Genomic DNA, 72,089 nt, shown 5'->3' with positions numbered 1-72,089 from the left:
CTTTGATTTGATAACTACTGTTGTTTATTCTGCATGCATTTGCTGTATCCATAAGCTCATGTATTTTTATGTATTTTAAAAACACAAAAGTATTAATGTAAGAGTTTCCATAATCATTTTAATGCGTGTGTATGTGTGTGTGTATACATATAATTTAACTGTGACTACAGTGTGTTTTCTATCTTCTACAATCCCTTAAGTTGGATGTGATTGTCAAAAAAATTAGTTAAGGAAGATTGAGTGGTAATTTCTGTTTTCTATAATGTATCAATAACTTTATTCAGCAATTAACTCTGACAATTGAATCATAAAAAAATATTTTCAATAACAAAAATGATATTACAATTTACATAAAAGAATTCTAATTCATATGAGATTTACTGATACCTTCTAATAATAAAGTTTTAACTTTAACATCAATCTTAACTACAAATTTTAATACTTGCAGCAGTTTAAATGTGGATTTTAGCGTAAATTCTTCAGATGGTAAGAGGCTCAGCATACTGTTAATTTTTTAAAAAAATAAAGTTATATAATATACATGCAGTATAACAACTTTGAACCAAAATCATAAAAACCAATTAGAACAGAAAATCTACAGAAGTGAAATTATAGGCAATTTTTATCTAGTTCTTTTTACTTTTTTATGTTTTTCACATATTGGCTGTGAATATTTCATGTTTAATAATAAGGAAAAAAAACTTAAAAAATAACACACAGAACTGACAAGGATATGAGCATATAAAAAACAACATGTATTACTAATCATGCTAAAAACCTGTTTACCAATTTAGGAAAACTATCTCCTTTAACCTCAAATATTTTAACTACTAAAATAAAGCAAAAAGTCCTAAAAACTGACAAATGAAAACACTAAGGTTTTTTTTTTTAAGAATTTTATTTGTTATTGCAAAAAATTAAAAGTAGTATAAGGATGTAACCTCTGTAAAACTGAGAGGCACATTAGCCACATTCCTATATTTTCAGATATTGAATAATATCATGAAGTAAAAATTCCAATGCTATAAGGAAAAAATAACATAAAATTACATAGATTTTGTGGTTATATCTACATAATTAATCTACAAATGATACAAAAGGGAAAAAAAAAGGGCCAGGCATTTGTTCTAGTAGTGAAAACACCTCTTTGGACTCCTTTATCCCATACTGGGTGTCTGGAGTTGAGCCCTTGTTCGGCTCCCAGTTCTAATTTTCAGCTAATGTAAACCGAGGAGACAGTGCGTAACAGTTCAAGTAGCTGGGAAACTTCCACAAATACAGGAAACCCTGACTGAGCTCCCAGATTCTTTTTGGCCATACTCTGGCTATTATGGGCATCTGAGGAGTAAAGGAGAGGATAGAAGCATCTATTCTTTTTTTTTTTTTTTTTTTGACAGGCAGAGTGGATAGGGAGAGAGAGAGAGACAGAGAGAAAGGTCTTCCTTTTTGCTGTTGGTTCACTCTCCAATGGCCGCTGCGGCCGGTGCATCTCGCTGATCCGAAGCCAGGAGCCAGGTGTTTCTCCCGGTCTCCCATGCGGGTGCAGGGCCCAAGGACCTGGGCCATCCTCCACTGCCTTCCTGGGCCACAGCAGAGAGCTGGCCTGGAAGAGGGGCAACCAGGATAGAATCCGGCGCCCCAACCGGGACTAGAACCCAGTGTGCCGGCGCCGCAAGGCAGAGGATTAGCATCTAATCTCTCTCTGACTTTCCCTCCCTGCCTCCCTCCCTTCCTCTCTCTCTCTCTCAAAAAAAAAAAAAAAAAAAGTTTTTTAAAATACCAACAAAAAACAGAAAAGAACTGTGAAACTAATAAATACTCTTCATTTATGAGATGAACTATTTTTAGTTACATTAGAAGAATTCAAATTTCCTAAAATTATTTTAGGTAAAACTGATTCTTATAATGTCTTCAAATAGAAAGGAGAGCAGAATGTTAAAAAACAAATGCCTAAATTCCATGATGCACAAATAATGAAATTTCAAAACTAATTTAAAGGATTCGCTATGTGTTTAATATTATGTGGATACCTGCTATAGATAAGGTATTTGTATCCTACCCCAATGTGGCAGGATTTGGAGATGAGACCTTTGGGAGGTAGTTAGGTGTAGATGAGGTCCTAAGAGTGGAGGCCTTCTGATGGGATTTGAGACCTCACAGAAGAGCGAATGAGAACACACCAGAGAAAGGTCAGAGGAGGGCACATCCAGAGAGCTATGTCCGCAAGCCAGGAAGCGTTCTCATCAGAAACAAAACTCTACTTTGATCTGAGTCTCAGCCTCCGGAATGATGCAAGATTAATTTCTTTCCCTTTCTTTCTTTAAGAATGTACTTTTTATTTTTGCTTAAGATTTGTTTTATTTGAAGGGCAGAGTTAACAGAGAGGGAAAGAGAGAGAGATTGTTGTTACATCTGCTGGTTCACTGCCTAAACAGCTGCAACAGCCTGGCTGATCCAGGCTGAAGGAAGCAGCTTCAACTCCATCCAGATCTCTTACATGAGTGGCAAGGGCCCAAGTACTTGGGCTATTTTCTGTGTCTTCCAAGGTGCATTAGCAGGGTGCTGAATTGGAAGTAGAGCAACCAGGACTCCAACTGGCACCTATATGGGATGCTGACATCACAAGTAGCAAATTAACACACCATACCACAACTTCAGCCCTAAGAAATTAATTTCTGTTGTTTAGGTCACCCAGCCTATGGTGCTCTGTTATGACAAAGTCAACTAATGTGTTCAGTACCTCTTGCTGTGTTACAGGTGACTTTGTAAGAAAGTCAGTATCTTTGTATCAAACCTATGTCATCTTAGAATGCATACATGAATTAATTTATAGCAAAGATGTAATTTTTATAGTGATATTAGAGTACTAGTCTCTACTTTGATATTTATAAATGATAAATCAATTTACTGAAGCTAAACAAAGGAATAGATTGACTCATATGAATTAGAAATACATGTTGTAGCACAGAGATAGCTGGATATAGGAGCTCAAACAATGTAATATGGAATCAGACTGACTCTATCCCTTTGGACTCCCTTTACTAACTCTATTTTCAGTTTCTTTCCTCCTAGTGCTGCTTTACTGCTTATCAAGAATCTCCTATTTTCTGAACAACCCCAGGGGAAGAATAACTTGCTTTCTCCAATATTTCCCCCAAAGTGCCTAGAATCATATCCGTTGGCCTGGGAGAAAGTTGAGAAGCAAAGAAAAAATAAACAGTAAAATGAAGTTAAAATCAGTGAGTATGTTACTACTATGGGCAACTGGGAAAAAGTCCCATTAGGGCCTCTGACACTGTCTGCCTAGTGTTAAATCTACTGTCTCAAATCAAGTATGTATTTAATAAATAAATGAGTAAATATCAGAAGAATAAATGAATTAATCAACCACTGAATTTATCAAACCAACAATGAGTCAATGGTGAGTGAGCACAAATGAGGAGGAGGAATGTGTTTATGAACATAATTTTCACAAGTTTATTTCATTTGAAATTCAGTTACCCATTTATACTTCTGAATTCACCCAACAAAGGAACATAATGGATACCTTTGGTCTATCCATGATGGTCAAGGGAAAAGCTGTTGATTGGTGAAAGAACTTGATTGCATTAAGAATTGCTGATGTTCACAACAAACACAGTAACTTTCCTGGTATTTCCCCAGGGCCTAGAATTCTCTTTACTATGGCCCAAGTCCTTGGGTTCCTACATTCGTGTGGGAGACCTGAAAGCAGCTCCTGGACTCTGGCTTCATCCTGGCCTAGCCTTGGTCATTGTAGCCATTTGGGAAGTGAATCAGCACATGAAAGATCTCTGTCTCTCCTCTCTCTCTGTAACTCTACCTTTCAAATAAATAAATAAATCTTAAAAATACTGGAATCACTTTTCAGTTAAATTTAAACACCTAAGAATAATTGTGTGTTAATTAGAGTTAAACCAACAGTATTAAGTAGGACAAAAAAATACTAAAAGGGATAAAGTATTAAGTTGTTCATCAACAGTCAGGACAAGGGCTGATCAAGTCACTGTTTCTCATAGGGTCCATTTCACTTCAACAGGTTTAACTGAAAAGTTATCTCTGTTAAATATAAGAATGGGAATAAGAGAGGGAGGAGATATAAAATTTGAGACATGCTCAATCTGACTTGCCCCAAATGGTAGAGTTAGAAACATGCCAGGGGATTCCAATTCAATCCCATCAAGGTGGCATGTACCAATGCCACCTTGCTAGTCAAAGTGATCAATTTCAGTTCATAATTGATCATAATGATAGGTCTAAGAGTCAAAGAGATCACATAAACAAGACTAGTGTCTGCTAATACTATCTGATAGAATTAAGAAGGAGAGAACGATCCAACATGGGAAGTGAGCGACACAGCAGACTCATAGAATGGCAGATGCCCTAAATAGCACTCTGGCCTCAGAATCAGCCCTTAAGGCATTTGGATCTGGCTGAAGAGCCTATGAGAGTATTTTAGGCATGGAAAGCCAAGACACTCTGGCAAAAAAAAAAAAATTAAATTAAAAAAAAAAAAACCTAAATGAAAGATCTCTGCAAGTGAGATCCCAGCGGAAAGAATGGGCCATCAAAGGAGGAGGTACCTTTCTCTGAAGGGAAGAGAGAACTTCCACTTTGACTATGGCCTCGTTTAAATAAGATCAGAGTTGGTGAACTTAAAAGGCTTCCATAGCCTTGGCAACTCATGACAAGAGCCTAGGGTGATTACTGATGCCATAAACAAGAGTGTCAATTTGCTAAGTCAACAACAGGCGTCACTGTGCACTTACTCCCCATGTAGGATCTCTGTCCTTAATGTGTTGTACAATGTGAATTAACGCTATAACTAGTACTCAAACAGTACTTTACACTTTGTGTTTTGGTGTGGGTGCAAACTGTTGAAATCTTTACTTAATTTATACTAAATTGATATTCTGTATATAAAGATATTTGAAAATGAATCTTGATGCGAATGGAATGGAAGCAGGAGCGGGAGATGGGAAGGTTTTAGGTGGGAGGGAAGTTATGGTGGGGGGAAGCCATTGTAATCCATAAGCTATACTTTGGAAATTTAAATTTATTAAATAAAAGTTAAACAAAATACTGGAATCACTTCAAAATGGCTATCTTTATGATAAGACATACCCAAGTGCATGAAAATAGAATGTTCTACTCTTTTTGCCACTGTACACTAGAGTAATGGATATATGATCTAAATAAAGTTGATTTCATTTCTTGGCTTAAATTGAAATGTAAGTTTCAGGCACTGTAGCACAGCAAGTTAAGCCATGCTTGGAACACCTGCATGCCATATTAGAATGCATGGGATTCAACTCTGCCTATGCTTCTGATCCAGCTCCCCCTTAATGTGCCTGGGAGGCAAGGGGTAGTGGCTCAAGAGCTTGGGCCCCAGCTCTCACATAGTAGACCCAGAAGCAGTTCTTAGCTCTTGGCTTTGGCCTGGCCCAGGCCCAACTGATGCTTGCATTTGAAGTAATGAAGTAAACCAATAGATGGAAGATCTGTCTTAGTCTTTTTTTTTTTTTTTTTTTTTTTTTTTTTTCCTGTTTTGGTTCACTCCCTAGGTGGCCAAAACCAGCCAAGGCTGGGCCAGTCCACAGCCAAGAGCCAGGAGCTTCATTTAGATCTCCCACATGGGTAGTAGGGGCGCAAGTACACATGTTCCTGCTTTCCCAGGCTATTATCAGAGAGCTAGATCAAAGTGGAGCAGCTGGGACATGAACCACCACCATATGGGATGCCGATATTGCAGGCAACTGCTTTACCCACTATGCCACAACCCAGGCCCCGCTCAGTCCCTTTCTGTTTGTCTGCCTGTCTCTATGCTACTCTTTCAAGTAAATAAATAAAACTTAAAAGAAAATTGACACATAAGAGATCACTAATCATTGAGCCCAGTGAAATTAAATGATTTTCTTGGGAGGGAGGATTCACCAAATAAAATAGACAACCTCAATTCTTTGGCTCTCAGTCCAGAGTGCTAACTGAAGATTACCATACAAGTGCATTCCATCAATGATTATATAATGCAGTAGTTTTTTCAACACTCACATATCAGAATATCTGTCATAAATGCCTATGTATACATGAAACCTCCAGGTAACCAGATTTTGTTCATCTAGGGTGAGCCATTGATACTTTTGAAAAGGGGTTTTAATGTGCATCCAGGGCTAACACTCAGAAAGTTGGTGACAAGTATGAAAAAAAAATCCTTTTCAAAGATTTACTCCAAAAAATCAAATAATCAATCACACTTTACTATGTACTGCTTGTGTATTCAAACAGAGAATACAATTTCTAAACTTAATGTGTTTTCTAACACAGATTCAGCAGAAGGAGGCCTCAACCAAATGGCTGATGATTAAGAATAATACAAACACTTTTCACGGAGGCTGATAATGAAATGACTGAGATTTCTAAATTTTCCTAGCCAGATTCACTTCTTGTACTCTGTTATGACATTGACATTTAGCCAATGTACTCCATCTAAACAGTGAAGCTGACTTTAATTGTTTTTCGCATTATCAAAGTTCGTTGATCCTATTATGATATTTACCATATTTGCACTTCAGTTGAATGTGCAATGATTGCATATTAATTCATATGGTACCTTGCTATCTATTAACAATATGGATGGTTTAATTTTATGTTAGCTTGCTCAAGTGCCTAGAGATGCACAGGTAAGATTACATATGATTCTAATCTCTTTTCATAAGCCACAGTTGAATTAGCATCTCACATCAGTGTATCATCTTTTCACAGTTTATCCTTTTTCAATCAGTTTGCCGTTTCACCTTGTTAGTTCTGACAGAGGCGAGGGAGAAATGCTGTTGAGTAAATAGCATTGAGTCATATATATTTCAGCTGCATACAACAAAATCCAATTCGTTTTCATGGGTAATGTTGCTGTTCATTTTATGGGCCTTAATTAGAACCGATGTTGCTTTTTATCTGCAAAGTTTTAGTATAAAGTAAATGCTCATTTTTAAAAAGAGGGGGGGAACACTCTTGCATTTAATCAGGCTAAACAAGATCTTTAGACAATTTGTTCAGAAATTTCTCTAATTAAAGCTTGCCCTCCAGGTAATGTGGTGATAAGATCTACCAGCGGGTATAAATTAGGGACATTATGCAATTAGCACTAAGACCACAAATGGAAGTAACAGCTGGGTGGCTGTGAGTGAAGCAAATAAACAGCTCCTAGGTGGCTCCTTAATATGAAGGAATAGGTCTCCTGCAAGAATGTGCAGTAGTTACTGTTCCTTGGCTCAACCAAAGGAGTATTTCTCTCTGAGCTCACCTCAATAGATTAAATATGGATATCTTTAAAAGTTTTGTTACAGATAAGCATGTATAGCTTTAACTCAGAAATGAATTTCATATCTATTCACTTGAGACTTCCTTAATTTCACCCTGATGAAAAAAAGTCAGATTAAGCAAAAGAGACAAATGTTTTCATATTAACATAAAACTCCCTTGGGAGAATTTAAAGGAGAAAGGCATATCACTTTTTTTTTTTTTAATTAAGCCAAGAGCAAGGATAAGGTTATATGATTGTCTAGGTGAAACAAAGTTTGACAACCAGCTCATATAAAAATATATTTAGGATTTTAAAAAATCTCTATCATAAAAGATTTCCTTACATGCTGTGTTGTATTCTTTCCTCCTCACCTACATCCCCCACCCAACTTGTTCCAACTTATTAGTTTTCTAAATTTAGTTCAAATATCACAGCATTAAGAAAATTTTTTAAACCAGGTTTGTAGTTAGATTTGCTGATCCTCTCTAATTTTATACCTCTTTCTCACCTCTAATTCCACAGTGGTTATTCAAACTCTGTAGTAAAGGTAAGCCAATTTTCTAGAGGCCTCTTGTAAAATATGCAGCAGAGAGGAACCCTGGTATTTTGTTGACCCTCTCAGATTTGAAGAATATGAAAATGGGGCCAAAATAACATCCATTTAATATTGCCAAAGTAGAATGTTCTTTCCAGCTAATAAATTGGGGCACAATATATAAGTGGTCTTATGAAACCTACTAGATTTGAAAGAAACCAAAAGACTAAAATATTTGGGGCCGGCACTGTGGTGTAGCAGATAAAGCTGCTGCCTGCAGTGCTGGCATCCCATATGGGCGCTGATTTGAATCCCGGCTGCTCCACTTCTGATCGAGTTCTCTGCTATGGCCTGGGAAAGCAGTGGAAGATGGCCCAAGTGCTTGGGCCCCTGCACCCACGTGGGAGACCCAGAAGAAGCTCCTGGCTCTTGGCTTTGGATTGGCGCAGCTCCAGCTGTTGTGGCCAACTGGGGAGTAAACCAGTGGATGGAAGACCCCTCTCTCTCTCTTTCTGCCTCTCCTCCTCTCTCTGTGTAACTCTCACTTTCAAGTAAATAAATATATTTTTAAAAATACGAATACTTAGTTTTAACCTTTCTGAAAAGCAGGAAGTAATGTGTTACCATTTTCAATCATCAGTCTTTAAGTTACATTTCAATCTCAAATAGGATTTAAATCCCACCCAGCCATTTTCTAAAATGAATTTATTTTTATTTACTTGAAGAGAGAGAGAGAAAGAGAAGGGAGAGATTGATCCATCCACTAATTCACTCCCCAATGTACACAATAGCTGGATTAAGCCAGGGCCAAGTCAGGAACCAAAAACTCCATCCTGTTCTCCCATATGGGTGACAGATTCCCAAGCATTTGAGCTATCACCTGCTGCCGCACATTAGCAGGGAGCTGGATCAGAAGCAGAGGCAGGGCATTATCCCAGGCATTCTGATATCCGATGTGGGTATCCCAAGCAGCAGCTTAATCCACTGCGCTACATCACCATGCCTGGCCCTTTTTAATTACAAGTAACCTGACAATCTTCATTTTATCATGAAGTCATCCTGTTTTACCTGTGTTAATGGAACATCTTTTCAATATGAGCTGGAGTTTCGGTTAATTAGCCTATATGAGATCAGCCCTTAAGGGGAATTAAGATAGAAGCACTATTAGCATGTCAAAGTGTTCTTCGAACCTCTATCAGAGGAACTTAGGACAGCAACCCCCAGTTTGGGGATTCCCAGTCCAGTCCTCCCCCTAGTGTTATTTGCCAGTTCTGTTAAGTCAGTGGAACACTGGTATTAGATTAGTGTTTCTCAGCAGTCATGCTATTAACTTTTGGGGGCAGATGACCCCAATTTGTGGGAGTTATCCTATACATAACAGGATTTTAGCAGCAGCCCTGGGCAGTAATATCCACCAGTTAGCTAATGAGAATATCTCTAGGTACAGCCTGATGTCCCCTGAGAAGCAAAATCACTCCCAACTGAGAATCACTGCATTAGGCAAACCATACATAATTTTCTGTGCACCACAATATTTTAAACCTTCGGTTGATCTAAGCCTGAGCACTTGAGTTACCATCCTCCAAGACCTGGGACTTAACTGTTAGCAGGGTCTAATTGTCATCTGAAAGACGTGCTGGTCAGTCACAAAGGTTGAAAGATTTTCATTTTCATTAAGACTCTATCCTATCACAATGGGTTTTATTTAGTAGCAACAGAGATTACTTAATCAGACCAGGACTTCTTCACTGCCAGAGCTAGTCCTCTTTCACTTACTTATAAACCTGCTTTTCATAAATTCCGGAAGGAGGGCTACACTGAAAACTGAAGAGCACATGTCTTTGAGAAAAGTCGAAAGTTAATCTAAATGAGTAAAAATTATTGCTGATTTAAAAATGTATTTATATCACTCATTTTATATAATTTTTATTTAGAACTTGTGTGAATTTAAGATACTTTGTGACTGATGCAAGGGCATATCTGAAGTACTAAAATGAAATAAAGATCTGAGGCTAGACCCTACCCATGGGCTATTAGCATGACTCAGGGCACTACTAACCTCTGGGCCTCTGTTCCCTCAGATTTCACATGGGTGAGTGGAACATAATAAAACTTAAGGAGGGGCCAGCATCTCACCACCACAGCACTGCCTGTGATGCCAGCATCCCACATGAGTGCCAGTTCATGTCCTGGCTGCTCCACCTCCAAATGGCCTGGGAAAAGCAGAAGATGGTCCAGTTAGTTGGGCCTCTGCCACTCACGTGGGAGACCCAGATGAAGCTCTTGGCTTTAACTTAGCCCAGCCCTGGCTATTGTGGCCATCTGGGTAGTAAGCCAACCACAGAAGATCTATATCTCTCTTTCAAATAAATAAATCTTTAAAAGTAATTTTAAAAAATTGAAAAGATGATAAAGAAGGAGGGTGGTTTATGGTATTTGGCTATTGGTTTTGGTTTTGCTCTTTACAGTTTTGAATTTGGTTTGTGAGTGGGTTGTTTTCACTTTTTGCTTGCAGGTTTATTTTTTCTCTCAGTGGAATTTTTCATACACTTCACCATGTTCCTTCACTAAAAGTGAAGATTGAAAAGATGCTGATGGAAGGAGTTAAAAGGTTTAGGAAGATGAATTGATTAATCCAATACTTTTCTGGCCCTCCCAAATAATCCCCAAACCCCAAATGAGTTTCTCTATTAGTCTTTCTGTCTTAGTCTGTTTGTGTTTCTATAAAGAAATACCTGAGACTGGTAATTTATACATGATAGAAATTTATTCTCTCACATTTCTGCATGCTGGGACGTTCAAGGTCAAGGCACTGCCAGATTTAATTGTTTAGTGAGGGCTGCTTCCTGCCTCTAACATGTCACCCTTTTGAGGGAAGGAATGCTATGTCCTTACAAGGCAGAAGGTGAAAGGGTAAACAAGCAAGAAAGCTGAATGCTGCACGAAACCTCTGTTGAAAAGGCCTTCATCTCAATCACAAGGGGAAAACCCTCATGGCCTACTCACTGCTTAAAGGCTCCACTATTTAATATTATCCCATTGGCCATTAAGTTTCAACACCTGGATTTTGGAGGGAATATATTCAAACTAAGCATTTACCTATATAAGCGCAAGGTAGATCCCAACATCTGCAATATTTCACCATAAAGGATGTAACAGTATTCACACACAAGGCATTCATAATAAAGAAAACATAATTAAACACTAAAATGTGTGCAAGGATGAAGATAGCAAAATTATAATCCATCACTTGGAGAGTAGTGGCCAATTCCTTATTCTCTAACACTATTTACAAAATCAGAAGGACTAATAGCTTTCAGTACATCCTTAGACAGCTTCTGTTCAGGTAATAACAGTCTCTAGTTTTTAGATTTTCTGTCACTTGTTAATAAAACATTAGACACACTAGATAGCTTGCAGGGGATATAAAGACACTGTTAGGAATAAAAGTTTGTGTATATTGAAAATATGATAGTGTTTACCAGTAAAACTTCACTAAATTAAAACATTCAGATTACTGAAAGACATAACACTACTGAGATTTAAATATCAGTTTTAATCTCTTTCCTAACTGAATCCACTTTCAACATTGCTGGGAAAAGTACCAGACAACACCAAAGAATATATTTAAATTCAAGCATAGGTTAACTCAGAGGCTAAATATATTAAGCATTTAACCAAGAAATACACATTCAACTCTTGTTCATTTAGAGCCATTATTACATCTTTTCAATATAAAGGAGGAATCAAATTTTGACAATCATGATTTTATAAGGAAACTTCATGGGTATTAAATTTTGAGCTTCCAGTGACCACTATCCTAAAGACATCTTGAACTATGTATGTCCAAAAGTTAATCATCCTTCACTCCACCTGATCTACTTTCATCTTGCAAAGGTTCTCAAGAAATCTTCATTTAACAGGTTACTTCAGTTCATGTCCTGGTCAACACTGGATTCATTATCATTCCTTGTCAAGTTTATTTCCAAAACATGTTATATTTCAGGTACTATAGGCTATGTGATCAGATTGTGCATTCATTAAAATCCTTCCAACACCCTCAAAAAAACAGCATGACCTCATCAAAGTGTGTTCACCTCTCACTGCCTGTTTTGCCAGTAATAATAAAGTACAATGAGAGCACTGTATTTCATAGAAGAGATCCACCTTGAAGCAAGGTACAAACATAATAAACACTGTTTAAGTCCCTAAAAATCAACAATAAAATACGTGATTTTGTATATACCCTATGATCTCAATGTCTTCCTTTGAATTCACAGTAGCTCTTTTGTCTGAAGAATTTAATCAATATTAGACTATATTATGCAAATCACTATTTATACATATTATGTTACTACAGAATATATTATACTCTAGTCCTCAAATGCACAACTTGGTTTGATTTTAAGGGCCCAGCTCAAAAAAAGCAGTACCTTCATGAAGTATAGAATCAAATCAGTAGGTAGGTACATGTACTACAGGATGTACAGGACAACTAATGGTAGCCAAAGGTGTGATTACTCACAGTTTCTGTTCAAACAGGCCTCCTATATTTCTACATCTCAGTGCTGTCTAGCACTGTGTCAGCTGGCAAAAGTTTGAGATTGAGTTTTAGAAGAATAATATGGCCGGTGCCGTGGCTCAACAGGCTAATCCTCCGCCTTGAGGCGCCGGCACACCGGGTTCTAGTCCCGGTTGGGGCACCAGATTTTGTCCCGGTTGCCCCTCTTCCAGGCCAGCTCTCTGCTATGGCCCGGGAGTGCAGTGGAGGATGGCCCAAGCACACCATGGGAGGCCAGGAGAAGCACCTGGCTCCTGCCTTCAGATCAGCGCAGTGCGCCGGCCGCGGTGGCCATTGGAGGGTGAACCAACGGCAAACGGAAGACCTTTGTCTCTGTCTGTCTCTCTCACTGTCCACTCTGCCTGTCAAAAAATAAAAAAATTTAAAAAAAAGAAGAAGAATATTTGAGTATTTAACAATGATTTGTCTTCAGATAACATGGTAACTGAGTCATGCAGTAGTAGCTGATTCAGATGTCCCAGTGTGCAGTTCATAGGGCAAGAAAGCGTCTTCAGGGAATGAACCTCTCTTGAATTTGGATCCAGTTCATTCTGCTAAATCCAAATTACCTCCAAACCTTGGTCACAACCAGTTCCAGAGTGACCCTCCTAAAAGAATTAACTACTCAGATGATGTGGTTTGCTTTCTAATTTGATCTTCTTCCTCTCTAATGAGAAATTTGTCATTAGGACCCAATTCTCCCTGATCAACAGCATCACAGTCCACCCAAACAGGTATTACAATCTATGGTAGATTGCCAAGATAAATGAAGTGATCCCTTCTACTCCTGCATGCATACCCTTCATCATTCTTCTGCAACCTATTTCTTCTTCAGAATTTGAGCTAGCTCTGTAACTGACTTTGGCCACCTAAATATCATGGAAGCAATGCTTTGCAGCTTCTGAGTAAGGTGCATGAGACCTTGCATGTTTCATTTTGAGACTCCTACTTTTTGAATCTTCTATGTGAACAAACCTGACCTTGCATTGGTGAAGTCAGAATATCTGGTGATAAAGGGCACACCAACACACAGCCCCAAACCATAAACATATTAAGAGGTGATTCTAATCATTTAATCACAGTCAATAACTGATAACAGCCAAATGAGTGCTCCCATGTCAGAATCACCCAGTTGATCCCAGCCAAACTGCTAACTTCTGAAGATCTGTGAACAAATACAATGGTGGTGTTTGCCACTGAATTTTTGAACTCTTTCATTGTACAACAACGAATTGGAATTCTTTGAGGTAACAACTGAAATTTCTATTTCTTCCCTTCTAGAAACTCCTCTAAATTTCTTGAGCTAATTAGTTCCCTCAATTTAAGAGCTATCCAGGAGCGAGTGAGAACTGGGGGACAAGCAGGGCAGGGGTTAGCCAGAGTTGAGTCTGGACACAGGAACCATAACCTATACCCTCTGATCTCTCCCCTCACAGGCAGCCACAAGGAAAGTGTTGGCTGCTAAATTTCTGCCCCCAGGGCTGCTTGAGCCTGCATTAACCCTCATAATACTACTTTTCACTTCTAACCTATATGGCTTCACCTTGACCCTCTCAGGTCCTGGATGCCAGGTCCAGCACAGGTCAAGGTACAGAATGGATCTCAGGGTGTCTGCTGCTAGCAATGCATGGCCCTCTGAAGATGAGGGTGGCAGCTTCCTGCCCAAACTTGAAAGTGCCCAGAGTTGTTTCCATTCAGATGTCAGGTGTCAAATTCAAAGACAACAAAGTGTTTAATCATTTCCAGGTGAACTACACAGTAGACCTCACCAGGGAGTCCAACTACCATTTCAGGGTTACCTACATGGGGGCAAAGGCAGCTGATTCCACTGAGGCATTTCTGTCTGTTGGTGCTGGCCCACACGGCCAACAACAGGCTCCATGCTCAAGCCATTCAGGTAGGGTCCAGCCTCTTTTATTTGGCCATCCTGAACCAGCAGCCAAAGTTTCTGCACTGGCAGGTGGACAGGGGTACCAAGGCTCTGATTTCATAGTGGCCATCATCCTGAAGAACCTAGACAACCTGCTTGTTTCAAGAATCCTCATGGCCCACCTCCTGCAAAGCATCACTGGGTCTAGCCATAGGAGAACTCGTCCACTACTTAGTCCAATGAGGAGAGCACCATCCTGTGTCTAGCTAGGAAATAAATCTGGAACTGGCAATGAAATTTTAGGTTAAACCAGGAAGCATGTGCACAACATACTGTTACAAAGCCAGTGACCAGCTGCAGGTTCTGCAAAGATGCAGAACACATGTCTCCACCCAGATCAGATGGAACTTGCCAAGGCCAACCTCCTCTTTAAAGGCTCTGCGGAGAGCAACAGGATCATGGGTGGGCCGCTGAAATACAAGCACCTGCTCCTGATTCTAGCACAGCTGAATCACCGCAGTAACAATTCCAGTCAGGCTTGGACCTCACTAACAGCTGCGCCGCTCCTGGCCGGGTCTTCTGCCTCCTTCAGATCCCACCTCTACTTCCCCCAAAATGAAGAAGAAACCTAAATCCCCTCCTCCTTCCTCAGGAAATAAGGGGGCAACAGAATTGAGACCTACCGTCTCAGCAGCTGAGCAGAACTCTGAAAGGCGAGGATCACTTCAGGAGTCGGAGCAGCAGGGTGCGCACGCCCACGGGCCTGGGGTCCTGGGGTCCTGGACACAATACACGAGCCGAAGGGCACTCGGCAGCCTGAGCACCATGTGGGCCTCAGATCCAGGAAATGACGCAGGAACAGGTGGCCATATAGTCCAGGGGCCCAGAGTTCCAGAAAATAGTGCCGAATCTGAGGTGAACTCAGGAGTCTCGTCATCGGCGTCCCTGGGCCTGGAATCCCGGGGCAGACTTGAACCGAAGGGCACCTCAGGGGCGCCGCAGGTTCGCAAACGCGAGTCGGGGAGTCTCAGCATCGGTGTCCACGACCCTGGGCCTGGAATCCCAGCGTAGTCTTGAGCCAAAGGGCACCTCAGGATCGTAAACAGGAGGGCTGCAGACCCGGTAGGTCGAAGGCTTGAACCCGGAGCACTTCCAATTCTGGGTGCCGGATAGGGTAACGTCCCTCCCGGAAGGGATTCTGGAACTCGGGATCGCCTCAGGAGCCTGAGCGACCGAGGCCGCATGCTCAAAGGGCCTGGCGTCCCGGAAGGGGTACTGGGGAGGCGGTCACTCCGGAGCCGAGCGCCACCTGGCACAGCCGGCCAGGCCGCCTCACGGAGGAGTGTGAGGCCCTCCCAGTCCTCCTCAAAGGCCCGGGTTTGTCCGGGCAGTGACACAGCGTCTCCATCTCCTCCTCAGTTGTTCTCCATTCGTCTTCCTATCTCCGCCTCTGCACAAATCAAGGTTTTTAAGCTGCTGACGATCTGGGACATTTTATATGAAACATTACGTAGGAAAGGTAGATTTTTACTTCAACTTCTTTTAGGCACCTCCTCCAAGGAAACATTGCATTCTGTTGTATGCCTTCGTTTTTTTTATTAATATCAAATGCCTGTGCAGTTCTTTTTTTTTTTCCCCAAGGTTTTTTTCACTTGAAAGGCCGAGTTACACAGAGAAGAAGCAGAGAGAGGTCTTCTGTCCGCGGGTTCACTCCCCAACTGGCCACAATGGCCGGAGCTGCGCTGATCTGAAGCCAGGAGCCAGGAGCTTCCTCCGGGCCTTCCACAAGGACTTGGGCCATCTTCTACCGCTTTCTCAGGCCAAGAGCTGGATCGGAAGAGGAGCAGCCGGGACTGGAACCGGCGCCCACATGGGATCCTGCACTGCAGGCTTTACCGCGATGCCACAGCAGCGGCCCCTGTTGTTTGCCCTCGAAAAGGCCGCACCTGTAGGGGCAGGGTTGTGCCGCGTGCTGGCTTTGTCCAGGCCGCTTGGAGACTAAACCAGCAGGTAGAAGATGTGTCTGTCTCTCTTCTCTCTTCTCTCCTCTCCCTCTTTCCTCTCTCTTTGTGTTCTCTCTAATCTGGGTAACTGCCTTTCAAATAAATAGGTCTTAAAAGCAAGCTTGGCCGGCCCCACGGCTCACTAGGCTAATGCTCCGCCTGCGGTACTCGCATCCCGGGTTCTAGTCCCGGTCAGGGCGCCGGATTCTGTCCCAGTTGCCCCTCTTCCAGGCCAGCTCTCTGCTATGGCCCGGGAAGGCAGTGGAGGATGGCCCAAGTGCTGGAGCCCTGCACCCCATGGGAGACCAGGAGCACAGTGCCAGCCGTAGTGGTCACTTGGGGGTGAACCAACGGAAAAAGGAAGACCTTTCTCTCTGTCTCTTTCTCTCACTGTCCACTCTGTCTTAAAAAAAAAAAAAGAGTAAGCTTAATTATTAGCTTAATTTTAAAGCTCGTTACTATCAACAGTACAAAATATTGCAGAATCAAAATTTGTCATTTTCCAGTGATTGTAGGTTTACTATGCTTCTGAAATGCTACTACCTTCATTTTTTAAATATCTTCTTATACAAACTTTTGTTTTCATTTATAAGCATTTCTTCAATACAGACTTCTAGAAACACAATTACTTATTTTAAAAAAAATATGAAGTTGAGTTTTTAGTGACTACTTCAAATTCCTTTCCAGATAGACCAAACAATTTATGTCACTACCATAAGTATATAATAATAGCTATCTCATCATTTCCTTGCCATTATAAATTACTGGCTTTAAAAAAAATGATGAATTATAATGAAAAATCATATATTGATCATTGCTAACACTTCTTTTCATCTAGCAGTATATTCCTTCTTTTTGAATAATTTTTCTTCTATCCTTTTCCTGTGTATTGGCTCCTAAAGCCCTCATTTTATATTGATTTGTTAGCATCTTGATATTTTAAAGTTTTATGAAATTATCTTAGTAATATCTTTCATGTTAAAAATATTCTAATAAGAAAGCAATTAAACATTAATTTTCAGAACTAAATCATAATTGTTCTGTACTGATATATTTTAGTTATATACAACTAGTAATAACCTATAATTTAATTTTTTAATTAAGATAAAAAATTTTATTATAGGTTATATTTTCATAAATAATCATTTTCAGTTAAATATTAAATATGTTTTCACTAGAAAAAAGCAATTAAAGAGTCTACATAATCCTCTCATATCCCCTCCATTCTCCTCCTATCATTCAATAAATTAAATATATATGAGTTTCATAGATTCTTTCTGAAATAAACTACAGAAATAAGTACTTATTTACCCAGTTGTAAGGTAGTTTATAGTAATAAAAGACTACAAACCAAGCTTTCAAAAAGAAAAAAGAAATATAGTAGACATTCCACACTGTGTTTGTGGATTCAGCTAATTATTTATAAGAAACATTGAGAAAAAATTTTCTTCTTAAAGGTTCTTTTTTTTTTTTTTTTGAAAGGGAAAGTACAGAGAAAGGGAGACAGGAATAGAGAAAGATCTTCCATCTTCTGGTTCACTTCCCAAGTGGTTACATCAGCCAGAGCTAGTCCAGGCCAAAGCTAAGAGCCAGGAACTCCATCAGGTTCTCTCCCATGTGGGTGCCAGGCACTTGAGTACTTGAGCCGTGATTTGCTTTGTCCCAGGTAGGGAGATGAATTGGAAGGGGAGTAGCCAAGATAGAAACTGGCACTATGATATGGGATGCTGGCATCCCAAGTGGTGGCTTAACCCACTGTCCTACAACACCAGCCTCTGAGAAAAAAAGTCCTTGTGTATGGAATATATACATATTTTTTCCTTATTATTTCCTAAACAGTATGGTATAACAACTATTTACATAGCATTTACTTTGCATGAGACATTATAACTAATCTAGAGATGTTTTTATTTTATTTTAGGATTTATTTTCATTTATTTACTTGAAAGTCAGGATTACACAGAGAAGGAGAGGCAGAGAGAGGTCTTCCACTCACTGGTTCACTCCCCAATTGGCTGCAACAGCCCGAGCTACGCCAGTCCAGAGCCAGGAGCCAGGAGCTTCTTCTGGGTCTCCCATGTGAGTGCAGGGGCCCAAGGATTTGGGCCATCTTCTACTGTTTTCCCAGGCCATAGCAGAGAGCTGGATCGGAAGTGGAGCAGCTGAGACTCGAACTGGCACCATATGGGATGCCAGGACTGCTAGGCAGTGGCTTCACCCACTACGCCACAGTGTCAGCCCCCGAGATGTTTTTAAATAGGAGGATTGCATATGTTCTATGCCAATACTATGCATTTTTATTTAAGGGACTTGAGAATCTGAGGATTTTTGTATCTGCAGGAGATCCTAGAACAAACATCCTGTGGCTATCGGGGGTTAACTGCAGGTGTAAGAAGCAGAAAGTGCATAAGGAACACTGTTTTCAAAGTTGATTAAGGGGGGCCAGAGCTGTGGTGCAGCGGGTTAACGCCCTAGCCTGAAGTACTGGCATCCCATATGGGCGTATGGGCACTCCACTTCCAATCTAGAGGATGGCCAAAGTCCTTGGGCCCCTGCACTCACATGGGAGACCCAGAAGAAGCTCATGGCTCCTGGCTCCTGGCTTCGGATCGGCGCTTTGGATGCAGCCAATCGGGGAGTGAACCAGCGGATGAAAGACCTCTCTCTCTCTCTCTCTCTCTCTCTCTCTCTCTGTGTGTGTGTGTAACTCTTTCAAATAAATAAATAAATCTTTTTTTAAAAAATGTTAAGGTAGTTAGATTACTTCATCATTTAATTCTTCTGAAATGAAATAACCACTTATTTGGACACTCCCTTCTCTAACAGTATTCATTCTCTTTAAAAAAATGTCATAAAATCTCCATCATCACATCTCTCAAGTATTTTGGGGAAAAAAATAGTCAAGCATATTGCTGAATCACAGTGCTTTTATCTAGTGCTTAGATAAACTTTAATGAATACATAAAAGTAAATAAGATGACAGTGATTGCTTGTAGCTCTCCCATACTTTTTAAAAAATATGACTACAATTTTGATTGTCTTTCTAGAAGAAAAGAATAAAGCTATTTTGAGAGCCATTTCTTTTTAAAATCCACACAGTATTGAAAGAGAATATATTTAAGTAAATTCAGTTGCTTGTTGGATAAAATGATTAGCAAAACTTGGGAAAATAATAAGAACTCACTTGGTTCCCATGATGCATGGGCTTTACTTTCTGACTCTGAGAATCCTGCAATTATAGATAGCTTCTTAATAAACATAAAAATCAGTTCACATGTTTCTATTTCCAAAAAGGCAACCATAATGTACAGTGAGAGCATTTGCTCTTAGCATTCTAAATTAAATTTACTGTGAAGTTGTAATATGATTTCCCTCAAGTTCTTTTAAATTAATATTTAATATTCTGTACTTGGTGTTCAAATTTGGTTGTAATATGGGCTTATGAAAAGATAATAGGAAAAACAGAAATAAGTGTTTGGCAGTCATTTTTGCTCCTGCCTTCTCCTCCGAGTATGAGTTATGCCGAGGACACAAGGCCAGGTTATCAGCTGCTAAAAGAAGGTCTGTATTGCCTCCATGCCAATGTATGGCTTACACATGGTTTGAAAGCATCACATCTCTCTGAATTTGATCAGTTGAGCAATATTAAAATAGTTTTAATGGAGTGAGCTCTCTCAGTGTTCATCTGGAAAACAGCACTGAGATACTCAGCTTACAGTTCATCTAAAAGTAAGAATCTTGATGGACACATTCCTGCCATTCATATGTTGCATTTGTTGCTTGAATCAGTTAAGTCAGAGACAATTTTTTCATCCTGTTAATATTCAACATAAAATAATTTTATTAAAATTCAAAGTTCTTCATATTTTTATAATGCCGTGTTAGCATTTTTATACTGAGAATAATGACAGGCCTACCTGAAGTGTTCAGGTACTTGCTGACATATGTTTCTACTTCATTATATGTTTCATAAAAGATGAGGTAGGAGTTACATCGTTCATGTACTAAAAGGAAATTCATCATTAGGTTGTATATGTAAGAAACACATGGTACAGACAAGAAGCTTTGCCATTGTATGTGGATATTCCCCCACTTACCTAAACTCAGGATACAACTATTCCTCTTATTGCCAGTGACCCTCTCAGTCAAATAACATCCTTCTTGTATAGACAACGTGGTGATCCAGTTCCTATTATAATCTCAGATACTTTTCCCTGAAAGTCTTATTTCACGGATTTTTACTTTGTTGTCATTTGATTTGGGGTTGTTTAAATTTGTCATTTATCTTACATGATAGAAATGCCCTATAGTTCACAGGTGCTGTTGAATTTATCCTCATTTCCTTACCATTCTACATGATTTCTATAATGTAAGAAACATTCAATAAATAAATTTCCATTGTTTTTTTGGTAATGAGAATACTATATCCACATTCCTATTCGTGACAACAGATCTCTTCTGTTAAATACAGATAGTACCTCATATTTTAAAAAGCCGAGCAGAGAGGAGAAGGCATAGAGATACAAGTAAGGGATTGCTTGCATTTTCAATTTAATGAATCTGTCCTTAATAAACTGATAATTCTACTTTTACCTCTGTACCCTCTCCTCCTCTTTTATCATATGAATTAATTTCTTGAAACAAATCACTTGAAATGGAAATTTAGGCACTATAAAAATAAACACCTGTGTATGAAAAATAGTAAAAAGTAAGTATTCTGCCTCACACATATACATACACACATATATGCACAATCAACCTTTCTTCAGTATTCAAGCTAAGTGAACATTTTTCCTGATTCTTCACGGGATTGCTTGTAGAAGCCTCTGATTAGGAAAACGGGTTTTAGTATGTGTGCTGCAGAAGCAAGCACAGGAAAATGAATTTTAGAAAATGAATATTTAGAACATAGCTGCTCAATGATTTTAACAGTTTTTTCAGGAATTGTCTGTGATATCAAGGTGGTATTTTTGTTTATTGTGAATGTGTTTTATAGATATGTTCTAATGGGCTTTAAATTTTGCAAGAAATTATTACCACAATCAATAATATTTCAGCTTGTTCCATTTTTTTCTTTTACAAGTGTATAATGCACGAGAAGAAAGAGTGTGAAATTACAAAAAGAGGCGTTGCAAAAGGAAAAAAGTGAGTTATTTCAAACCCCTTGTCTGACATCCTTTCTATGTGTAAACTTGATCTTGTCATCTCCTGTTTGTGGGCCTGAGTTTCTTTACTTTGTAAGGAAGAAATATATGATATCACTTGCAGGACACAGAAATCTGAGATAACTTTATATTATATATAAAGATCTGAACTTTATACTACCATGATTGGCTTTTTATGCATATTTCTTTGATTTTTTAAGAGAATGTCATAGCGGATCATGTGGAGAGACACTAAATCAGTGCTGTCCAGTGTTCTGTAATATAGAGCATGTTTTGTATCAGTAATCAAAATGGCAACCACAATTCACTGGTGGATGGCTTTGAACATATGAAATGTTAATAGCATAACTGAGGAACTGAGTTTTTTATTCCAATTAATTTAATTTTAAATATACTGAACCACATATGGCTGATGGGCAGATGAGACTATAGAAAAGCAAACAGCAGATAATACCCAGCAGGCCTAGTTATTACATTAAAATAAATCAGGCAGATTATTAGGAGAACTTGGCTGTTTTTGAAATAACTATGTGACTCATGAGAGCAAGCATATTTTGGAAGAGAATCCACTTATATGTGATAGAGCCTTGACATAAGAAGTGATAACTTCCTTTAATTTTTAATAGATAAATAAAAATTATATTTATTGTGTATAACATGTTATTTTGAAATATGTTTGCTTTGTGGAATGGTTACACTGAGCTAATTAACACGTATGTTACTTCACATACTTTTTTGAAGTGAGAACATTTAAAATCTAGGCTTAGCAATTTTCAAGAATATGATACATTTTTATTAACAATAGCACCATGTTATACAATAATCTTTAAAAATTTAGTATATGCTAAGTATATTTTTTGCTGTTACAAAGGAGTGTTCCTGACACAACCTCATGATTAAAAGTCAGTGGGTTGGGTTCCCACCTTGTTCTATTTTGAGTCCCCTCAATCTCTGGGTTATCAAACAGCAGTGAATGGAAGGGAAGAATGGGAAATTATCGGTATTTGAAATTCTTTGGTCAATATCATAATATTGTATTTATTATTTCCATTATTTAATATTTTCAAATATTTTTACAAGGATGAAAATATTAAATAATATTCAAATAATGAATTACCAAATCAAGATTTTCTTGTTGTTGTGAATGTGAGGCTTAACCAACCTAAGTGACTCCATGGTCACATAATTGAGAGTGTCATAATCCCAAATCACATGTCTTTGCTACTAAAGTCTCCCATTCTCCATAGACCTTCTCTATATTGCTGATTATGTGGTTTCCCTCAGGGAATCAATATGCTATTGGAGGGGGTTCTACTTTCTTGTTCAATGCAGGCTTATAATTTGCTCTATAGAAACGTTTTTTTTTTTTTTTTGAATTATTTATTTGAAAGGCAGAGTTTGAGAGGGAGAGGGAGGGAGAGAGAGGAGGATAGAGGGAGGGACAGGGGGAGAGAGGGAGGGACAGGGAGAGAGAGGGAGGGACAGGGGGAGAGAGGGAGGGACAGGGAGAGAGAGGGAGAGAGAGATCTTCTATCTGTTGGTTTACTCCCCAGAATGCCACAATGGCTAGGGCTCTGCCAAGCCACAACCAGGAACCTAGAACCAGGTCTCCCATGTGGGTAGCAGACACCCAAGCAATTGGACCATCTTCTGCTGTTTTTCCAGGCACATTAGAAGTGGATTGGAAGTGGAATAGCCTAGGCTTCAAGCTGTACTCATATAGGATGCCAGCATCACAGGCAGTGGCTTAACCTGCTGCAACACAATGTGGGCCCCAACAGAAATTTTATCCTTTGAAAACTTTCAAGGGATTAATGCAAACCCTCGTGTATGATGATACCTCCAGAGGTTCATGGGAAAATGGTATTAAAAGAAGTTTATTTTGCTACAAGAAATATTTTAAAATCCATGCAGTTTTTTTCATAACACAACTTCTAAGAACCTCTTGAATACGCACACATGTGATTTATGGTTCTGATACTCATTCCGCTTCCTTACTGCTTTGTGAATCCTTTTTTTTTTTTTCTTAAGTTGTTTGGGTTTATTTTGATTTGTTTTGCCTCCTCTTGCCCCCAACAGAGATTGCCTGGTAGGGGCCTATGCAATACAGATTTTGTTTTAAAACTATATTGAAAAACACAGTTTCCAGCATGAATCCAGCTGAGATGTCCTCCTTTCAACATAGGACTTTCAGGAATATCTGCTGTGCATGAAATGGGGGCAGCTTTTATTGACAGTTTATTGGGAGTGGGAGTTAAACTAATGTAACTATGTGCCTTATGGAGGTATGTAAAGCCTATAGCATAATGTGTTGGTAAGTACTTCATGCTTTCTTCGGATTTTTCCTCATGAAAAGGATAGTCCTTACTGGAAAAGTCTTCCAAACAGATATTCATATCTCTAGTATTGGTACCGCTTAAATTTGGATTATAATGAGTCTGACATTGTTCTCAGGTACCTTTTTCAGGCATCTTAAATATGTACAGTAGTTATGTTCACATTAAAGTGGACTATTTATGCAACTCTAGATTTTGACATTAATCACAGAATCCCTGTTAGAGATATTTAACACAAAACAAACCCTACTTTTTTTCTTAATTTCTTCTTTTTAGATAGGAAACTATGTAACTAGGAAAATAAGTAAAACCACAGAATGCACAGAAGTTAAAATCAAGCAGGGGTATTCACAATATTCAGGATATTATATACAAATATACCAACAATTGTATATATATGTGTTCAAATAAATATTAGAAATATCCATACATATGTTTACTTAGCTTGAAAATGGATACCACAAATATGAAAAATGTAAAGTCCTTTGAGAAATAAAATTATTAGAATGGCTATCTATTGATCCTCTGCAAAAAATATTTTATATTCCTTGTGATAAAAAAGAATATTCTGACTTGAATATATGCAAAGGCAGAATTGTTGAAATAACTACATGACTATATTGATTGTATATTTTGAAAAATACATGAATAGCTATTGATTCCAGAAGCTTTAGTAAAGACTATATTCAGAGACAAACACACCTTAAATCAGGTTATCAAAGTTATGTCATTGAGTCTACAGAATGAATGTAGAAAACACAAAATATTTTTTTTAAAGATTTTATTTATTTATTTGAGAGGCAGAGTTACAGACAGAGAGAGGGAGAGACAGAGAAAGGTCATCCATCCACTGGTTCACTCCCCAGATGGCCACAATGGCCGGAGCTGCGCCAATCCGAAGCCAGGAGCCAGAAGCTTCTTCCAGGTCTCCCACACAGGTTCAGGGGCCAAGTGCTTGAGCCATCTTGTACTGCTTTTCTAGGCCATAGCAGAGAGCTGGGTTGGAAGAAAAACAGCCAGGATTTGAACGGGTGCACATATGGGATGCCAGCGCCAGAGACAGAGGCTTAGCCTACTACGCCACAGCACCAGCCCCAGAAAACACAAGTTTCAATTGCAAGGGAGTAGAGTGGGACTCCAGGCACCCGGAAGTAGGAATGAATTCCATCTGATTTCTAGTAGGGCCATTAAGACATGTCTGGATTAATGATAAGCAAAACCATTAAAGACAAAAGGAAGCCCTTGGCGGTCAAGGAAGTGAACCCACAGGAGCTTCTATTTTGCCCTGTGGAGAAGGCTATAGATTACCTTTCTCCACATAACTTTTGCCATGATTTCCGCTGACTATTTCAATGAAGGTTGGGTAACCTAGAGCCAGTCTTCCAAAGTTCTTGAGGATTTCCTACCGAACGTTTTTTCTACTCAGCATCAGCTCTTGCTCCTACTTCCCATGAGGATTGCAGTCTTTCTTTTTTTTAAGGATTTATTTATTTATTTGAAAGAGTTACACACACACAGAGAGAAGCAGAGGCAGAGAGAGAGAGAGAGGTCTTCCATCTGCTGGTTCACTCCCCAATTGGCCACAATGGCCAGAGCTGTGCTGATCTGAAGCCAGGAGCCAGGAGCTTCTTCTGGGTCTCCCACATGGGTGCACGGGCCCAAGGACTTGGGCCATTATCTACTGCTTTCCCAGGCCATAGCAGAGAGCTGGATCGGAAGTGGAGCAGCTGGGACTCGAACTGGCACCCATATGGGATACCGGGACTGCTAGGCAGTGGCTTAACCTGCTACGCCGCAGCACTGGCCTGAGGATTACAGTCTTAATGCCTAAGCTTGTAGCAACAACTGTGCTAGCATTAAGGAAAAACTAGGAAGTCAGAGGCAATAATTGGCTCTGAGTCTTCCAGCCAATGGACAATGCCGGCCCCAGCCCTAAAGCCTTCATTATGTAGAGCAAATAGCAAGCCACTATTTATTTAAGCTACACTTTACTCAAGGGTATTTTACTTGCAGTAAAATATAACCTCTGACATAATCCTTGGATCAGAATCAATGAAGAGAAGAGAATAAAGTAAAACACAGAGTGATTGAAAGAGGGAGAAGAGACAGGAAGGAAGAAGAATGGAAAGAGGAAAGGCAGGTAGGTAGGCAGTATGCAGTTTGGTGAGTCTCACATTGAGAAATAGACAAATTTACGACATGCAGTCACCATAAAACCCATAGTAATAGGAACTGTTGTCATCTCTATTTTACCAACAAGGGAAATGAGCTCCTTTTAGGTTAAGAATTGCATTCATATCATACAGTTAAATTCTGTTAAAGCCAGTCTATATGAATCCAAAGTCTACATGCTGAGCTTCTTTGCCATGTTAGCTTTGATCTAAAATCAAAGAAACTTGAAGGTAAATTCTAAATATGAAGGGAGAGGCAGGCGTTTAGCACAATGGATAAGAGTCTGCTTCAGTATCTGCATTCCACATGAGAATGGCTGGGTTCAAGTTCTGACTGTGTTCCTGGTTCTAGCTTCCTGCTAACTCACATCCTGAGAGGCAGCAGGTGATGGCTAAAATATTTAGATCTTTTCCACCCATATGTGACACGAAGGGGGAATTGCTGGCTCTCAGCTTTGATCTAGTACAACCCCAGCTGCTATAGGAATTTAGGGAGTTAACAGAAAATAGACTCTCTCTCTCTCTCTCCCTCCCCCTCCCCCTCCCCCTCTCCCTCCCTCCCTCTCTCTTTCTCTACCTCCCTCTCTCTCTCTTTCTCTCTCTCTCTCTACCTTTACCTACCTACCTACCTACGAAGAGAACACAAACTCAGAGACTACAGAGAACGTAAAGTTCAGACTACAGGCTCAACAAAATGGACAGTTTGTCACAGTACTGCCAAAAGCAGTGGGCAAGAAAGGCTGTTTACCAAGTATTTGAAAGGAGATACCCTTGGAAAGGAGGATTTCAAAAGAAAGAGTGGTAACCTAAGATGCTGTGAAACATTAAAAGGCAAGGGGTTCCTATAGTGAGAACTAATGAAAGACCAAGAGCACAGTGGGAGGCCAGGTAGCAAGGATCATGCTTAGAGTTCAAGGGCAACAGGCTGATGATATGAGAAGCATAAGGAGCTCCTCATATGTGGCAAACCCCAAAGAGAGAACCAGGGTTTATTTTGCATCTTCAGCAACACTACCCAATGGAACTTTCTGTGTTAAGGAAAAGTGTTCTATGCCTACACTCCCTAATTCAGGAATCATTAGTCACATATATTCTTGAAATGTGGCTAATAGACCAAGAAAGTGATTGCTTAATTAAGTAACCACATGTGGCTCAGGGCTACTCTGTTGGGAAGCACAGATGTGACCAGTAGGGTTACAGGGAGAGGCAGTGTGTGGATTGGCCTCAATTGGCATCAGAGAGTAAAAGAACATAGATCTCAAAATAGTTACTATCAGGGTTTTTAGGCCCTTGCTAGGAATTGGGATTGGAGCTGGATAGTATAGGGATATCAGTTGTTCCAAGATTGACATTGAAAAACAAAATTATCACTTCTTATCAAGATCTCTGCTTGATATGTTTCTTCTCTTTCATGTATTTCTAAACTTCCTTTCCTCTTGCATTAAAAGCATAGTTATTTCTCTCCCATATTAAAATCAATAAATACCAATATTAATACTAATAATATAAACACACCCTTAACATTCCATGTCCCTCCAGCTAGTCTTGTAACCCCCACTCTCCCATATTACCAAGCTTCTTAAAAGAGTGCCATATAGCAAGTATTTCCACATCTTTATCCTTTATTTACTTACATCCTATTTTATTGATCATGATCATCTTGCTGAAAATATGCTATTTCCAGTGAAAATATCCCTGCAGAGCAATCCAAAGATACTCCTAAATTTTAATCTTAGTTGAATCTGTGTGTCAGCATTTGCTTTTGTTCAACACTTGGAAAATATTTTCTCTATTGGCTTCCCTAACATAATCTTATTTGTCTTGCTATCCTTCCTTTGCCTATATGTTGCGAAAACTTTTTGTCTGTTCATTCTTCTAAAATCAAATGCTGGAACTCCTAAAGTTAATTTTTAAGGTCCTTATTTTCTCCTAATGCAGAAATTTCCTAGTACCTCTCATTCATTATAAAATTTTATAATTCACTATAATATTTAACTTCATGTTATCCATTGTTCAAAGTATTCTAAGCATTAATTTATTCAGTATTCATAAAAATGTAAGGTAAATATTGTTACTGTCTACATTTTGCAAAAGTGAACATGAGGCTCAGAGAGGTTAAATAATTTGCCCAAGGTTAAACAGCTGATAAGTTATGAGGATAAAAATTGAATTGAAACACTAGCTCTGGGGTCTTTTTTTTAAACTCGGTGTACTACACTGCCAACATTATGACTCTGTTTATAGCTCGCTATTTTTGAAATTAGATTTTCAACACATAGACTGACGCTTGCACATACACCCTGATAAGCCAGTATCTAGAAAAACATATTTCTTAGGAGTTCCACTCTCAATTTTTTATGTGTTCTAATGTCTAATCAAACTGAACAGGGACAAAATGAAGCCATCATCTCCCAGCCCAACCTATTCTTCCTCATCTCATCTGATGAGCATCACAGACCGACAGCCCAAGTCAGAATCCAGGTGATTATTCTGACCATCTTTTCACACCTTAGACTGTCTTATCTTTTGTATTCTGTTTCCTATCACTTTTTATGGCTGTTTAATTTCTTGGTAGAATTACTACAAAAGCCTCTTATCTGGCCAGCCTCTCTCAAGACTATCCAACCTCCCCAACACACACATTCATATAATTAACCCAATCTTAAAAGTATTACTACTAGACTTCTTTTTTTTCTTTTTTTTGACAGGCAGAGTGGACAGTGAGAGAGAAAGACAGAGAGAAAGGTCTTCCTTTTGCCGTTGGTTCACCCTCCAATGGCCGCCGCAGTAGCGCGCTGCGGCCGGCGCACCGCGCTGTTCCGATGGCAGGAGCCAGGTGCTTCTCCTGGTCTCCCATGGGGTGCAGGGCCCAAGGACTTGGGCCATCCTCCACTGCACTCCCTGGCCACAGCAGAGAGCTGGCCTGGAAGAAGGGCAACTGGGACAGGATCGGTGCCCTGACCGGGACTAGAACCCGGTGTGCCAGCGCCGCAAGGCAGAGGATTAGCCTGTTGAGCCACGGCGCTGGCTAGACTTATTTTCTAATATGGAAACATTAACTCATTTTCTCATTCAGAAGTATTTAATTGTTTGACATTACATAATATTTAAAACTTTAAAATGCTCTAGCATAGCAGGTGAACTTTGCAATTGGTCTTTGCTTACCTGTTCAGCCTTCTCTCTAGACCCACACCTGTGCATGGTCCCATTTTTGCTACCCAAGAACTGTGCTGCTTTAGTCTTCCCCATCTTCAAATTAGTTGTTCCCCTAGCCTGAAAGCACTCCAGGTTTTGCATGGGAGTCTCTCAGCTTAGCCTTGACTAGGATCTGCTATGACTTCCTCTTCTGTGTTTCCCTCATAGTATAATCTGTAACAATGTAGCAATTACACAGCTCTCCTTTTCATTAAGGAAATGTACTGTATAGCATTCTTTCTCCCCTCCCTGCCCTTTTCACTTCCCTATGTTGCTTGGATCCTCAGTAAATGTTGGATGAATGACTAAATGAATGCCATTACTCCTTAGCACTACCACACCATACTGGCTAAAAACCAGAAGTGAGCCTCCAGGTAAGAAGTTAAGATTTACCCCTTTCCCTCACTGCATCCCACCTCTTGTATCATTTCTGAAACTCCTCTCTAGGCATGCTTTCCCTCACATTTTGAGGAGGAAAATGCCACCCTGGAGATTATTTCCCTTTGGTAAAATGCCCTTGGCAAGTCTCCTGGAGCAGAAGGGTGGGCCCCCTTCCCAGAGAGGAAGGACCACACACAAGCAGCAACACTCCCAGACTTATCCTAACTTCATCCCCTACTGCACCCACTTCAAGAATGTCCTTAAATCTGGTAGTGGATTCTGAGACAATTATTAAGGAAGCATGAAAAGGCACTAGAAAACATATGACTTTGTGTGAAAAATATAGTCTCTGCAATTCCTAAAATATAGTGAGAGTTTAGGAGCTATTTTCTATTCTTAGGAAGAACGTGGTAGGGAAAATTGAGGGGAATGAAAGAAAAAAACCAAAAAGGACATTTATTGTATTACGATTCTTATAGCTGCTATAAACTACATAATGAAATGATGTGGCTGCATTATTATGAATTGGTGTTATTCCTAATTATTAAGCAACAGCTCTTTCCAAACATGCCTCTCCTTATGTCGGCAGCATTTCACATGGAGCCTACTCAGTACTGTGAATACTTCTACTACAAATAACAAGAGCTAGTATATTTTGCTTACTATTTGCCATTAATTGTTCTAAATGATTTGCACATACTAACTCATACTCATGAACCCAAACATTAATATATAAAGGACATTTCAAAGAAGTCATCTAATATGGGTAATCTCTAATGTTTATTATTTTATGGATGATAAAACTAAGGTCCAGAATGTTTGAAGATCTTATTTAAAGTTCTACAAAAGTGAGTGTAAGAGGCAAAAAATCGAGGGTATCCATCGCAGCATCAAGGGATACCAAGAAAAAAAAAAAAAACTCCAGGTGGTAAAGTTCTTAATACTGAACATGCTGTTTACCTCTGCAGCTCCCATCTTGGGAGCAGAATCACAAATTCTAAAGCTTTTTATGGACACAATATTTTACCAATTCATTAAAATATTACTTAATGTATAGAAGTGCATAATTCAATTCACAAGCATAAAATATCTCTTTGACTTGCCCAGATCAAATCAACCTGGCCCCACTAGGAAATCACCACATGCATGGCAAACATCTCACTGTGCCTTTGTTGGGCTCTGATTTTGGAATATATGTGGGAATCAATTCACCCATCCATTAATCTGTTTCACAGCTCCTACTCTGTAGCTGGTACTATGTTAGGACCTAGGCAGGGAGATGGAAATAGAACTATAAGTCTGCTTCCAAGTGTGTTTGTGGTAATGTTTGTTCTTAGAGTATACTTTCCATTGACTGGTATTCTGTTGGTGCTTATTTCTATGACTCTTAAACAATGCAGTTACTTTTCTTTAGTGTACCTTCAGGAGACATACAAGCTATAAACACCCATAAAGGAAAAGAAAGTGATAAAGTATTGGAAAGACATGATCATGAGAAAGGAATAGTGAGCAAAGGAAAGTAATTATGTATGAAAAACAACTAATGGCCAATATAGAAAAGAAAATTGGAGAAAACTAAAAGCTGTTGAAAAATGAGAAAGGACATTGGGGTTACACCTGGGCTATACAGGTCTCTGTGAAAATGTAGTTAGGGTTTTTAAATTTGTTTATTTATTTTTTATTTGAGGAGAGAGAGACTCCCATCCATTGGTTCACTCCCAAAAGCCCACAAAAGCCAAGACTGGACCAGACTAAATGCAGGAGCTGAAAACTCATCCATATCTCCCACATAAGTGGCAGAGACTCAACTATTTAAGCCATTATCTGCTGCCTGCCAGGGTTTGTATTAGCAGAAAGCTGGAGTTAGGAGTCAAAGCTGAATATGGAACCTAAGTGCTCTGATGTGGAATACAGGCATGTTAACAGATAGGTTAAATGAAATCCCAGGATGTGTTTATATTATATCCAGTTTCCACTTGGAATATCAAGCCTTACTCCTTACTTGATAAGTGTGATGACTGAAGAGAAATGGGCAACAGTGGCATCTTTAGCGCCTAAGCCAGGTTAGACTTATGTTATTTCTCTAGCAACTAGAAGTCACTTAAATAGAAAGAAATCAGGTACTTTTTGAAAAAACTATTAAGAGAATGTTTAATTCCACTTTGAGAAATATGATCATGCATTGATTATATAAAGTGAAGAAAGTTGGGGCTGGTGCTGTGGTGCAGCAGGTTTAGCTCTGGCCTGCTGAAACCAACATCCCAAATGGGTGGCAGTTCAAGTGCCTGCTGCTCCACTTCTGATCCAATTCTCTGCTGATGCACCTGGGAAAGCAGCAGAAAATGGTCCAATTCCTAGGCCCCTGCCACTCATGTGGGAGACCCAGAAGAAGCTTGTGGCCTGACTCGGCCCTCCTCATTGATGCAGCCATCTTGGGAGACAGCCAGCAGGTTGAAGATCAACTAATCAATCTCTCTCTCTCTCTCTCCCCTTTTCTCTCTCTGCCTTTCAAATTAATTAATTAATTAATTTTTAAAAAAGGTGAAGGAAGTCAAGACAAATTTTGGAAAGCAAAAATATTTGCAGGAAGGAGCACTAGAAATAGCATAAAATTAAATGAAAGCAAACTGTCTTCCAAGTGGGTTTGCTTATTTGTTTGTTTGAATTTATCATTGTGCAAAGGATTATTATACAAATGTTCAGTGGACTTAAGAGATAAAGAAAAACTGAGGACAATAGGAAAGCTGGACACAGACAACAAAGGTGGGATTAGACAGGGGATGCTCCTGAGAGAACACAAAACTGTGTATTATAGAGGCTCAAAATCAATTAAATGTATTTTTTATATACATTGAGGAAAACCATGTTAGAATTTTGTTGCCTGATCGACTCTGGGAGTCTTGAATCTAAGGTGGGGAAGCATGATAGAATCTGTGTTATAAGACTGCTTAAAACTTACGTAACCTTCAAAACAAACAGGGAATTTTACAGAGATATAAAGAGAAGAGGGGAAGGCCTCTTGTATTTTATCTGATATTACTCTAGGTATTCAGTTCTCTGATTCCTCCAACAGAATAAAAGAATTAGCTTCATCAGCATCAGTCAAAATCTGGAGTCCTTACCATAGAAGCCTTAGGAAAATCATAGTTTGAAAATTAATTTATTTTTAATGTAAATAGAGTTCAGACAAGAAGCAAATGTCCCCTGACTTTGCTTTGTTTAAATACCCCAATAAATTAAAACATGAACAATTAACTAATAGAATAATAGAGCCATGGATGTATATGCTTCAGGTGTGGGGAATGAGAACAGAGAAAAAGGGGAGGAAGAGGAAGAAAAGGAATAAAGGAGGAAGGAAAAGGGAGGGAAGAGAGGAAATTAGGAACACATCGTCTCCCTCTGCTAATATATTTTACATATATTGTCAAGTTTAATTACACAACTACCCTGGGAAGTAAGTTCCGTGATGATATTCATTTTAGAAGAAAAGCAGGTTGTGGGAAGTTATATGGACTTCCCAAAGTCTCATGATTGGCAAGAATTGGAGTTAGACCTCTCACCCAAATCTGTCTGTCACACAATCCAATCCTAGCAAGTCCATGACTTGGGTGGGGAGTGCTAAATTATCTCCATCAGTGGCCCACATACCTGAGATAGCTATGAGGTTGCCAAACACTGGGCATGCCAGTGCACTCTGAAAAGCAGCTTTCTTAGTTTGGAAAGATAAATTTTGATTATTTTATGTACTCTATGTGAATGTCATAAATATGATTTTCTGAAAAATTATTTGGTGCCCAACTCCCCTTCCCTTGTCTGCTTAAACTGGAGAGTCCTATGAATTCTAACATGAAGAGATGAGAAACTCATAGGCCTTTAAGCAAGCAAGAAAAGGAAGCAAGAAAAATTTAAGGGGAGACGTATCACCTACTAGCTTAAAACTGAATACTGAAAGCAGTACATTTCCAGTGGCTTCCTAGACAGAAGTCTCTGTTTCTCTCTTTTTGAGAATGATTAATGAATTGACCTCCTGTGTGCCACTTTGAAAACACACCAAATGTGCTTAGTTTGGCAGACTACTAAGGGAAGAACTATTCACACAGAACAGAAAAGACTGCTGTTGGCCAGTAGCTATTAACTTGTGGCTATATCAACACTTGTGCTGTTAACAATAATCTTATCCAAGAGTCTATTCTTGTAGAACCTCGGGGGTTGAAGAAATACTTTATTGGCAGCATCCCTAAGCCTATAAGTAGCAATATGTTTTGACAGAAGGAAGCCACACAATTCTCACCTAGTCTTGGGTTTACTTTCTTATGAAATCTTCTGAGGCTGGAAATAAAAAGCATCCACCCTACCCTTCTGCAAAGAAATAGGCTTTATTTTCCAATCTTCATGTTCCAATATCTTTTAAATGTTTCAGTACTCACAGTTTTTCTAAATTTGTACCTTCTAGGCTTCTGAATTCCAGCTTCCCACACAAATGCACTTCTTAGCCATTGTGCACAAGAGTACTTGACAGTATTGATGGGGTCTCAACATTACATCTATTTCATGATTAAACTAGCACTTATTGTCATATGCTGGTTCTCGGTTTAGGGAGGAGATACAAACCTCTACTTAAATTGAGAGTATTTGGGTCTTGTAACAGTTCCCACAGTTAGAAAAGAAGGAAATTGGGTGTAGTGGTGAACTAAATCTGCAACAGAATGTGGAAAAATAGCCTGGAGCATAGGTAAAAAAACTTCTACTGAGATTTAATCGTTTCTGTCTATTTGGTCCAGTAGGGAGTGTAGTAAAGACTAGAAGTTAAATGTGGAAGACAACAATGGATCCTTGGCAATAAGTTGTTACAAGAGCCTAGGGAATTGTTGACTCCATCTTATGATCTGTCTCTATAGTTCCAAATTCTACTTTTGGGGACTTACACGTCGTTGGTTCACATATTTATTGATCAAATATCCAGAGTTTTTATAATTTACTGATAACTTGCTAGACACTGGAGCCACAAAATGGAGTAGAACAAATTCCTTACTCCTAAAGAGCTCTTGTTTGATGGTTGGAGACAAAAGCAGAATATAACAAGGTATATGGGAAGAGTACATATATGAGATTATGGGACCAAAGGCGGGGACACCCACCCCAAATGAGGCAGGCAGGAGAGGATGGGACCTTTCAGCTGTGTTTAGAAGATGAGTAGAGATTAAAAGAAAACTACCTCCAGGTATAAAGGAAGAACATGAGGATTCAAAACTTCAGGAGATGTTTAATTTAAATATAAGTTGCTAACTAGATTAGGAACAAACCTGTATGAATTAGCAATAAGGAGCCATCTGCTCATGTGATGTGATAAAATGAAAGAATCCTGGAAAGGAAACTCAGAAGTTTCTAATCCCTGTTCCACGACTTATTAGCTGTGTGATCTTAGGCATTTTATATTGTACTTAGTTATTCATTTGTTAATCAAATTACTTGTTAGCCAGATATTGCTTCTTCTAATGATGTAGTGATAAGAGGGAAAGGGGATTAATGAGATAATATAAGAAAGGTGACTGAATCCCATGTATAAAAGAAGCACTATCCACTCTGTGATTTTATAAATTGTAATCTCCCAATAATACTACTACTGTTACCATCTTCACCCTTGTGGCTGCAGGATTACAGCATAGTATTATTGGATAATTACCTACTAGGATTCCCGCCTGTTGTGACCCATGGTCACCTGATTATAGCTACCTTTCATGGATATGTCAGGGAGAAAATAAGGTACAAATTTGGAGTAAAATGTTGGCATTCTGGACCTTGCTGTGCCACATTAATTGGCCTCAGAGAAAGTATTTATTGTCACATCTGTTTTTTTCCCTTTTCCATTAAGTGAACTGCATATGATGCTCTTACAGATTAACCCAGCTAACAATTACTTGGTTTATCAAAGACAAACACATGAATTGCTCAAATGACAGACTTTTTCAAAAAACAATGTTTGTATAGTACTTAGCTAGATATTCAGAAGATAATATGTCATATTTAAGATCTGCTGTCCCTGGAGTAGCTGAAAATCCAGTGTATGATATAGTAAAATCCATAGAAGAGGAATTACCATAACAGTCTCAGTATTTATATTAAACAAAGGTAGCATTAATGTTGGTGGGAAAATCGAAAACATCTCCCAAATGTAGCAAATTTGAATGTGAAAGAAGTAGAAATCCACTAGTTGAAAGAGAGAGAGAGAAAGAAAAGAAAGGAGAGAGAAAAAGAAAAAAAAGGAGAGGAGGAAAAAAGAAAAGGAAGGGTTGGGAGGGAAGGGAAGTTAAGGAAAGGGAAGGGGGAAAGGAAAGAAAAAAGAATAAAATGGGCAGGTGTTGGGGACAGTGGCTGAAGTCACCACTCAGGAGGATCACATACCATGTCTGAGTGCCTGGTTGGAGTCCTGGCTGCTCTGGTTCCAAATCCAGCTCCCTCGTAGTGCTCCTGGGAAGCAGCAGCAGCAGTGCCTGAGTCTGGGATACCGGCATGGGAGGCCTAGGTGAAGTTCCTGGTTCCTGACTTCAGCCTGACCTGGACACAGCAGTTGTTGGCATTTTGGTAGCAAATCAGTAAATGGAAAAATATTCATTCATTCTCTCTCTCTCTCTCTCTCTCTCTCTCTCTCTCTCTCTCTCTGCCTACCTTTCAAATAAACAAATCATATAAGAAGATATGACAGATGATAACCGTGGAGTGATACTGCTAAGAAAATCGGGAGATAATAGGGAGCAGTAGGGGCTGTGGTGGGGATAATAGGACTTAGCAGGAGAGTATATGGCAGTAGCAAATCATTCTGGAAGGAAAAATGTCAACTTATAGTTACTAGTTTCTCTTTTTCAAGAAAAGCAGTAAATATCATAAGTTAATTCTCTCAATTACTAAATGTTGACCAATCAAAAAACTTTTGAAAACCTGCCTGCTAGCACCCAGATTTCAAATGGAATGCATCCATACTTTCTAAGATAGTTAATTCTTATTTCTTTTACTTGAAAGCAGTAAGAATATTAGAATTGGAGGAAGATAAATCCAGTAGTAATACAGAAACTCAAATTGAGAGGAGTAGGGTCAATTAGAAGATTATTTCAGTAGACAAAGGATTACAACAACCTGGGCTCGTGGCAGTGAGAAAGGCAGGGTTTTCAGCATGTAATTGATCCATTAAATCTGGCTGGTGACAAGAAAGAAGGTATCAACAATAATCCAAGACTGTCTAGTTTTGGTGATTAGAGGGAGGTGATATATTGATGGAGACAGGAAAAATAAAAGGAAGAGCACATTTCTGAAGGGAAACAAGGAGTTCAATTTGAGAAGTGTTGAAATAGAGTTTAGGATACATTGAAATTGTGTCCAACTCTTCATGGCTTTTCTATTGTGAAGAATAATAGATTAAGTCACATTCGACATTCTGATCACAGTTATTTCCTTTAAAACACTAAAAATTTCAAGAGTTGCGAAAAGCTGTTTATTGTTATGAGACTTAAGCACAAAATCAATTACAGACAAGAATTAGAAACAGAATTACCAATGAGCTTCATCTTGAAGAATTTGATCATTGCTACCCTAATTTTGGTTATAGTATTTTGAAAGCATTCTTCCAACATTACAAGCAGATAATCTATCAGAGGGAAATTATATTTGAAGTGAAACAATTTTGTTTTAAAAAATGAACTTTGAAACTCTAAGTTCAGCATTCCTTTTCTTTTAAGTATACAATCGGTTTTCTGAGAATTTCTATTACTTAATAATCATAATGTGCATTCAGTCAGTTGTTACTAGCCATAAAGCTTTTGTTCAGTTAGCTAATTTTAAAGGAAAGATATATGAATATTAATTAGAGACTGAAATATTCTTCTGTTTCTGGTTTTTGTGGACTTCGATTTGATTAATACCTTTAAGGTAGGGGTGTGTATGTAATCCTCCCCATCTTTTAAAAGGATTCAGCTTATTCTAGAAAAAATAAGAAAAATATGAACTGAAACATATTGGGGTCAGTGGAAAATACCTAGATATTACTTTATAATAGAGTATATTATACAATAGAGTATTTTAATAGAGTATATATAAATATATATAATAGAGTATATATGAAGATATGTACTTTTCTTCATTCAGCAAATATTTTTATTTATTATACAGGAAAGACTATGCTATCTGCTACAGAGATGCTTAGGGGAAAAGACAGTTTCTGTCTATAACCAACTTAGAATCTGATGACAGATAAGTAAATTAAACTCAATATAAAGCAAAAATTGCCAAAAGAGAAACAGAATTAAATGTAATTGGAGGACTCTGGTAGTTATAAATCTGGTGAGTGACAAATGAAAGTCTTGTTAACAAAGAATGATCTTCTCTTCCTACCTTTCTGAGATTTTCTTTTCTTTTTTTTTTTTTTTAAAGATTTATATATTTGAAAGACACAGAGAGAGGTAGAAACAGAGAGAGAGAGGTCTTCCATCCACTAGTTCACTCCCCAAATGGCCATAATGACTGGGACAGGGACAGAACAACGCCAGGAGCCAGGGAGCTTCTTCTGGGTCTCCCACATGGGTGCAGGGACCCAAAAATTTGGGTTATCTTCTACTGCTTTCTCAGGCCATAGCAGAGAGCTGCATCAGAAATGGAGCAGCTGGGACTTGAATAGGTGCCCATGTGGGATGCTGGGCGCTACAGGCCAGGGCTTTAACCTACTGTGCCACTGCAATGGCCCCTTGAGATTTTCCAACCTAAACTTATCCAACCTAAACTCACAAGACTACTCTGAATTGCCAAGTTTGTACACTTAAGCTATTTCTTTTTTAAATTAATTTAGTGAAATATTAATTAGTTTTTAACAGATTTCAATACAGTTTCATAGGTAGAATTCTAAGAATATAATGAATAATTTCTTGGCCTTTTGGCTAAGATCAAGTATGTAGAATATAATGATATTCCTTTCCTCCCTCATTCTGCCTTATTTCCTCCCTCTTTCTTTCTTTCTTTCTTTCCTTTTTTTACGTTTTGGAGATAGCATATTTTAAATTTACAAAACAGTAAAACATCTTAATGTTTCACCAATTAGAAGTTTAACAAGTAAAAAGACTCTAGCTTAGTGGAAATATAGGCAAGGACTATTAATAATCAAATGGAAAGATGAACATTTTACCCATATACAGTAAATTTTAAAGTAACCACAGATCATTAAAACTATAGTCGTAGAATATTCTTAACCATTGATATGACAAAGGTGTAAAACAACATTTTACAAAACTATATTTGCGTCAGCACTGCGGCTCACTTGGCTAGTCCTCTGCCTGCAGCGCTGGCACACCGGGTTCTAGTCCCGGTTGGTGCGCCGGATTCTGTCCCGGTTGCTCCTCTTCCAGTCCAGCTCTCTGCTGTGGCCCGGGAGTGCAGTGGAGGATGGCCCAAGTCCTTGGGCCCTGCACCCATATGGGAGACCAGGAGGAAGCACCTGACTCCTGGCTTTGGATAGGCGCAGCACCAGCCATAGCGGCCATTTGGGGGGGGGGGGGGGTGGAAGGAAGACCTTTCTCTCTGTCTCTCTCTCTCTCACTGTCTAATTCTGCCTGTCAAAAAAAAGAAAAGAAAAGAAAACTATATTTGCAGCAATACTGATACACATGGGCATTTCTTTTTTTATTTTGTTTTTTGATTTTTTTTCCTTCATTTAAATTATAGCTTCTACATATAATGGGACAACATACATCATTTGTCTTTCTGTGTCTGGCTTATTTCACTCAACATAATGCCCTCCAGTTTCATTCATTTTGATGTAAATGGTGCAATTTCATCATTTTTATAGCTGAATAATATTCCACTATGTATATATACTACATTTTCTTTATCCATTCATCTAATGATGGACATGTTTGTTGATTTCAAATTTTGGCTGTTGTAAATAGTGATACTGTAAATATGATGGTGCAGGTATCTTTTTGATACAACACATTCATACATCCCTACCAACAGTATATAAGAGTTCCCCTTTCTCTACGTCTTTGCAAGCATTTGTTACTTTTTTGTATTTCAGCCATCTGACAGGGGGAAGGTGATATTTCATTGTGGTTTTAATTTGCATTTCCTTGATGGTTAGTGATGTTGAACATTTTTTATATACTTGTTAACCACTTGTATTTCTGATTTGGTGAACTGTCTGTTGAGGTCCTTTGACCATTTTTGTTCACTGGATTGGTATTTTTGTTGAGGTTTTATTTTTTTGAGCTACTAATATATTCCATATATTAATCCTTTCTCAGATAGCTTGTAAATAATTTTTCCCATTCTATTGGATGTCTCTTCATTCTGTTGATCATTCCTTTGCCATGCAGAAACTTCTGAGTTTGATATAATCCTGTTTGTTTAGTTTTTTTTTTTTTTTTTTTTGTTAACTTGTTTTGGGGATCTTGTTCAAGAAGTCATCCCCTACATCAAAGTCTTAGAATGTCTCCCCTACATTTTCTTTCAGCAACTTCATAGTCTTGGGTCTTAAATTTAGGCTTTTGATCCATTGTGAGTGAGTTTTTCTTTATGGTGAAAGATATAGATCTAATTTCTTTCTTCTACATGTATATATGCAGTTTTACCAGCACCATTTGTGGAAGAGATTATTCTTACTCTACTGTATGGTCTGAACACTTTGTCAAACATCAATTGGTGGGGCCGGCACTGTGGCATAGTGGGTAAAGCCTTTGCCTGCAGTGCAGGTATTCCATATGGGCATTGGTTCAAGTCCTGGCTGTCCACTTCTGATTCAGCTCTCTACTATGGCCTGGAAAAATACAGTAGAAGGTGGTCCAAGTCCTTGGGCCCCTGCACCTGTGTGGGAAGACCTGGAGAAAGCTCCTGGTTCCCGGCTTTGGATCAGCACAGCTGTGGCCGTTGTGGCCAAATGGGGAGTGAACCAGCAGATGAAAGACCTCTCTCTCTGCCCCTCCTTTATGTAACTCTGACTTTCAAATAAATAAATAAATAAATAAATCTTTTAAAAAATCAATTGGCTATATGTATGTGGGTCAATTTCTGGGCTTTCTGTTCCATTGTTTCATGTGTTATTTATACCAATATCATGTTACTTTTTCACATTTATTTTTTAATTTTATTTTTTAAGGAATCCAAATTTCATAAGTACAACTTTAGGAATATAGTTATTCCTCCCACCATACCTGCCCTCCCACTCACATTCCTACCCCACTTCTTCATCCCGTCTCCTATTCTCCATTAAGATTCATTTTCAATTAACTTTGTGCATGGAAGACCAACTCTATACTGAGTAAAGATTTCAACAATTTGCACACAAACACACACATATACACAAACTGTTTGAGAACTAGTTAATTCTCATAGTGCAACTCATTGAGGACAGAGGTCCTGCATGGGGAGTAAGTGCACAGTGACTCCTGTTGTTAATTTAACAATTAACACTCTTATGTATGACATCAGTGACCACCCAAGGCTCTTAACATGGGCTGCCTAGGCTATAGAAGCCTTTTGAATCTACAGTCTCCATCAGTATTTGGACAAGTCCATAAGCAAAGTGAAAGTTCTCTCCTCCCTTTAGAGGAAAGTACATCCTCCTTTGATAGCCACTTCTTTCCGTTGGGGTCTCACTGAGATCCTTCATGTAGAACTTCTTTTGCCACAGTGTTTTGGCTTTCTATGCCTGCAATGCTCTCACAGGCTTTTCAGCTGGACCAGGAAGGTTTAAGAGCTGATTCTGAAGTCAGAGTGTTATTTAAAGCAGTTGTCATTCTATGAGTCTGCTGTGTGGACTGCTTCCCATGTTAGACATTCTCTCCTTTTTAATTCTATTATAATTATTGGGCACTTGATCCTATTTATATGATCACTTTAACACTTAATCCTATCTATATGTTCACTTTAACACTTAAAATGATCACTTTAACAATTAATATAGCATTTTTACCACCAAGCTTAGTGGAATTTGGAATCCCATGACAAGTTTTTAAACTGTACCCTTAGAAGTAAGTCCGTAGGAATATATGCAGAACTAAACAGGTTTACAGTTACAAACTTTCTCCTCTCTCTCTTATTCCCACTCTTATTTTTTACTGAGATCTATTTTCAGTTGACTTTATACACATATGATTAACTCTGATTAAAGTAAAGAGTTCAACAAATAGCATGAAGAAAAAATGAAGAACCAACAACAACAACAACAACAAAAAACCCAAAAGTGTTCTTTGATAGTCAAGACAAGGGCAGCTCAAGTTACTCCTTCTCGAAGTGTAAATTTTACTTCTACAGATTTCGTTTTAGATGCTCAAGTTCTCACATATCAGGGAGAACATACAGTATTTGTCCCTTTGTGACTGGCTTAATTCACTCAGTATGATGTTTTTCAGATTCATCTATTTTGTCACAAATGATCAGATTTCATTTTTTTTTTTCACCACTGTGCAGTGTTCCATAGTGTACATATCCCATATTTACTTTATCCAGTCTTTGGTTCATGAGCATTTATGTTGATTCCATGTCTTAGTTATTATGAATTGAATGCAATAAAAAAGGAAGTGCAGATAACTCTTTTGTTTATTGATTTCATTTCCCTTGGGTAAATTCCCAGAGGTGGGATGGCTGGGGCATATGGTAGGTCTATATTCAGATTTTTGAGGTATCTCCATATTGTCTTTCATAGTGGCTTTACCAGTTTACATTCCCACCAACAGTGGATTAAGGTACTTTTTTCCCCCCACATCCTCACCAGCATTTGTTGTTTGTTGATTTCTGTACGAAAGCCATTCTAACTGTGGTGAGATATTGATTTGTAGCTTTCAAGTAAGGTATTATGCTTCTAGCTTGATTTTGCTTGCTCAGGATTGCCTTGGCTATTCTGGGTCTTTTGTGATTCCATATGATTTTAGGATTTTTTTCTGATTCTATAAGGAATGTCATTAATCTGTACTTTGGAAATTTATATTCATTAAATAAAAGTTTAATAAAAAAGTCATTAATATTTGGATAGAAATTACATTTAATCTGTAGATTGTTTTAGGTAGTATAGATACTTTAATGATATTTATTCTTTCAATCCATGAGCAAGGAATATGTTTCCATTGAAAAGTGTCCTTGATGATTTCTTTCATCAGTGTTTGATAATTTTCATTGTAGAGGTCTTTCACTCCTTTGGTTACATTTATTCCAAAATATTTGATTTTTTTCACTGGCTAATGTAAATGGGATTTCATTCTTGATTTCTCTTTCAAGTAGTTCATCAATAGCCAATAAAAACTACTGTTTCTTATATGGTTATTTTGTAACCTGCAACTTTACTGAATTAGTTTATCAATTCTAACAACTTTTTGGTGGAATGTTTAGGTTTTTCCATGTACAACATCATGTCATCTACAAACACGGAAAATTTGACTTTCTCTTTTTCAATTTTGATGCAGTTTATTTCTTTCTCCTGCCTAATTGCTCTTGCTAAACTTCCAGTTCTATATTGAATAAGAGTGGAGAAAGTAGACATGTTTCTCCTGACCAGATATGAGGGGAAATGCTTTCAGCTTTTCCTCATTCAGTATGATATTAGGTGTTGGTTTATCCTACATAGACTATAATTTTGGGATATTTTCCTTTTATATCTAACTTGTGGAGGGTATTTTCATGAAGGGATGTTGAATCTAATCAGATGCTTTCTCTGCATCTATTCAGATAACTATATGGTTTTTGTTCCTCATTCTTTTGGTGTGATTTATGACATTTATTGATTTGCAAATGTTGAACCACCTTTGTATTCCGGGGATAAATCCCAGTTGATTATGATGTGTGATCATTTGATGTAGTTTTAGATTATGTTTGCTAATATTTTATTAGGAATATTTGCATCTATATTTGTTAAGGATAGAGGTCCCCAGTTTTCTTTTCCTGTCATGTATTTGGTTTTATTATTAAAGTGATACTGGCCTCATAAAAGGAGTTTGGCACAGTTCCATCCTGTTCAATATTTTGGAATAGTTTGCAAAGTATTGGAGTTAGTTCCTCTTTGAATGTTTTGTAGAATTCAGTAATAAAACCATCATGTCCTGGACATTTCCTTGAAGGCAGACTTTTGATTACTACTTCAATCTCATTATTTGCTATGGATTGGTTTATATTGTCTATATCTTCTTGATTTAATTTTTGTACATTATATCTGTCTAGGAATTTATTTTATGAAGTCTTCCAGTTTAGTAGCATGTATTTTTTCATAGCAGTTTTTCTTAAGATTTATTTAATATTTTAATTTGAAAAGCAGAGTTAGAGAGAAGAAGAAACAGAGGGCCCAAACAGTGGGTCACATTCCAACTGACTGCAACATCCAAGGCTAGGCCAGGCTGAAGCCAGGAACCAGGAGCATCTTCTGTGTCTCCCATGTCAGTGGCAGGGCCCAGGCATTTGGGCCATCTTCTGCTGATTTTCTATGCACATTATCAGATAGTTATATAAGAAGTAGAATGGCCAAATCAAACCAGTACCCATATAGAATGCTGACATTGCAAGTGGCAGCTTACTCTACTATACCACAACATGTGCCACATTGTAGTTTTTTATGATCCTTTGTATTTCAGTGTTGTCAGTTGTAAAGTCTCCTTTTATATCTCTAATTGTATTTATTTGAATTTTTTCTCTTTTTTTCTTAGTCTTACTAGAGGTTTATCTATTTTCTTTATCTTCTCAAAAAAACACTTTTTGTTTGTTGATCTGTGATGTTTTTCTAGTTTCAATTTCATTCATTTCTGCTGTGATCCTTATTATTTCTCATCTGCTGATTTGTGGTTTGGTCTGTTCTTTTTTTAAGTCTTCAGGATGCATCATTAGGTCTTCTGTTGTTGTTGTTTTAAAGATTGTATTTATTTATTTGACATGCAAAGTTATAGACACACACAGAGAGAGAGAGGTCTTCCATCTGCTGGTTCACTCCCAAATGGCTGCAGGGGCCAGAGCTGGAAAGACCTAAAGCCAGGAGCCAGGAGTTTCTTCCAGGTCTGCAGGGTGCAGTGGCCCAAGCTCTTGGGTCATCTTCCACTGCTTTCCTAGGCCATCAGCAGGGAGCTGGATCAGAAGAGAAGCAGCCAGTACTTGAACCTGTGCCCACATGGGATGCCAGCACTGTAGGTGGAGCCTTAGCCTATCATTAGGTCTTTAACATGAGACATTTCTCTTTTTTAAATGTAATAACTTAATGCTGTAAACATCCCTCTTAATACTGCTTTTGCTGTATCCCAGAAGTTTTGATATGTTGTATTTTAAATTTTCATTTATTTCAAATTGTTGATTTCCTTTTTAATCTCTTCAATGGCCAGTGATCATTCATTACCATGTTGTTTAATTTCTAAGTTTTTATGAGTGTTCTATTATTCTTGTTGATTTCTAGTTTTTTTTTTCATTTATGGTCTGAGATGATACATAGTATGACTTCAGTCTTTTTAAATTTACTGAGACTTGATTTGTAGCCTCGTATATGATCTATCCTAGAAAACGTTAATGTGCTGCTGATTAGAATGTATTCTGTAGCTGTTTGGTGAAATGTCCTGTAAATGTCTATTATGCCCATTTGTTCAGTAGTATGTTTCAACTCTGATGTATCTTTATTGATTTTCTGCCTGGATGATCTGTCCATTAATGAGAGTGAGGTGTTGAAGACATCTGCTATCTTTGTACTGCCATCTATCTCTCCCTTTAGGTCTTATAGTATCTGCTGTATATATCTTGGTGGTCTTGTGTTGGGTGCATATTTTTTAATTTTTTAAAATATTTTATTTATTTGAGAGGCAGAGTTGCAGACAGAGAATGGGAGAGACAAAGAGAAAGGTCTTCTATCCGCTGGTTCACTTCCCATATGACCGCAACGGCCAGAACTGGGCCAATCTGAAGCTAGGAGCTTCTTCTGGGTCTCCCATGTGGATGCAGGGGCCCAAGTACTTGGGCTATCTTCTACTACTTTCCCAAGCCATAGCAGAGAGCTGGATTGGAAGAGGAGCAGCTGGGACATGAACCAGCCTCCATACGGGATGTCAGTGCTGCTGGTGGAGGCTTAGCCTGCTGTACCACAGTGCTGGCCCCAAGGGTACATGTATTTTTATGATTGTTATGACTTCTTGTAAAGCAAAACTCTTATCAAAATAGTGCTCTTCTTTATCTCTTTTTACAGTTTTTTTATTTAAAGTCTGTTTTATCTATTACCATGATAGTTAGTCCTGCTCATTTCTGGTTTCCATTTGCCTGATATCTTTTTCTAGGCTTTCACTTTCAGTCTATGTATACCTTTGTGTAGTGAGTTTCTTATAGGCAACATATAGTGGGTTCTTCTTTTTCTATCCATTCAGCCAAGCTAAGTCTTTTGATGGGAGAATTTAATCCATTTATATTCAAGGTTAGTGTTGACTGATAAGAACTAACACCTTCCATTTTGGTGAGTGGATACTGATTATACCTGCAGTGTTATTGACTTTGATGGTGTCACATGTTTTTCATGATATTTACTTCTAATGTACGACCCTTTTTATACTTTCACATAAGACTGCTCTGAGGGTGGTGAGTTCTCTCTGGTTATGCTTATCAGGAAAATACCATATTTCTCAATTGCTTTCATAGGATAGCTTCAGTGGATATAATATTCATGGTTATAAGTTTTTTTTTTTCCTTTAAGATTTTAAATATATCTGACCACTCTCTTCAGGGCTGTAGAGTTAGCACTGAGGAGTCGGTTGATAATCTAATTGGTTTTCCTTTATATGTAACTTGGATTTTTTTTCTTACAATCCTTAGGATTCTCTTCTTGTTCTTAACTTTTGACAATTTGATGACAACATGCCTTGGAGAAGATCTTTTTAGGTTGAGTCTGCTTGGGGTCCTTTGAGCTTCTTGCATCTGGATGTGCATGTCTCTTTCAATATTTGGGAAACTTTCAACTGTTATTTCATTTTTCAGGTTCTTAATGCTTTTTTCCTTTATTTTATTTTATTTTATTTTTTTGACAGGCAGAGTTAGACAGTGAGAGAGAGAGACAGAGAGAAAGGTCTTCCTTCCATTGGTTCACCTCCCAAATGGCCACTACGGCCAGCACTGCGCAGATCCAAAGCCAGGAGCCAGGTGCTTCTCCTGGTTTCCCATGCGAGTGCAAGGCCCAAGCACTTGGGCCATCCTCCACTGCCTTCCCGGGCCACAGCAGAGAGCTGGACTGGAAGAGGAGCAACCAGGGCAGAACCAGTGCCCCAACCGGGACTAGAACCCGGAGTACCGGCGCCGCTTACAAAGGATTAGCCTAGTGAGCCGTGGCACCGGCCACCTTTTTTCTTTTCTTCTCCTTCAGGAATACCTATAATACAAATATTTGATCATTTAATCGTATCACATATTCATGTAGACTTTATTCATTCTTTTAAATTTTTTTATCTTTATTTTTGTCTGACAGTTTTTTTAAAAGTCTGGTCCTTAAGTTCAGAAATTCTTCCCTCCACTTAGTCTATTCTGTGTTAAAGCTCTCAGTCATATTTTTTTATTTTGCAGATTGAAGGTTTTATCTCCAAAATTTCTATGATTTCTATCACTTTAGTAATATTTTCATTCATGTCACTCATTGATTTCCTCATTTCTTCACTCTGTATTATTTTGCATATTGAGTTTCCTTATAATCATTGTTTTGAATCCTATATCTGTTATTTTATAAATTTCCTTCAGTTCAGAATCTAATTATGGAGGATTATTGTGTCTTGGAGGCATCATGTTACCTTGCTTCTTTATGTCTCTTGTCCCTACATTGACATCTACACATCTGGTATAATCATCTCTTCTTTTTTATGGAGTAGGTTTTATTGGAAAATAATTTATGGCTTAGCTTGAATTCAGGGTATCACTTGGCTTGTTGCTTTGGCTTTGGTTCTAGGTGAGTCTAGGAGTATAGCCCTCTAAATGATTTATTTTGTCTTAATTAATGTTAGTTTTGTTCATAATTAACATAGTGGTCTAGTCTACTGCAGTTCACAGGGAGAAAAGTGTGTCTTTGATATTTTGAGATTCAATGATTATTTACAACCCTTGTCTCGACTGTTGAAGTGTTTTTTTTTTCTTCAAACTATTTGTTGAACTTTTTACTTAGTGTAGGGTTAATATTATGAGTATAAACTGAAAATAGATCTTTGTAAAAATTTAGAGTGGGAATAGGAGAGGGAGAAGGAAGAAGGATGAGAAGGAGAGTAAGGTGGAAAGTATCACTATGTTCCTGATATTTGACATTTCTATACCTTTTTTTCCCAACTTTTATTTAATACATATAAATTTTGAAAGTACAACTTTTGGGTTATAGCGGCTATTTCCCCATAACCTCCCTCCCACCCTCAACCATCTCATCTACCACTCCCTCTCCCATCCCATTCTTCATCAAGATTCATTTTCAATTATCTTTATATACAGAAGATCAACTTAGTATATACTAAGTAAAGATTTCAACAGACTGCACCCACACAGACATACAAAGTATAGAGTACTGTTTGAGTAGTAGTTTTACCGTTAATTCACCTAGTACAATACATTAAGGACAGAAATCCTACATGGGGAGTAGGTGCACAGTGACTCTCATTGTTGATTTAACAACTGACACTCTTATTTATGACGTCACTAATCACCCAAAGCTCTTGTCATGAGCTGCCAAGGCTGTGGAAGCCTCTTGAGTTCACAAACTCCAATCTTATTTAGACAAGGCCATAGTCAAAGTGGAAGTTCTCTCCTCCCTTCAGAGAAAGGTACTTCCTTCTTTGATGGCCTGTTCTTTCTGCTGGGATCTCACTTATAGAGATCTTTCATTTAAGTCATTTTTTTTTTTTTGCCACAGTGTCTTGGCTTTCCATGCCTGAGAAACTCATGAGCTTTTTAGCTGGATCTAAATGCTTAAGGGCTGATTCTGAGGCTAGAGTCCTATTTAGGGCATTTGGCATTCTATCAGTCTGCTGTGTATCCTGCTTCCCATGTAGGATCATTCTCTTCTGTTTAATTCTATCAATTATTATTTGCAGATACTGGTCTTATTTATGTAATCCCTTTGACACTTAATCCTATCTTTTTGATCAATTATGAACTTAAACTGATCACTTTAACTAGTAAGCTGGCATTGGTAGATGCCACCTTGATGGGATTGAATTGGAATCCCCTGGCACATTTCTAGCTCTACCATTAGGGGTAAGTCTGAGTGTAGTTGACTTTTCTATACCTTAAATAAAATTTTAGAAAATAAAAATTAAAAAAAAGTGTGTCTTTGAGATGATTAGATTTCCTAGGGTAGGTAATTTTGGTCCACAGAGAGTTCAGCGTCTAACTCCCTAGGATAGACCTAGTGATAGCCAGGGCCTTGTTCTTGGTGCCGAGGGAGACAAAGATGGCTATCCCCCTGTCCTACTGGCAAACTTGAATGATCTTGGGGCTTGAGGCCACCGATTGCTGTGTCTCTAGGACTGTGTGACTTGGAAGGGCCCTTCCTCAGGTCCTGCTAGGCAAGTGCAGCTGGTGTTGTGGCTTTTAACATCAACATCCCTGGTCCTGGGACTAGGGGATGTAAACTGAACCCTGTTCCAGTCCTGCAGGGTGACTACAAAATATAGAGGAGACCTTTCTCTTTCAGGTGTGGTTCCAGAGATGTAGAATTGAGGGTAGGTTCTTCCCTAGGTTCACTGGGTAGATTCCAGTGGGATTAAGAAATTTATAACTAATTGTTACAGTGCTGGTGTTGCAGAGTTTAGTTAGGTCATTACCCAGATCTTACAGGATGGGAGCGTATTTTTTATTGGATGTCTTCTTGCACTAGCTCCCAGAAACTAAGAGGAATTCCTCTGGTTCACATGGAGTGTGTGAGCGTAGCTCTGAGGCTAATGCCCCAAAACTCCTGTGGTTGCAGGATCCAGGGAATCAGAAGGAGTTTCTTTGTGCCAGCTGGCAATCAATGAAACCAGGTGAAGCTATTCTAGAACTGATTTTTAAACAATAGCAAGGCCTGTGCTTTGGAAAAGTACTGCCATTCTCAAAGGCAAGTGCGTTTGAGAAATACTTATTCTTTCCAAAACTTTAATTTCAAGAACAGTTTTTGGCTCATGAAGTTTGTTCTTTAAGCCTACTCTGTTGCTCTCCCTGAGCATGGGAGTTCTAACACATTCATAGCTGCTAATAGAATGTACTTTCTTTCTGTACTTGAAACTGTAATATATGTGGCTTTAGTTAACATTCAGTGAGAACCACATCAGCTTACTCTGATGGCTGCATCTATAGAACGTCAGGAGTTCATGTCCTTTGTGATTTTTTATTGTTTTACTGAGGTCATATAGATGCTAGAAGATAGTAGTGGGAAGGTGGGCAGTGGCCACAGTAGCACAGGGCCTTGGAACTTTATCTTGAACTTTGGTGGCATGTAGCATGCGTACCTTTTTATTGTGTAGAATAACAAGCCCACCAATTGGCATTATTCTAGTCAAATAGAAATGAGTGTTTTGCCTTCATGAGAAATTTTTAATACGTTCTGATTATAAGACAACATCCAAATATTTTTCAGGATGGGGGATATTTTTATAGATGAGGACACAAAGGTTATTTAGTTGAATCTCCCAGGGTCACAAAGTGAGTGGGTAAAGTTGCTAATTCAAATTTCAAGATCTTCCTTAATGATCTGTCTTATTCTTTCACTATTTTATTAAATATATAGATATTAACCTACTTGAATCTCATACAAATCCCATGATGGGATCAACTTATGGCAGAATGGAGGAGTTCCACTCACTCCTTAGTGAAACTGGTGAAAGTTATTTTTAAGGACAGCTATCTAAAACTCTCTGATGCAAATACCATTATTATTATTCCTGCTTTTTCAAATAAAGAACTGAGACACAAAGAATTTAAGTATCTTGTGCAAGGTCATATGGAAAAATCTTAGATTTGACCTACTTTGTTGGTTCCAGAGTACATCCTTAGAATAGAAGTTGGGAAGATGCTAGGTACTATATTCTGAATTATTTAATGGAAATGCATTTTATTTTTAATTTTCAGAAGTAAAAGCTTTGTAACATTTTAAATAAATTATTGTCAAGATAGTTGATACTGAGATAACCTCATACTTCTCTATATTTTTTCTTTTCTTGAAAATACTCAACAATACTTGCATAGAATCATTCACAAAATAGACTAAAGCAGGGCCGACACTATGGCTCAGCAGGTAAAGCTACAGTGCAGTGGTGTAGTGGGTAAAGTTGCTGCCTCCAGTGCCAGCATCCCATACGGGCACCGGTTCAAGTCCCAGCTGCTCCACTTTCAGTCCAGCTCTCTGCTATGGCCTGGGAAAGCATTGGAAGATGGCCCAACTCCTTGGGCCCCTGCACCTGCATGGGATACCTGGCTCCTGGCTCGGCTCCTGGTTCCTGGCTAGGCACAGCTCCAGCCATTGTGGCCAGTTGGAGTGAAACAGTGGTTGGAAGACCTCTCTCTCTGCCTCTCCTTCTCTCTCTGTGTAACTCTGACTTTCAAATAAACAAATAAATAAATCTTAAAAAAATAGACCAAAGCATGCTTGCATGTAACAAGTTCTGTGATAAATAAATTATGTAACAGTCATACTTTCCATATTAGAAACATTGAGTTATATGTTAAATTAACCTGTCTTTTGGAAGAAAAATAAAACACAATTAAAATAATTAGTTCTCTAATCTTTAGTTCTTTCTCCACAAATAAAACCTATTCTTTTCACACTGAGAAAGCAGAAAATAATACACAATGAAAAGGAGCTGACATGAAGTCATTTATCCCCTTTCTTTGTCAAAAGATTGCAGATTAAATGTGATGTGGGGGATCAATGTAATAAGTATAGTTATAATTAAATTTTCTACCGTTTAATACTGGCTCAGAAGACAATAAATAATGTGCTGCCCATCGTGTATGCTAATTCCATATCACACTTTCCCTGTATTTTATAAGGAAAGAAAATAGGGAAATAGGGTTAAGGTTTAAAGGGGGATTAGGATGACAATATTACTGAATAGAGATATCCACAGGAATCATTAGAGAATAGGGCATTGTACATTTATGAAAATGTGAGATTAAGTGATCAATACTAAATATAGATGAAAACAAAATTTAAACATTTTTGTCCTCACATTGCCCCCCACAATCCATATCAAATAGCTTTTTTGCAGATTACTTCTATTTTAGTAAGTTAATATAAATGATAAGCAATCTTCATTTTTAAATAGAGGTGGTACCATTTTTCAAACTGCAAATGGGATTCTCATCATGTAAGAAAATAAGTTAAATGACAAATCCTTGTACCCAGTTACTTAAACAATGAGTGTAATTTTCTAGACAAAATAGTATAAGTTGGATATAATAGGATTAGAAGTCAGTCAATCAGAAGTGTCCAATCCTTGCTTTCCTATACAACAGCAGTGCCACCCTGGAGAAGTGATATAATCTGTTTGAGTCTTGGTTTGCTAATCAATAAGAAATGATGGATATGAGTATCACTGCTCCCTGGACCATTGGAACAGCTTACAAAAATATGAGTTCCATACTGAAGCACTCCTGTTACACTAGACAAAGCAGGTGTCCAGTAAACATGACCTTCTCCATCCTTGAATCTCCTCTCCCTGATTTCTCATTCTAAATGTTGAAATAAGTTCTTACAAAGTAGAGAAAGCTCATAAAATGAGAAGTCTACAACTATGATAAGGATGTGACATTGAAGACTTGTAGAGCTCTTAGTATGATGGTCATTAATTACCAAAGCAAAATGCTGAAGCAAAATACAGATTTTCAAAATACTCTTTTGAAGAACCCGTCCCACAAATTTGGGAATGTAGCAGGATGGTATAAAGATGCCAGAGTGTGGATGTTCAGAAGACTTGTGAAAGGATTTACTTATCTATGCATTTATGTATGTATGTATATATGTGCATATATATATATATATGTAAAAGAGAGATATCGCTCTACTGGGATTTTCCTTACTACGTGGAAGAGTTCTGTTCTCTTGCTCTGTGACCAGGAAGGAGGGAGTCTGGCACAATTCTATGAGAGCTGAAGATCTCTTTTTCTTAGAGTGAGGATATAGTGGACAGGGACCATCTCTCACCTAAGAATGCAGACATCTAAGGGAGCAAAGCAGAAGTGGCTGCAGGACTCAGGGATGTGGTAATGTATGAATGGACACTGCCATGGACCCGAGTTGAGAGAGGGAGCTCTTTGGAGCAATTTTTTTACTCCTGCCCAGGAAGGTATTTCTGAGGTTAAAGGATCTCCTACAGGGAGAGGTCCACAGAAAATATCTCTCTGGGAAATCAATGACTGAAAGGGAAAATCACAGGTACTCAGTTATACATGTTGGAAGGACTTTACAGAGGGAGAAAAAAATGTGTCACTTTCACACATCTAACAGGGCTTAGCACAGAACTTCGGTATACAACCTCATTAGAAAGTGAGAAGTCCTTTCTCCCTTTGTACCTGTCCTCTCCTGTCTCTGTGACCCTGTGAGTTGGATAAAATGTCAATATAAAAGCAAAGAAAACAGCAGCTATTGGGGAGATAAGATTTCCTTTAGAATGAAAATGAAAGAAGTAATGAATATGTAGGATTTGGCATTTTAAATGTCTGAATTGGTGATTTCTTTTTTGTTTTTTAGTTTGACTTACCATAGGGCTACTTATTTCCAAAAGTTAGCAGAAGAACCATTGTACCACCAATTTTTTGTTCTATGACTGCTAATAAGCAAATTGCATTTAAATAAAATTTAAAGAAAGGAATGCGACAAATACATATAATTGCATGTTGATCAAATCTCATGAATCTTGGTGGTTCAATATGTCAAGTCTATCATCTCTGTCTCTATCTCTCTATATAAATATATCTGAATATGTATATGTTCTACCTCTTAAATAGTGTCTCAGCATAGAGAAGACTACAGGTAGTGAGACTGAAGTTCTTACTCCTTGTCAGTAGCAACACTGGTGATGCAGGAAAGAAATGAAACAGTTCCATGTCTTAGTAACTTTTGTGTGAGTTAGAATTTAGTAGTCTAGCCACATCAAAGCTTTTTTTTTTAATTTTATTTAAGGTATACAAATATGTATTTCATATATGTAGATTCAGGAACATAGTGATACTTTCTACCCTACCACTCTCCCTTCCACCCAGGCTCCCATCCTTCTTCCTCCTCCCTCCCCTATTCCTATGCTTATTTTTTTGCAAAGATCTATTTTCAGGTAACTTTATACTCATAAGGTTAACTCTACACTAAGTAAAGAGTTCAGCAAATGATATGAAGAAAACAAACAAACAAACAAACAAACAAAAAACACTGTTCCTCAACAGTTGAGACAAGGGCTGTTCAAAATCATTAGATCTCAGAGTATCAATTTCACTCCTAGAGATTACCTTTTAGGTACTCTATTAGTTACCACAGATCAGGGAGAACATTATATTTGTCTTTTTGGGACTGGCTTATTTCACCAAGTTTAATGGTTACCAGTTATATCCATTTTGTTGCAAATGACAGGATTTCAATTATTTTTTAATCACTGTGTAGTATTCTTTAGTGTATATATACTATTATTTGTTTAACCAATCTTCAATTGATCGACATTTGGGTTGATTCTATGTCTTAGCTATTGTGAATTGAGCTGCAATAAACATGGGGTAACAGATTACTCTATCATATGCTGATTTCATTTGGGTAAATTCCCAGCAGTGGGATGGATGAGTCATATGGAAGGTCTATATTCAGATTTTTGAGGTGTCTCCATACTGTCTCCCACAGTGACTGCAACAGTTTACGTTCCCACCAACAGTGGATTAGGGTGCCTTCCCCTCTTCCCAATATCCTTGCCAGCATTTATTGTTTGTTGATTTCTACATGAGCCATTTTAATGGGGATGAGGTGAAACCTCATTGTGATTTTGATTTGCATTTCCCTGATGACTAATGATTCTGAGCATTTTTTCATGTGTCAGTTGGCCATTTGAATCTCCTCTCTTGAGAAATGCCTGCTTATGTCCTTTGCCCATTTCTTAACTGAATTGTTTGCTTTGTTGTTGTTAAGTTTCTTAAGCTTCTTTTGTTTTTAGATTTTTTTTTTATTTATTTATTTGTGAGGTAGAGTTACAGACAGTGAGAGGGAGATTCAGAGAGAAAGGTCTTCCTTCTATTGGTTCACTCCCCAATGGCCGCAACAGCCGGAGCTGCACCGATCTGAAGCCAGGAGCCAGGTGCTTCTTCCTGGTCTCCCATGTGGGTGCAGGGGCCCAAGAACTTGGACCATCTTCTACTGCTTTCCCAGAACACAGCAGAGAGCTGGATCGAAAGAGGAGCAGCCAGGATTAGAACCAGCGCCCATATGGGATTGCGGCGGCGCAGGTGGAGGTTTAACCTACTGTGCCATGGCGCCGGCCTCAAGTTTCTTAAGCTTCTTAAGAAAGTATCAGTTGTTAAATCAACAACAGGAGTTTCTGTGCACTTACTCCCCATATAGGATCTCTATCCTTAATGTGTTGTACTATGAGAATTAACGGCAAAACTAGTCTTCAAACAGAATTGTATACTTTGTGTGTCTGTGTGGGTGGGAGCTATTGAAATCTTTACTTAGTATTTCTTTACTTAGTATTTACTAAGTTGATCTTCTGTATATACAGATAATTAAAAATAAATCTTAATGAAGAATGGGATGGGAGAGGGAGTGGGAGATGGGATGGTTTGCAGGTTGAAGGACGGTTATGGGGAAAAACTGCTATAATCCAAAAGTTGTATTTTCAAAATTTATATTTATTAAATAAAAGTTTTCTAAAAATTTTTTTCTTAAGCTTCTTATATATTTTAGATAGTAATTCTTTATGAGTTACATAGTTTGCAAATAACTTCTCTTATTCTACCTGTTTTCTGTTCTCTTTGCTGAGTGTTTCTTTTGTAGCACAAAAGCTTCTCAATTTGATGTAATACCATTTGTCAAATTTGGCTTTGATTGCTTGTGTCTTGGGATCTTTCTCAAGAAGTATTTGCCTATTTCAATGTCTTGAAGAGTTTCCCCAGTGTTCTCTAGAAATTTGAAGGTATTGGGTGGTAGATTTTGGTCTTTGTCCATTTTGAGTGGATTTTTGTGGAAGGTATAGGGTAGGGTGGGTCTTGTTTCATACTTCTGCATGTGGAAATCCAGTTTTCCCAGCACCATTTGTTGAAGAGACAGAGACAGTCCTTGCTGCAGGGGTTGATTTTAGATCCTTCATCAAAGATGAGTTGGTTGTAGATGTGTGGGTTGATTTCTGGAGCAAAGCAAGATCTCTATTTTACACCTTATCCAAAAACCCACTCAAAATGGAACAAAGACCTAAATCTACAACCTGATACCATCAAATTATTATAGAACATTGGGGAAACTCTTCAAAACATGAGAATAAGGAAATACTTATTGAAAAGCACCTCAGAAGCACAGGCAGTCAAAGCCAAATTTGACAAATGGGATTACATCAAATTGAGAAACTTCTGCACTCCAAAAGAAATACTTGGCAAAGTGAAGAGGCAGCTTACAGAATGGGAGAAATTATTTGCAAACTATGCAACTGATAAAGGGCTTATAGCCAGAATATACAAGAGAAGAGATTCAAATGGCCAACAGACACATGAAAAAATGCTGAGGATTATTAGCCATCAGGAAAATGTAAGTCACAACCACAATGAGGTTTCACCTCATCCCTGTTAGAATGGCTGTCATACCAAAATCAACAAACAACATATGCTGGTGAGGATGTGGGGAACAAGTACCCTAATCCACTATTGGTGGGAATATAAACTGGTACAGCCACTGTGGAAGACATATGGAGATACCTCAGAAATCTGAATATAGAGCTAGTATATCTCCTAGCCATTCAACTCCTGGGAATCACCCAAAGGAAATGAAATCAGTATATGAAATAGTTATCTGTACCCCATGTTTATTATAGCTCAATTCACAATAGCTGAGATATGGAATCAATCCAAATATCCATCAGCTGAAGATAGGATAAAGAAGTTATGAGATATGTACCATGGAATACTATACAGCTATAAAAAATTCTGTCATTTGCAACAAAATGCATGCAATTGGAAAATATTGTACTTAGTGAAATAAACCAGTCCCAAAAGGACAAATACCACATATTTTCCCTGATCTGTGGTAACTAATAGAGCACCTAAAAGGTAATCTATAGAAATGAAATTGACACTTTCATACAGTTTGATACTTGTTTTGAGGGACAGTTTTTTTTTTTTCATACTATTTGTTGAACTCTTTCGTAGTATAGAGTTAGCCTTATGTGTATAAAGTTAATTGAAAATAGATCTTATTAAAAAATAAGAATCAGACTAGGAGAGAGATGAGGAAGAAGGGTGGGAATGCATGTGGTAGGGTGAGTACAGTGGGAAGAATCACTGTGTTCCTAAAGTTGTATTTTTGAAATGCACAAAGTTTGTATACTTTACATAAAAGGTTTCTGGAGATTACAAAAAAGAAGAAAGGAGCCTGTTACTCCTTTCCTCATACATTTCTGCACAGTTGGATTACTTCACCAAAAATGTACTTAGGCATTGCATAAAATGATTATAAAGATGGTAAACAGTACATAAACTGGCAGAGGTACATTCTAAGTCTAGGGTCTGACTGTACACTCCCAAGAAGTCACATCCTTTTATGTGAAACCCCCTCTAGCCTAGAAGCCTTGATTGTATTACACATGCAAATATCTTTGATTTGCTGGCATCATATTTAATTTTATTTTAAATGGATGCAACTTTTCTAAGGGAAATTTGACACACAGACTATTTGAGTTTCTAACAGCCTTGACTAATGAGAAAATCTGCAAATACTAAATCTCTTCCCATAAAAACACACATAGCAGCTCTCAGTTGTAGCAGAGGAGTAGCTGCATCTTTTTGATGAGTGTTGCCTCATTCTCTACCTGACCTATTATCCCTGTTGGACTCTCATTTAATGTTGCATATGTGGTAAAATATATATATATATATATATATATATATTTATTTATTCCTGGATGGGCTTAGGAGCTGGAGTGATAACTGAATACTATATTTGCCTCTTACTCCTTGAATGACCTTCAAGAAACTACTCTAACTTGGATGATTTCCTTTGCAAAGCTCAATTTTTTCAATCTTAAATTGGAGGTCTGATGGTACTTGCATCAAAGAAATTTGCCAAATAAGACAAATGGCAGAGTGATTGGCATATAGTAAGCTCTTAATAAATGTTAGTGAACATTCAGTAATATTAGCTGCTTCTGTAGTTATTGCACCTTTGATAATCTTTGTAGTGAAAAGTCTGAAAATTCCTAAGTGCATGTCATAGTAAAAAGAGACACACAAACTGAAGTAGTATAAATTCCAGAATTGCTTGAAAATTATTCAGGGACTCATAAAGGGAAAAGGCAGCAAAAGTAGCAGCATGGTGAAGAGTTGAGAAGAATACTAAAACAAGAACAATTTTAAATTGTGGTGCTATAGAATGAAAAATGCAAAAATAAATGTTTAGCCCTTCTTCAGAGGGAAGAGGAGGGTGTATCTTGGAACATAAGTCTGTTAGAGTTTACAAGAAGAGGAAAGAGAAGAAATATGGGCAAGAACAAAATTATGGCTAAGCAAATAAAATAAATAAGGCCCCCAGAATGTCCAAAATACATGATACTCAGGTATGAAAAAAAGAGAAAGAATGAGAAAGAAATATTGTGCTTCCGTGAATGTTGAGGATCTGTGAATGATGAGGAGAGGAAAGAGGTCTTATGTAAAATCTTGATGGATGAGTAGTATAAATATGAGCACATTACAGCTAAAAAGAAGATTAACAAAAGCAAAGAATTCAAATGGAAGCTGGAGTTACAGCCTTTGAAACTCAATCTAAACAGTTTTATTTTGGGTCTAAATATTATAAAAAAGTTATGCTGAGAGTAAATCTATCTGAAAATATCACATTAGCTGGACAGAGCACATAGACATTTAAGAGGTAAATGAACTCTGAGTCAGATGATTATGGAAGGAAATGATGATAAAAAGGAGATCTGATTTTATAGCATGTTTGAGTTGACCTCTTGTCCTCTGCTAGGGGTACCAAGAAATATAAATGAATGGATTACTTAAGGATGTGTCTACCTGCCTTAAAAAGAGATAGTCACATTTGAGGAGAAATTAGATTCACTTAGAAAAAAATTATAGAACTAAAAGTAACTCAAACTAAATAAAGTATACAAAGATATAGAACCATTCTGAAATAGATATAGTTAAAAATGTTAACATGTAAATCATAGAAAAATATTTACAAACAGTGGATCACAGGATGTTTAGGGCTTGCAAGTAAGAGGAAAAGAAAATTTAGCTATTTCAAATCATTACTCCAACATTTTCCCTAAAGCATAGATTCATTGGAAAGTGCATTTAAAGATAAACTCATTCTTACAGAACAGATTATATCTAGGTGACAAAAACTGCTGCTTTGTCAGGGCATTAAAATCCAGGAAAAAAAGTAAAAGTTCTAGAGAAGGAAGGAGTGAATGAAGGATGAATGGAAGGAGTGAAGCTCAAGGACTTTATATAGCACTCAAGATATTTCCAGTTTCAGGTACATGTAGTGAGAGCAATGGGAAAAAATCAAAGATGAGAAATTACAGCCCAACTCAGAGAGCAAAATATCTGTACTGATAGGGTCAAAGTGAATGAGAAAAAAAAGCAGGTAGAGGCAAAAATAAAGACAGTCTACAGATGTTTTATTGTGCTTATGAAGAGAAGAGAGAGAAATGGATGGCAAAAACAGAAGTAGAAAGAAAAATTGGATAATTAAACTTTAAATTTTAAGAAAATCATAGATTCCTACCAGAAAAAGAGTCAAAGATTTGGAATTTCCTGATTCATTATGGGTCATATGGTATTTAGCAGATTGTATGAAACTATTTCTAAAAGTTTATGGAAAAAAGTAGAATTAAGAAACAAGTTCATTTTGGTGCAAAAAAATTTAATTCATAATTATTTCATAATGCATATTTTCCATTTTTGAACAGTCTCCTATGCTCGAGTTTCCAAAAATAAATCCACCAAAATAAAATTATCTTTCATTACATTTTCCACAAATTTTTGTAGATATTATTCATGAACACCAGATAACCCTTTATTCTGGTATCATGACAAGATCATGGCTGAGGCTATTTTGTATCATTTATGTCAAGAAAACCTTGTGTGGAGGTGATAGTCAAAGTTGGGGGCCTTCGTTTGGATTAATGGGTTAAGCCACTGCCTGCAATGCTGGCATCTCATATGGATACCAATTCTAGTCCTGGCTGCTGCACTTCCAATCCAGCTTCTTGGTATTGCCCTTTGGAAAGCAGCGGAAGATGTTCGAAGTCCTTGGGACCCTGCACCCATGTGGGAGTCTCAAATGAAGCTGAGCTTTGGCCATTCCAGCCATTTGGAAAGTAAGCCAGCAAAGGGAAGATCTTTGCCTCTCTCTCCCTCTTCCCCACTCTCCCGCCTCTCTCTCTAACTTAACCTTTCAAATAATTAAAATATATCTTAAAAAAAATTGAGAACCCATATAAATATGTATCAGGTCTGTAGCCACCACCATGAAAAGATAGATTAAACTGATAAGGATCAGAATTGAATCTGTTTATGTTGCACTTACATGAGAAACCTTCAAAATTTTCTCCCAGAACATTGTTTTCCAAAAAAATTTTCCCCAAAAATTTGAAGAAAATAAATATAAAGATGAAAAAATAAAGGAGGATGATAATCTGTGTGGACCCAGTCTTGTCTTATATGGCTAAGATCATTCTGGAAATAATGAATGCAAAAAAATTGAGAAAATTTAAAATATGTGACAAATGTAAAAGATACGAAGAAAAATATAATAAAAATGAAAAATTTTGATTGAGGCTGCATAGGATGACTAATGATCCCCATGCCTCATATTATTTAAATTTCATAACCAAATTATATACTATCATTTCCATTTTACAAATTAGGAAATCAAGAATTGGGCAAGTGAAGTAACTTGTCCAAGGTCATACAGTAAGTAAATATAGAACTGAAATTCAGTTCACTGTCTTAGTCCTTAAGCTTTTATCTACACACCATTGCCTTTCAAAACAAAGACATAAAAGTGAGAAATAAAGGGAAATACAATTATATTGAAGCTGTATAGTTGAAGGACAGGTATATTGTCTGTAGAGCATATGGCTGCAACAAATTTTTGAAAAAGGAAAGAAATGTTGGCATGATTTCCAGTCAATTGTCAGTTAAAAGAGAATCTTCTACAATATTATGCAGAGTTGTATCTAACCATGTGAACACTTGACAGCCAAGTTGTGTGCTAAATACCCTTGCTATGGGACTGTAATTTTGGGCTATAGTTCCTGTTAGAGAAATATGCCATTCAAATAACACATAATTAAAGTGCATTAAGTGTTACTTGACTTCTTTTTGTTGCAACTCAAATATGTCATTGCCATTATGCATAATTAAGCTAGAAGTTATTGTTAAAGTGCACTGTTAGGCAGCTCAAGGTAAGACTGACTCACAATCTTCACTCAAAGATCTCCTTAGGATGACGTACCAGAAATGTCTTCATTCCTTGAGGAATCTTGGAAGGTCGTATTGGAAGATATATGTTAGGGCACAATACCTTTTTTTCTGATGTAATGGTGCCAGTACTTCAGTTGTAAAGGCATTCTGTTGTTTTAACTTCCAAGCAGCATATAATGAACTGTAAAACTGATAAGTAAAAATTAATATAGAATAAATTTTAAAATATATTTTATTTTTAAAAATTAACAGATATATAACGTGTACTGCTACTTTTGTAAACTACTTTTAGAATTTTTTTCTGTATGCAATAAAATTAAATTTTACAAAGAACTATGGGTTACATAGTCATATAGGTAGCTATTTATGCGTTTTCTGATAAAAATTAGCATTGTGGATTCAAAGAAATACCTCTTTCAGTTCAATTTTAGAGACAGAAGTTAGCCTAATTATCACACTCACTGAAGTTAACATTAAGTGATTTTTATAATGGTTTTCTGCATGATTAACCTAGAAATTATGACAATAGAGAAATCTGCTTATGCTCCAAGAAAAATTTTTGTAAGGAAATGACATTGTAAATAGTCATATGAGACAAAAAGTTCTCTTATTTCTAATAATAATAATGGTAATAATCACTTAATTTTATTAGATTTCTAATTGGAAACATTGCAAGTGACATGACAAATACAAAGGACTGTTAGAGGTTACTATGAACAATTAAATTCAACAATGTAGAAGAAATAAATGGACAACTTCCTGGTCACATATACTCAGCAATATTGAATCACAAAGAAATAAAATACCTATACAGACCAATAATAAATAATGAAGTTGAATTTGCAATAAAAATCTCCCATAATAGAAAACTCTAGCACTAAATAGCTTCAGTGCTGAATACAAACATCTAAAGAATAATGAACACTAGGCCGGCGCCGTGGCTTAACAGGCTAATCCTCTACCTTGCGGCGCCGGCACACCGGGTTCTAGTCCCGGTCAGGGCACCGGATTCTATCCCGGTTGCCCCTCTTCCAGGCCAGCTCTCTGCTATGGCCTGGGAAGGCAGTGGAGGATGGCCCAAGTCCTTGGGCCCTGCACCCACATGGGAGACCAGGAGAAGCACCTGGCTCCTGGCTTCGGATCAGCACGATGAGCCAGCCGCGGCGGCCATTGGAGGGTGAACCAATGGCAAAAAGGAAGACCCTTCTCTCTGTCTCTCTCTCTCACTATCCACTCTGCCTGTCAAAAAAAAAAAAAAAAAAAAAAAAAAAAGAATAATGAACACTAATCCTTTTAAAATTATTTCAAAAAATAAAAGAGAAGGGTGTGTATTCCAACTCATTCTAGCAGACCAGTGTTGTCTTGCTACCAAAGCCAGACAAGAACAAAATAAAAAGAAGGCTACAGGTCAATATCCTTAATAAACATTGATACAAAATACCTCAACAACATATGGCCGGCTAACATTCAACAGCACATTCAAAGGATTACCCCCATGACCAAGTGGTATCTAGCATAGAGATGCAAGGATGAGTCAACATAAGCAAATCAGCTAATATGATATACCACATAAACAGAATGAAGGAGAAAAATCATGTGAACATCTCAAGGATTCAGAAAATTCACTTGATAAAATTCAATACTCCTTTGTGATAAGCACTCTAATGAATTTAAATATACCGCAACAAAACAAAAATCATAAAAAGTCAACAGCTAACAGCATAATGAGTGAGGAAAAGCTGAAGGCTTTCGCCCCCTTCATTCAACATGATGCTATAAATCTTAGCCAGAACAATTAGGCAAGAGAAATAAAAGCATCCACATTGGAAAAGAAGAAGTCTAGTTATTACTGTTGCAGGTGACATAATCTTGTATATAGAAAACCCCAAAGACTCCTCCAAAAATCTATTAGAAATAATAAATTCAGAAAATCTATTAGAAATAATAAATTCAGCAAAGTTGCATAATACAGTTACCATAAAAAATCAATATCCTAGTTATGCACCATCAGTGAATCATATCACAAAGAAATCATGAAAGCAATCCTATAGCTATAAAAAATTACCTAGGAATAAATTTTATCAAAGAGGTAAAAGATATTTACAAGGAAAAGTGTAAATCAATTAAGAAAGAAATTGAAGAAGACACAAAGAAATCGAAAGACATCTCATGTTCATGAATTGGAAGAATCAGTGTTGTTACAGTTTACATACTACTCAAAACAATTTACAAATTCAATGCAATCCATTTTAAAATTCCAAAGACTTTTTTTTCCCACCAAATTAGAAAAAAAACAAAACAAAACAAAAAAAAAAAAAACTACTAAAATTCGCAAAAGACCTCAACTAGCCAAAGCAATCTTGAGGAGAAAGAACAAAGCAAGAGGCCTTGTACTACATGACTTTAAAATGTATTACAAAGCTGAAGTAATTAAAACAGCCCAGTATTGAAATAAAAAGAAATTCATAGACCAATGGAACAGAATAGACACCCTAGAAAAAAATCCACACATTTATAGCAACAGATCTTTGATAATGGGACTGAGAACAAGTGAGGAAAAGGGATAGTCTTCAGTAAGTGCTCCTTGAGAAAGTAGACATCCACATGAAGAACAATTCAGCTAGACCTCTATTTCTCACCATGTACAAAAATCAACTCAAAGTGAATTAAAGACCTAAATATAGGACCTGGAACTTTGAAACTAGTGAAACAAAATAAGCGAAATACATCAGAATTTTGAAATGGGCAAGGATTTCCTGGATTAGACCCCAAAAGCACAGGAAATTAAAGCAAAAACAGATAACTGGAATTGCATCAAACTAAAGAGCAATTTTACAGCAAAGAAAAATAAGAAAAAGACTGAAGAGGCAACATACAGAATGGGAGAAAGTATTTGCAAGCTATATATCAGACAAGGTGTTAATATACAGAGTATATAAGGAACTCTTAAAAACCCAATAGAAAAAGGCAAATAATTAAACTTTAAAATGGGCAGTAGATCTAAACAGATATTTTCCAAAAGAAAATATGCAAATGGCCAACAGATACATTTTTAAAATGTTCAACATCACTAACCATCAAGAAATGCAACTCAAAATGACAAAGAGATATAACCCCATTCCAGTAAGATTAGATGTTTTCAAAATGAAAGAGGATAGCAAGTGTTGATGAGGATGTGGAGGAAAGGAAGTGCTTGCACAGTGTTGGTGGGAATGTAAATTAGAACAACCAAAGTACAAAACAACATGGAAGGTCCTCAAAAAATAAGAATTTACCACAATATGATCCACCAATCCTATTACTGAGTATACATCCAAGGGAAATAAAATCCATCAGTCAGAGACTGATTTACTGAAACTATTCATAATAACCAGGAAATGGAAGCAACCTAAGTACTGTCCATTGTTGAATGGATAAAGAATGTGTGATACTTATACAATAATAGTCATAAAAAAGGATGGAATCTTGTTGTTTGCAACAGCATGGATGGAGCTGGAGGTCATTATGTTACATGAGAAAAGCCAAGCATAGAAAGACAAGTATCCCATGCTCTCACTCATATGTAGATTCTAAAAAAAATATGATCTTATAGAAATAAAAAGTTTAACTATCAGAGACTGAGGAGGAAAGGAGCTGGGAGGGATGGGAAAGCTTGATTAACAGGTAATCAGTTATAGCTAGACAGGAGTAAGAGGTTCTGGGGTTCTGTTGCACAGAAGCGTCAGGATAGGATAAGGTACATTTCTCTGTTTAAAAGAAAACAAACTAGAAGATAGGATTTTGCATGCTTTATCCATAAAGAAATGTTGTTTTGAAGAGCTAAGTATATTTACCTTAATTGCACATTACACAATGTATACATGTACAAAAATATCACATAATATCCCATAAATATAATTTGATGCCAGTTAAAATTCTTTTTAAAAATACTTAAAATGGTATTCTGTTTATCACTCAACTCATTTGAATAATTATGTAATAAAGATGCTGTAATTTCCCCACTTTTCACCAGTGGAAAGGCTAATGATAAAAGGATAATGATAAAACTGCTTTAATTATATCCACATAAGTTAACTATAAGTTTATAAAAACAGTACCTGGTGATTACATTGAAGTAAATTAGGTATAATTGCTGTTTCCTAAACCTTTTCATTCATTAATCACTAATCATAGATGATCTTAAAATATTGTTTTAAGATTTATTTATTTATTTGAAAGTTAGAGTTAGAGACTGAGAGAGAGAAGGAGAGGCAGAGTGAGATATTCTATACATTGGTTCACTCTCCAAATGGCCACAGTGGCCAATGTTGTACCAGGCCAGGAGCCAGGAGCTTCTTCTGGGTCTCTGAGGTGAATGCAGGAGCCCAGGGACTCAGACCATCTTCTGCTGCTTTCCCAGGTGCATGAGCAAGAAGGTGGATGGGAAGTGGAGCAACTGAGACACAAACCAGCACCCATATGGGATGCCAGCACTGCAGGCCGCAGCTTAACCCATTGCGCCATAGCACCAGCTCCCAAAATAATTCTTTATGTGAATATAAAGGAAGATAGAAAACATTTATCTTTTATGTATTGAAATAAAATCATTTGGAGAGCTTATTAAAGCAAGTATCCATTCTTTAAAATATGGACCACCTGCTCTGAGTTCTTCAAGAGTCTGGAGCTAAAAGGCTAGGAATAAGGTTAAAAACCTGCATTGTTAAAACACTTCCCAGTAATTTTTACAGCTATTAAAATATCATGACTTTTAGTTTTTATGGCAATTTAGACAAAAAAAAAAAACAGATAGCTAACCTTCACTTTTAAGCTTGATTCAATTGTTTTTTATGTGCCATTAAGTGAGATGCACATGACAGAAAAAAAAAAAATTCTTGCTATTCATTCTAAAATGCCATTGCCTCAACATTTCTGTCTCTGATTCTCCTCAACTGCTCCTTTCCTACCTCCTTGCAATTCTTGAGAAAACTGTGATTGAGACAATAATCTGCTAAATTGGGCCTAGTATTTGATATTAATTTCTATTTCTATAACCTGTAATTCAATGGCTAGCTCCATTCCCATATGGGATGATTTATTTATTCTCTCATATGTTACAGTGATCAAAAGGTACAGTGAAGGGAAAAAAAAAGAGACAGAGAATGGTTCACATACTGCCTGGAGCCAACATTCTATTAGAAGAGGTAAAAATTATAATAATAAACTAATAGAAAAATAAATACAAGAAAATTCAGAGGGTGAGAAGAGTGATGTAGAAAAATGTTAGATGGGCACAATTATAGAATGACAAACTCGGTTAGGAGTTGTTAAACTAGATAGGAAGTCCTTCTAGAAACATTAACATTTGAACTGAAACATGAGTAAAGTGGGAGAGTGAGTCATTGGAAACAAAATGTAAAGGCTTGGGTAGGGAATGGACTTGGCGTTTTCACAGAAATGAAGATCAGTGTGTATAGAACTGTATGAATGAGGAGAAGGGGAGCAGAATGCGATATTGGTAGGAGTTCTCTTAGGTGTGTCAACATAGCTCATTGTGCTTGGCTTTCATTCTGGGTGTGATGGAGACCACTGGTGAGTTTTGAGCAAGGAGAGAATGATCTAGCTTGCATTCGGAAATGTCAGTCTGGATGGTATTTAGAGAATTGGTTAGAGGACAGGAAATCTGCCGATACATATAGTTCAGGTGAGAGAATATTGTGGCCTGGTTCAGATACTGACAGAGTAGATGGTGAGACATAGTCAGATGCACGTTTCTATTATGAAGATGTAGACCATTCAGGTTGTTAATAATTACATTATTGCTTACAGCTGTTGTCTATATTTCCACTACACTAAGGTCTTTTTGCTTTTTACTTGTTAAACTTCTTACTTGATGAAGCATTAAGCTTTTTTATTGTAATATAAATTTAAAATATGTTACCTCAAGAACTAAAGAAAGAAAAAAAGGGGGAGGGGGGTGGGAGGGAAGGGAAGGGGGAGGAAGGAAGGAAGAGAATCACTATATTCTTAGAATTATATTTATGAACTATATTGAATTTGTTAAAACTGATAAAAATATTAAAAATTACAAGATTTAAAAAAGAAAAGTCAAAGATTTTTACAGCATTTTGTGTTAAATTATTAAATGGTAGAATGTGATGAGGAGGACAGGATACATGTATATTTCAGAGCACTGCTTTGCACATGCTGAGTTTGAGGCAGCAGGTAGACATTCAAAGGGAGGAGGCAGAAGCTTGTGTGTCTGGTTCAGGGAGAGATCAGAATAGAGATCCAATAGATTCAAATGACGGACGCTTGGGTGTGGAGATGGAATGCGAGTTCATGACTCTGGATGAGATCACCTCGGGAGAAGTGTACACATACCGAGAAAAGAAAAAGGCACGATGGCTTGGTGCCCAGTAGGCAACTTGCTCAAGCCTGTTACTCTGTGACGAAAGATGTGGGTTTTTAACTACTTGAAAGTTATAGACAGCAATGATCTGACAGTGGGACCATGATTTATTGAGTAGAATATATGTGTTATTGTAAAGCAATTAGAATATTAATACCACCTGTGATTGTAGTGCACCCTCCCTGAGAAGGCAATTATTTTCCTTTTTTTCCAACGTAAATTTAAGTGTGAATATATGAACACCCTATAGCATAAGATTCATTTTCAGCAGTGAGCTCAGTTAATCCTGAGAGGCTCGCAGATTCACTTAGAAAAACTTGTGGTACAATTGGGAAGAAAAACTGCCCTTTTGAGTAAGTGCTTTATAAAGGCAATTAAAGCAGAAAGATGTGTTTATGGGCTTTCAGCCTTCAAAATGGCTATAGATCAAATTTATTAAAAGTGTAATTTGGAAGAGAAGCTGGCAATACAGTAATAAAAATGAAACTAATTTATCTTAGAAGTGTATGGCGCTTTTAGCCTTAACCAGCCTAAAGACTTTGTTACTCAAATACAAGTAGAAATTGAAAACTGCCTTTCAATTCCAAAACATTTTGAACTGGAGTATGGCTGATTTATATGGCCAATGATAGACTATTCTAAAAATTCAGGACAGAAAATGTAGATAAAATTTGTATAATTCAGGAACTTAATAGGGTAATTCTTAGGAGCTATTTTTATTCATTTTTAATGAATGAATTTGTTTATTTTATTTATTTGAAAGGCAAAGAAAGAAAAACAGAAAGATGTTCCATCCCATTTCACTCCCCAAATATCCCCAATGACTGGGTCTGGGCCAGACCAAAGCCAAATGCCCAAAACTAATCTGGGTCTCATATGGAGAAAGCAGGAACTCAACTACTTCAGTCATCACTTAAAAAAATATTTATTTTATTTATTTGAAAGGCAGAATTAGAGAGAGAGAGAGAGAGAGAGAGAGAGAAAGAGAGAGGTTCCATCCATTGATTCACTCCTTAAATGGCCACAACAGCCGGGGCTGGGCCAGACTGAAGCCAGGAGCCAGGAGTTTCTTCTGGATCTCCCATATGGCTGGCAGTGGTGCAAGCACTTGGGGCATCTGCTGCTTTCCTAGGTGCATTAGCAGGTAGCTGGATGGGAAGTAGAACAGCCAGGACTTGAACTGGTGCTCAAATGGGATGGCAGCATCACAGGTGTCAGCTTGACCCACTATGCCACAATGGCAGTCCCTTGAGTCATCACTTTATGTCTCCTACAATTGTGCATTAACTAGAAAGCTAAATCAGAAGTAGAGCCAGGAATTGAACCAAACACTCAGATGAAGACATCCCAGATGGTATCTTAACCACTTTATTAAATACCTACCCATAGGGGCTATATTTTTAAAAAGATCAGCACAACATAGAAAGGATTTGATAACATAAAGAAATACACTGCCACAATTTATGTACATCGAAGTGGTTAAGAGAAGCAGTATTTTTAATATATTTAAATAAACACTTTTCACTGTTTTGTGAAGGTACTTCCTCTTTTAAAAATTAATTATGAAGAGAAATTATCACCTTCCACAACATTCCAAATATTTTAAATGAGTGGAGTGGGCCCAAGTTGGACAAATACCTTCACCAGTAAGGAACTGGTAGCTTGTATATAGGCAGGGGTCAGTTTCACTGTATTCAGGAAAAGAATGGTCTACAGCATTTGTGGGTAGAGTGTAAGAGTCCAGTTAGTGGGGCTGGAAAGGCGATGAAATATAGACAGGCATGTTGCTCCCAGGAGGATTAGTTGAAGAGACTAGAGAGCACAGGTGATTTTGACTTTTGATGGCATCTCCTCTCTGGGGCCTTCTCCAGTCTTTGCTTTGACTATGTCATTGCAGGATCCATCCGGCACCATTCAAAAATGTAAATCCCCTCATTTCCTTTCTTGCCTCCCCCAACATTCTTAAGAGATTACACTTCACTGTGGAAGCTAAAGAGTAGATCTTCAATTTAGTTGCTACGGAAAAGTTATTACAAATAGCACACGAACAAATAGTTTCTTCAAAGAGTCCTTTGAACCACACAAGCCCACCTACAAAGCAATCTCAGAATAAGAAATGGGAAGGTTTTATTTGTGCAGAAATTTAGCATGTGCATGCCTTTGTGTAACATCATCATATTTGTGATTATTAAATGATGGTTAAATGTGTACCATAACCAGATCATCTTGATATTCATCTGAATTATTTAATAAAACCATCATTTTAAAATCTAAGGGTTTCTTTAGTAACTGTATTTGGAAAGTGCCATCTACTCAGAAGTTAATAATCAGTGTGTGTCTTTAGTGATGTTACCTTTGAAAAAATAACTGAACAATTTTGTCTCTCCTTAATTGGCTAGGTATGTTTAAAATGCTGTATCTTTACTTTGTACATAACTACGCACACACACATACAAATACATACACACAGATTATCTGTAGTTTTCCTGGTTTGAGAAAGTAATTATGGCCATGCAATAAACAATAGTGGTCCTCTTTGCATAAACATTTGCTATTCTGTCACAAGAACTAAAGGAAGAACATTTTTAAAACAACAAATACCATCAATGTCACTACTCAGCATCATATTTTCAACTATAAAAATATAGTATCAGGAAGTTTTATGGGATTGAGTGATTTTCCATCTTGGGGCAAAGGAGAGGTATAACTGATTTGCTCTGAATATATTTCACCACTGTCTGTATAGAATGTGACAGTTACCTACTGCACAAACTGTATCATTTTAGAAATGTAGTAAATTTAAATCTTTTTATGGGACTATGTGAGTCAGAAACATGGTAGCTGGAAAAATAGTATGTTGAAATTCAGTTTATTTAAAATTTGGTGTCTACCCAATTGTGCAAACCACATCTTTGCTTGAAGTTGTTAGATTTATGGAAATGAACATTCGCTAGTAATGTGTTCATACAACAACAAGTATACTCTTCTGTTAATTTGTATGTCATTTTCATATTAGGACAAGATTTTGCTTGCTATAAATTGGGTTTTACATATTAGTCCAAATAGGTCAAACACATTTGAAATGAAATAACAGTTAAAATTTCTTTTTACTGAATACTTTTTCTTTCTCTCTGACACAGACATAGTTTAGGTAGATCATAGAATAGTGATATGGATACAGTTAGATAATCAATAGATCATACATATACAAATATGAATGGATAGATCATGGATCTGCCCCATCTATATCAGGATCCAAAAAACACTGCTCTAAAGGTCTTGATAGATAATATTCAAGATTTTACTGGTCACATGGTCTCTCTTAACTATTAAACATTTTTTTTGCTTTGCAGAACAAAAATCATACATAACAGGTAAATAACCACAATTATCTAACTATAAAGTATTGCATTTACAGACAGTGAAAACTGAATTTCATATAATTTTATATATTATGATATATATTTTCTTAATCATTTTAACAAATAAAAATTATTCTTAACTTGAATTCCATGTAAAAAAGGCCTCAGAGATTTGACCCTCAAGCTGTAGTTTGTAGTCATCTATATATGTAAGTTTAAATATATATTATCCAACTGTTGTTTTTCATTTCAAAGACTCCCACAGCTTACTGTAAGGTTATCATTGTATTCTGATCTATGCACATCTCTAGAGTAATTATGAACTCTATACAAGAAAATGAAAGTTAATTTTGAAGCAGAGGACTTGAAAAAAATGTAATTTGATTGCATATACTGGATCACAGCCAACACAAAAAAAAAGCTCACACCTCCACTTTAAAAGAAAGTGCAAATCAAGAATATATCTCAGCTAAATGTTTCATTACAGAATGTTAAGATATATAATTAGTCAAAATAAAATCTCAGTACTTTCACAATATTGCAACCATAGTACAATATTGTGTAAATATTGTGTCAACCACAATACAATATTGCAAACAAAAATGTTTTTCTAAAAAAGTATTGTTTTCTTCACAAAAGATGTTTTTGAAAATAAATAAGAATTCCATTGAAAAATTGAAAATTTCTGTACATGACAAATTTCTGAAATGTGAACAGTAAAGAAATGTAATATCCTTCTTAAATATGTAATTTTACACATGAAACTTCTTAAACTAACAAACCCATAAAAGAACAAATGGTGGAAATATACTCAAGAACTACTGTTAAGCTTTGTGTATAGCCTGTAATTTTAAAATGGACAGATTGATGCTTGCATTTGTTTTAGTAGTTAAAAAGACCACTTGGGCTAACATTCATATCCCTTATAGGTGTGCCTGGGTTCCAGTTCTGGCTCTGCTCCTGATTCCAGTTACCTCTTAATGGGTTTGCTGGGAGGGAGTAGGTGATATCTTTTACTTGGATCTCTGCCACCCACAAAGAATACCTGTATTGAGTTGGTTAATCCAGCTCCTGCTGTTTTGGGAAATAACCCAGTAGTTGGAAATCTCTATGTCTATTTCTCCCTTTTAAATAAGCAAACAAAAATAAGTAAAACAAAATTGAACATACTGCTTAGAATGATCACTTTGGTTTATAATAAAAAAGTGTTATCT

Source organism: Lepus europaeus, chromosome 22 (genome assembly GCF_033115175.1).
Source record: "Lepus europaeus isolate LE1 chromosome 22, mLepTim1.pri, whole genome shotgun sequence".
Taxonomy (NCBI): Eukaryota; Metazoa; Chordata; class Mammalia; order Lagomorpha; family Leporidae; genus Lepus; species Lepus europaeus.
This window is presented reverse-complemented; position numbering follows the sequence as displayed.